Genomic DNA, 72,089 nt, shown 5'->3' with positions numbered 1-72,089 from the left:
AGAAGTTGGAACTTCTTTATTGTGTCAAGTTTCAAAGAGCTAGCACAAACCGTGTTTGATTTAGAGTTCCAACTACATGTACCCATATAGTAGAAAACAGAGTGAAACCTAAAAATTAAAACTGTTACTGCCAACGAAAGGTTTAACCTAGAAGAACGAAATTTGGTGTGCCAAGTGGGATTGGGGTGCTGATCATTACCTGAAAGTGTCATCCAGATTGGTTAAAAAAATGTGTGCTAAGATTTCAGGAAACTCGTAGTTTTTTGGAAGCTTGGCAACCCCTTTCCATGAAAGTGATTTGCACCAGTCTCTGCTTAGGGCTACATCAATAGGAAACAAACCATAGAGATAGAACTTGGAACTACTTTATTGTGTCAAGTTTCAAAGAGCTAGCACAAGCGGTCTTTGATTTAGAGTTCCAACTACATGTATCCATATAGGAGAAAACAGAGTGAGACCTAAAAATTAAAACCGTTACTGCCAACGATCGATTTAACCTAGAAGAACGAAATTTGGTGAGCCAAGTGGGATTGGGGTACTTATCATTACCTGAACGTGTCATCAATATTGGGTGAAAAAATGTGTGCTGAGATTTCAGGAAACTCGTAGTTTTTTGGAAGCTTGTCAACCCCTTTCCATGAAAGTGATTTGCACCAGTCTCTGCTTAGGGCTACATCAATAGGATACAAACCATAGAGACAGAACTTGGAACTACTTTATTGTGTCAAGTTTCAAAGAGCTAGCACAAGCGGACTTTGATTTAGAGTTCCTACTACATTTATCCATATAGGAGAAAACAGAGTGAAACCTAAAAATTAGAACTGTTACTGCCAACGATCGGTTTAACCTAGAAGAACGAAATTTGGGGAGCCAAGTGGGATTGGGGTACTGATCATTACCTGAAATTGTCATCGATATTGGTTGAAAAAATGTGTGCTGAGAATTCAGGAAACGCCTAGTTTTTTGGAAGCTTGGCAACCCCTTTCCATGGAAGTGATATGCGCCAGTCTCTACTTAGGGCTACATCAATAAGAAAAAAAACCATAGAGATAGAACTTGGAACTACTTTCTTGTGTCAAGTTTCAAAGAGCTAGCACAAACAGTGTTTGATTTAGAGTTCCAACTACATGTATCCATATAGGAGAAAACAGACTGAAACCTAAAAATTAAAACTGTTACTGTCAACGAACGGTTTAACCTAGAAGAACGAAATTTGGTGAGCCAAGTGGGATTGGGGTACTGATCATTACCTGAACGAGTCATCAAGATTGGGTGAAAAAATGTGTGCTGAGATTTCAGGAAACTCGTAGTTTTTTGGAAGCTTGGCAACCCCTTTCCATGAAAGTGATTTGCACCAGTCTATTCTTAGGGCTACATCAATAGGAAACAAACCATAGAGATAGAACTTGGAACTACTTTATTGTGTCAAGTTTCAAAGAGCTAGCACAAACCGTCTTTGATTTAGAGTTCCAACTACATGCATCCATACAGGAGAAAACAGAGTGAAACCTAAAAATTAAAACTGTTACTGCCAACAAACGGTTTAACCTAGAAGAACGAAATTTGGTGAGCCAACTGGGATTGGGGTACTGATCATTACCTGAAAGTGTCATCAAGGTTGGGTGAAAAAATGTGTGCTGAGATTTCCGGAAACTCGTAGTTTTTTGGAAGCTTGGCAACCCCTTTCCATGAAAGTGATTTGTGCCAGTCTCTACTTAGGGCTACATCAATAGGAAACAAACCATAGAGATAGAACTTGGAACTTATTTATTGTGTCAAGTTTCAAAGAGGTAGAACAAACCGTGTTTGATTTAGAGTTCCAACTACATGTACCCATATAGGATAAAACAGAGTGAAACCTAAAAATTAAAACGGTTACTGCCAACGAACGGTAACCTAGAAGAACGAAATTTGGTTTGCCAAGTGGGATAGGGATACTGATCATTACCTGAAAGTGTCATCCAGATTGGGTGAAAAAATGTGTGCTGAGATTTCAGGAAACTCGTAGTTTTTTGGAAGCTTGGCAACCCCTTTCCATGAAAGTTTTATGCGCCAGTCTCTGCTTAGAGCTACATCAATAAGAAACAAACCATAGAGATAGAACTTGGAACTATTTTATTGTGTCAAGTTTCAAAGAGCTAGCACAAACCGTGTTTGATTTAGAGTTCCAACTACATGTATCCATATAGGAGAAAACAGAGTGAAACCTAAAAATTAGAACTGTTACTGCCAACAAACGGTTTAACCTAGAAGAATCAAATTTGTTGAGCCAACTGGGATTAGGGTACTGATCATTACCTGAAAGTGTCATCCAGATTGGTTAAAAAAATGTGTGCTAAGATTTCAGGAAACTCGTAGTTTTTTGGAAGCTTGGCAACCCCTTTCCATGAAAGTGATTTGCACCAGTCTCTGCTTAGGGCTACATCAATAGGAAACAAACCATAGAGATAGAACTTGGAACTACTTTATTGTGTCAAGTTTCAAAGAGCTAGCACAAGCGGTCTTTGATTTAGAGTTCCAACTACATGTATCCATATAGGAGAAAACAGAGTGAGACCTAAAAATTAAAACCGTTACTGCCAACGATCGATTTAACCTAGAAGAACGAAATTTGGTGAGCCAAGTGGGATTGGGGTACTTATCATTACCTGAACGTGTCATCAATATTGGGTGAAAAAATGTGTGCTGAGATTTCAGGAAACTCGTAGTTTTTTGGAAGCTTGTCAACCCCTTTCCATGAAAGTGATTTGCACCAGTCTCTGCTTAGGGCTACATCAATAGGATACAAACCATAGAGACAGAACTTGGAACTACTTTATTGTGTCAAGTTTCAAAGAGCTAGCACAAGCGGACTTTGATTTAGAGTTCCTACTACATTTATCCATATAGGAGAAAACAGAGTGAAACCTAAAAATTAGAACTGTTACTGCCAACGATCGGTTTAACCTAGAAGAACGAAATTTGGGGAGCCAAGTGGGATTGGGGTACTGATCATTACCTGAAATTGTCATCGATATTGGTTGAAAAAATGTGTGCTGAGAATTCAGGAAACGCCTAGTTTTTTGGAAGCTTGGCAACCCCTTTCCATGGAAGTGATATGCGCCAGTCTCTACTTAGGGCTACATCAATAAGAAAAAAACCATAGAGATAGAACTTGGAACTACTTTCTTGTGTCAAGTTTCAAAGAGCTAGCACAAACAGTGTTTGATTTAGAGTTCCAACTACATGTATCCATATAGGAGAAAACAGACTGAAACCTAAAAATTAAAACTGTTACTGTCAACGAACGGTTTAACCTAGAAGAACGAAATTTGGTGAGCCAAGTGGGATTGGGGTACTGATCATTACCTGAACGAGTCATCAAGATTGGGTGAAAAAATGTGTGCTGAGATTTCAGGAAACTCGTAGTTTTTTGGAAGCTTGGCAACCCCTTTCCATGAAAGTGATTTGCACCAGTCTATTCTTAGGGCTACATCAATAGGAAACAAACCATAGAGATAGAACTTGGAACTACTTTATTGTGTCAAGTTTCAAAGAGCTAGCACAAACCGTCTTTGATTTAGAGTTCCAACTACATGCATCCATACAGGAGAAAACAGAGTGAAACCTAAAAATTAAAACTGTTACTGCCAACAAACGGTTTAACCTAGAAGAACGAAATTTGGTGAGCCAACTGGGATTGGGGTACTGATCATTACCTGAAAGTGTCATCAAGGTTGGGTGAAAAAATGTGTGCTGAGATTTCCGGAAACTCGTAGTTTTTTGGAAGCTTGGCAACCCCTTTCCATGAAAGTGATTTGTGCCAGTCTCTACTTAGGGCTACATCAATAGGAAACAAACCATAGAGATAGAACTTGGAACTTATTTATTGTGTCAAGTTTCAAAGAGGTAGAACAAACCGTGTTTGATTTAGAGTTCCAACTACATGTACCCATATAGGATAAAACAGAGTGAAACCTAAAAATTAAAACGGTTACTGCCAACGAACGGTAACCTAGAAGAACGAAATTTGGTTTGCCAAGTGGGATAGGGATACTGATCATTACCTGAAAGTGTCATCCAGATTGGGTGAAAAAATGTGTGCTGAGATTTCAGGAAACTCGTAGTTTTTTGGAAGCTTGGCAACCCCTTTCCATGAAAGTTTTATGCGCCAGTCTCTGCTTAGAGCTACATCAATAAGAAACAAACCATAGAGATAGAACTTGGAACTACTTTATTGTGTCAAGTTTCAAAGAGCTAGCACAAACCGTGTTTGATTTAGAGTTCCAACTACATGTATCCATATAGGAGAAAACAGAGTGAAACCTAAAAATTAGAACTGTTACTGCCAACAAACGGTTTAACCTAGAAGAATCAAATTTGTTGAGCCAACTGGGATTAGGGTACTGATCATTATCTGAAAGTGTCATCAAGGTTCGGTGAAAAAATTGTGCTGACATTTCAGGAAACTCGAAGTTTTTTGGAAGCTTGGCAATCCCTTTCCATGAAAGTGATTTGCGTCAGTCTCTGCTTAGGGCTACATCAATAGGAAACAAACAATAGAGATAGAACTTGGAACTTCTTTATTGTGTCAAGTTTCAAAGAGCTAGCACAAACCGTGTTTGATTTAGAGTTCCAACTACATGTACCCATATAGTAGAAAACAGAGTGAAACCTAAAAATTAAAACTGTTACTGCCAACGAACGGTTTAACATAGAAGAACGAAATTTGGTGTGCCAAGTGGGATTGGGGTGCTGATCATTACCTGAAAGTGTCATCCAGATTGGTTAAAAAAATGTGTGCTAAGATTTCAGGAAACTCGTAGTTTTTTGGAAGCTTGGCAAACCCTTTCCATGAAAGTGATTTGTGCCAGTCTCTGCTTAGGGCTACATCAATAGGAAACAAACCATAGAGACAGAACTTGGAACTACTTTATTGTGTCAAGTTTCAAAGAGCTAGCACAAGCGGACTTTGATTTAGAGTTCCTACTACATGTATCCATATAGGAGAAAACAGAGTGAAACCTAAAAATTAGAACTGTTACTGCCAACGATCGGTTTAACCTAGAAGAACGAAATTTGGGGAGCCAAGTGGGATTGGGGTACTGATCATTACCTGAAAGTGTCATCGAGATTGGTTGAAAAAAATGTGCTGAGAATTCAGGAAACGCCTAGTTTTTTGGAAGCTTGGCAACCCCTTTCCATGGAAGTGATATGCGCCAGTCTCTACTTAGGGCTACATCAATAAGAAAAAAACCATAGAAATAGAACTTGGAACTACTTTATTGTGTCAAGTTTCAAAGAGCTAGCACAAACAGTGTTTGATTTAGAGTTCCAACTACATGTATCCATATTGGAGAAAACAGACTGAAACCTAAAAATTTAAACTGTTACTGTCAACGAACGGTTTAACCTAGAAGAACGAAATTTGGTGAGCCAAGTGGGATTGGGGTACTGATCATTACTTGAACGAGTCATCAAGATTGGGTGAAATAATGTGTGCTGAGATTTCAGGAAACTCGTAGTTTTTTGGAAGCTTGGCAACCCCTTTCCATGAAAGTGATTTGCACCAGTCTATTCTTAGGGCTACATCAATAGGAAACAAACCATAGAGATAGAACTTGGAACTCCTTTATTGTGTCAAGTTTCAAAGAGCTAGCACAAACCGTCTTTGATTTAGAGTTCCAACTACATGTATCCATATAGGAGAAAACAGACTGAAACCTAAAAATTAAAACGGTTACTGCCAACGAACGGTTTAACCTAGAAGAACGAAATTTGGTGTGCCAAGTGGGATAGGGGTACTGATCATTACCTGAAAGTGTCATCCAGATTGGGTAAAAAAATGTGTGCTGAGATTTCAGGAAACTCATAGTTTTTTGGAAGCTTGGCAACCCCTTTCCATGAAAGTTTTATGCGCCAGTCTCTGCTTAGAGCTACATCAATAAGAAACAAACCATAGAGATAGAACTTGGAACTACTTTATTGTGTCAAGTTTCAAAGAGCTAGCACAAACCGTGTTTGATTTAGAGTTCCAAATACATGTATCCATATAGGAGAAAACAGAGTGAAACCTAAAAATTAGAACTGTTACTGCCAACAAACGGTTTAACCTAGAAGAATCAAATTTGGTGAGCCAACTGGGATTAGGGTACTGATCATTACCTGAAAGTGTCATCAAGGTTCGGTGAAAAAATTGTGCTGACATTTCAGGAAACTCGAAGTTTTTTGGAAGCTTGGCAATCCCTTTCCATGAAAGTGATTTGCGTCAGTCTCTGCTTAAGGCTACATGAATAGGAAACAAACCACAGAGATAGAAGTTGGAACTTCTTTATTGTGTCAAGTTTCAAAGAGCTAGCACAAACCGTGTTTGATTTAGAGTTCCAACTACATGTACCCATATAGTAGAAAACAGAGTGAAACCTAAAAATTAAAACTGTTACTGCCAACGAAAGGTTTAACATAGAAGAACGAAATTTGGTGTGCCAAGTGGGATTGGGGTGCTGATCATTACCTGAACGTGTCATCAATATTGGGTGAAAAAATGTGTGCTAAGATTTCAGGAAACTCGTAGTTTTTTGGAAGCTTGGCAACCCCTTTCCATGAAAGTGATTTGCACCAGTCTCTGCTTAGGGCTACATCAATAGGAAACAAACCATAGAGATAGAACTTGGAACTACTTTATTGTGTCAAGTTTCAAAGAGCTAGCACAAGCGGTCTTTGATTTAGAGTTCCAACTACATGTATCCATATAGGAGAAAACAGAGTGAGACCTAAAAATTAAAACCGTTACTGCCAACGATCGATTTAACCTAGAAGAACGAAATTTGGTGAGCCAAGTGGGATTGGGGTACTTATCATTACCTGAACGTGTCATCAATATTGGGTGAAAAAATGTGTGCTGAGATTTCAGGAAACTCGTAGTTTTTTGGAAGCTTGTCAACCCCTTTCCATGAAAGTGATTTGCACCAGTCTCTGCTTAGGGCTACATCAATAGGATACAAACCATAGAGACAGAACTTGGAACTACTTTATTGTGTCAAGTTTCAAAGAGCTAGCACAAGCGGACTTTGATTTAGAGTTCCTACTACATTTATCCATATAGGAGAAAACAGAGTGAAACCTAAAAATTAGAACTGTTACTGCCAACGATCGGTTTAACCTAGAAGAACGAAATTTGGGGAGCCAAGTGGGATTGGGGTACTGATCATTACCTGAAATTGTCATCGATATTGGTTGAAAAAATGTGTGCTGAGAATTCAGGAAACGCCTAGTTTTTTGGAAGCTTGGCAACCCCTTTCCATGGAAGTGATATGCGCCAGTCTCTACTTAGGGCTACATCAATAAGAAAAAAACCATAGAGATAGAACTTGGAACTACTTTCTTGTGTCAAGTTTCAAAGAGCTAGCACAAACAGTGTTTGATTTAGAGTTCCAACTACATGTATCCATACAGGAGAAAACAGACTGAAACCTAAAAATTAAAACTGTTACTGTCAACGAACGGTTTAACCTAGAAGAACGAAATTTGGTGAGCCAAGTGGGATTGGGGTACTGATCATTACCTGAACGAGTCATCAAGATTGGGTGAAAAAATGTGTGCTGAGATTTCAGGAAACTCGTAGTTTTTTGGAAGCTTGGCAACCCCTTTCCATGAAAGTGATTTGCACCAGTCTATTCTTAGGGCTACATCAATAGGAAACAAACCATAGAGATAGAACTTGGAACTACTTTATTGTGTCAAGTTTCAAAGAGCTAGCACAAACCGTCTTTGATTTAGAGTTCCAACTACATGCATCCATACAGGAGAAAACAGAGTGAAACCTAAAAATTAAAACTGTTACTGCCAAAAAACGGTTTAACCTAGAAGAACGAAATTTGGTGAGCCAACTGGGATTGGGGTACTGATCATTACCTGAAAGTGTCATCAAGGTTGGGTGAAAAAATGTGTGCTGAGATTTCCGGAAACTCGTAGTTTTTTGGAAGCTTGGCAACCCCTTTCCATGAAAGTGATTTGTGCCAGTCTCTACTTAGGGCTACATCAATAGGAAACAAACCATAGAGATAGAACTTGGAACTTATTTATTGTGTCAAGTTTCAAAGAGGTAGAACAAACCGTGTTTGATTTAGAGTTCCAACTACATGTACCTATATAGGATAAAACAGAGTGAAACCTAAAAATTAAAACGGTTACTGCCAACGAACGGTAACCTAGAAGAACGAAATTTGGTTTGCCAAGTGGGATAGGGATACTGATCATTACCTGAAAGTGTCATCCAGATTGGGTGAAAAAATGTGTGCTGAGATTTCAGGAAACTCGTAGTTTTTTGGAAGCTTGGCAACCCCTTTCCATGAAAGTTTTATGCGCCAGTCTCTGCTTAGAGCTACATCAATAAGAAACAAACCATAGAGATAGAACTTGGAACTACTTTATTGTGTCAAGTTTCAAAGAGCTAGCACAAACCGTGTTTGATTTAGAGTTCCAACTACATGTATCCATATAGGAGAAAACAGAGTGAAACCTAAAAATTAGAACTGTTACTGCCAACAAACGGTTTAACCTAGAAGAATCAAATTTGTTGAGCCAACTGGGATTAGGGTACTGATCATTACCTGAAAGTGTCATCAAGGTTCGGTGAAAAAATTGTGCTGACATTTCAGGAAACTCGAAGTTTTTTGGAAGCTTGGCAATCCCTTTCCATGAAAGTGATTTGCGTCAGTCTCTGCTTAGGGCTACATCAATAGGAAACAAACAATAGAGATAGAACTTGGAACTTCTTTATTGTGTCAAGTTTCAAAGAGCTAGCACAAACCGTGTTTGATTTAGAGTTCCAACTACATGTACCCATATAGTAGAAAACAGAGTGAAACCTAAAAATTAAAACTGTTACTGCCAACGAACGGTTTAACATAGAAGAACGAAATTTGGTGTGCCAAGTGGGATTGGGGTGCTGATCATTACCTGAAAGTGTCATCCAGATTGGTTAAAAAAATGTGTGCTAAGATTTCAGGAAACTCGTAGTTTTTTGGAAGCTTGGCAAACCCTTTCCATGAAAGTGATTTGTGCCAGTCTCTGCTTAGGGCTACATCAATAGGAAACAAACCATAGAGACAGAACTTGGAACTACTTTATTGTGTCAAGTTTCAAAGAGCTAGCACAAGCGGACTTTGATTTAGAGTTCCTACTACATGTATCCATATAGGAGAAAACAGAGTGAAACCTAAAAATTAGAACTGTTACTGCCAACGATCGGTTTAACCTAGAAGAACGAAATTTGGGGAGCCAAGTGGGATTGGGGTACTGATCATTACCTGAAAGTGTCATCGAGATTGGTTGAAAAAAATGTGCTGAGAATTCAGGAAACGCCTAGTTTTTTGGAAGCTTGGCAACCCCTTTCCATGGAAGTGATATGCGCCAGTCTCTACTTAGGGCTACATCAATAAGAAAAAAACCATAGAAATAGAACTTGGAACTACTTTATTGTGTCAAGTTTCAAAGAGCTAGCACAAACAGTGTTTGATTTAGAGTTCCAACTACATGTATCCATATTGGAGAAAACAGACTGAAACCTAAAAATTTAAACTGTTACTGTCAACGAACGGTTTAACCTAGAAGAACGAAATTTGGTGAGCCAAGTGGGATTGGGGTACTGATCATTACCTGAACGAGTCATCAAGATTGGGTGAAATAATGTGTGCTGAGATTTCAGGAAACTCGTAGTTTTTTGGAAGCTTGGCAACCCCTTTCCATGAAAGTGATTTGCACCAGTCTATTCTTAGGGCTACATCAATAGGAAACAAACCATAGAGATAGAACTTGGAACTACTTTATTGTGTCAAGTTTCAAAGAGCTAGCACAAACCGTCTTTGATTTAGAGTTCCAACTACATGTATCCATATAGGAGAAAACAGACTGAAACCTAAAAATCAAAACGGTTACTGCCAACGAACGGTTTAACCTAGAAGAACGAAATTTGGTGTGCCAAGTGGGATAGGGGTACTGATCATTACCTGAAAGTGTCATCCAGATTGGGTAAAAAAATGTGTGCTGAGATTTCAGGAAACTCATAGTTTTTTGGAAGCTTGGCAACCCCTTTCCATGAAAGTTTTATGCGCCAGTCTCTGCTTAGAGCTACATCAATAAGAAACAAACCATAGAGATAGAACTTGGAACTACTTTATTGTGTCAAGTTTCAAAGAGCTAGCACAAACCGTGTTTGATTTAGAGTTCCAAATACATGTATCCATATAGGAGAAAACAGAGTGAAACCTAAAAATTAGAACTGTTACTGCCAACAAACGGTTTAACCTAGAAGAATCAAATTTGGTGAGCCAACTGGGATTAGGGTACTGATCATTACCTGAAAGTGTCATCAAGGTTCGGTGAAAAAATTGTGCTGACATTTCAGGAAACTCGAAGTTTTTTGGAAGCTTGGCAATCCCTTTCCATGAAAGTGATTTGCGTCAGTCTCTGCTTAAGGCTACATGAATAGGAAACAAACCACAGAGATAGAAGTTGGAACTTCTTTATTGTGTCAAGTTTCAAAGAGCTAGCACAAACCGTGTTTGATTTAGAGTTCCAACTACATGTACCCATATAGTAGAAAAGAGAGTGAAACCTAAAAATTAAAACTGTTACTGCCAACAAAAGGTTTAACATAGAAGAACGAAATTTGGTGTGCCAAGTGGGATTGGGGTGCTGATCATTACCTGAAAGTGTATTCCAGATTGGTTAAAAAAATGTGTGCTAAGATTTCAGGAAACTCGTAGTTTTTTGGAAGCTTGGCAACCCCTTTCCATGAAAGTGATTTGCACCAGTCTCTGCTTAGGGCTACATCAATAGGAAACAAACCATAGAGATAGAACTTGGAACTACTTTATTGTGTCAAGTTTCAAAGAGCTAGCACAAGCGGTCTTTGATTTAGAGTTCCAACTACATGTATCCATATAGGAGAAAACAGAGTGAGACCTAAAAATTAAAACCGTTACTGCCAACGATCGATTTAACCTAAAAGAACGAAATTTGGTGAGCCAAGTGGGATTGGGGTACTTATCATTACCTGAACGTGTCATCAATATTGGGTGAAAAAATGTGTGCTGAGATTTCAGGAAACTCGTAGTTTTTTGGAAGCTTGGCAACCCCTTTCCATGAAAGTGATTTGCACCAGTCTCTGCTTAGGGCTACATCAATAGGAAACAAACCATAGAGATAGAACTTGGAACTACTTTATTGTGTCAAGTTTCAAAGAGCTAGCACAAGCGGTCTTTGATTTAGAGTTCCAACTACATGTATCCATATAGGAGAAAACAGAGTGAGACCTAAAAATTAAAACCGTTACTGCCAACGATCGATTTAACCTAGAAGAACGAAATTTGGTGAGCCAAGTGGGATTGGGGTACTTATCATTACCTGAACGTGTCATCAATATTGGGTGAAAAAATGTGTGCTGAGATTTCAGGAAACTTGTAGTTTTTTGGAAGCTTGTCAACCCCTTTCCATGAAAGTGATTTGCACCAGTCTCTGCTTAGGGCTACATCAATAGGATACAAACCATAGAGACAGAACTTGGAACTACTTTATTGTGTCAAGTTTCAAAGAGCTAGCACAAGCGGACTTTGATTTAGAGTTCCTACTACATTTATCCATATAGGAGAAAACAGAGTGAAACCTAAAAATTAGAACTGTTACTGCCAACGATCGGTTTAACCTAGAAGAACGAAATTTGGGGAGCCAAGTGGGATTGGGGTACTGATCATTACCTGAAATTGTCATCGATATTGGTTGAAAAAATGTGTGCTGAGAATTCAGGAAACGCCTAGTTTTTTGGAAGCTTGGCAACCCCTTTCCATGGAAGTGATATGCGCCAGTCTCTACTTAGGGCTACATTAATAAGAAAAAAACCATAGAGATAGAACTTGGAACTACTTTCTTGTGTCAAGTTTCAAAGAGCTAGCAGAAACAGTGTTTGATTTAGAGTTCCAACTACATGTATCCATATAGGAGAAAACAGACTGAAACCTAAAAATTAAAACTGTTACTGTCAACGAACGGTTTAACCTAGAAGAACGAAATTTGGTGAGCCAAGTGGGATTGGGGTACTGATCATTACCTGAACGAGTCATCAAGATTGGGTGAAAAAATGTGTGCTGAGATTTCAGGAAACTCGTAGTTTTTTGGAAGCTTGGCAACCCCTTTCCATGAAAGTGATTTGCACCAGTCTATTCTTAGGGCTACATCAATAGGAAACAAACCATAGAGATAGAACTTGGAACTACTTTATTGTGTCAAGTTTCAAAGAGCTAGCACAAACCGTCTTTGATTTAGAGTTCCAACTACATGCATCCATACAGGAGAAAACAGAGTGAAACCTAAAAATTAAAACTGTTACTGCCAACAAACGGTTTAACCTAGAAGAACGAAATTTGGTGAGCCAACTGGGATTGGGGTACTGATCATTACCTGAAAGTGTCATCAAGGTTGGGTGAAAAAATGTGTGCTGAGATTTCCGGAAACTCGTAGTTTTTTGGAAGCTTGGCAACCCCTTTCCATGAAAGTGATTTGTGCCAGTCTCTACTTAGGGCTACATCAATAGGAAACAAACCATACAGATAGAACTTGGAACTTATTTATTGTGTCAAGTTTCAAAGAGGTAGAACAAACCGTGTTTGATTTAGAGTTCCAACTACATGTACCCATATAGGATAAAACAGAGTGAAACCTAAAAATTAAAACGGTTACTGCCAACGAACGGTAACCTAGAAGAACGAAATTTGGTTTGCCAAGTGGGATAGGGATACTGATCATTACCTGAAAGTGTCATCCAGATTGGGTGAAAAAATGTGTGCTGAGATTTCAGGAAACTCGTAGTTTTTTGGAAGCTTGGCAACCCCTTTCCATGAAAGTTTTATGCGCCAGTCTCTGCTTAGAGCTACATCAATAAGAAACAAACCATAGAGATAGAACTTGGAACTACTTTATTGTGTCAAGTTTCAAAGAGCTAGCACAAACCGTGTTTGATTTAGAGTTCCAACTACATGTATCCATATAGGAGAAAACAGAGTGAAACCTAAAAATTAGAACTGTTACTGCCAACAAACGGTTTAACCTAGAAGAATCAAATTTGTTGAGCCAACTGGGATTACGGTACTGATCATTACCTGAAAGTGTCATCAAGGTTCGGTGAAAAAATTGTGCTGACATTTCAGGAAACTCGAAGTTTTTTGGAAGCTTGGCAATCCCTTTCCATGAAAGTGATTTGCGTCAGTCTCTGCTTAGGGCTACATCAATAGGAAACAAACAATAGAGATAGAACTTGGAACTTCTTTATTGTGTCAAGTTTCAAAGAGCTAGCACAAACCGTGTTTGATTTAGAGTTCCAACTACATGTACCCATATAGTAGAAAACAGAGTGAAACCTAAAAATTAAAACTGTTACTGCCAACGAACGGTTTAACATAGAAGAACGAAATTTGGTGTGCCAAGTGGGATTGGGGTGCTGATCATTACCTGAAAGTGTCATCCAGATTGGTTAAAAAAATGTGTGCTAAGATTTCAGGAAACTCGTAGTTTTTTGGAAGCTTGGCAAACCCTTTCCATGAAAGTGATTTGTGCCAGTCTCTGCTTAGGGCTACATCAATAGGAAACAAACCATAGAGACAGAACTTGGAACTACTTTATTGTGTCAAGTTTCAAAGAGCTAGCACAAGCGGACTTTGATTTAGAGTTCCTACTACATGTATCCATATAGGAGAAAACAGAGTGAAACCTAAAAATTAGAACTGTTACTGCCAACGATCAGTTTAACCTAGAAGAACGAAATTTGGGGAGCCAAGTGGGATTGGGGTACTGATCATTACCTGAAAGTGTCATCGAGATTGGTTGAAAAAAATGTGCTGAGAATTCAGGAAACGCCTAGTTTTTTGGAAGCTTGGCAACCCCTTTCCATGGAAGTGATATGCGCCAGTCTCTACTTAGGGCTACATCAATAAGAAAAAAACCATAGAAATAGAACTTGGAACTACTTTATTGTGTCAAGTTTCAAAGAGCTAGCACAAACAGTGTTTGATTTAGAGTTCCAACTACATGTATCCATATTGGAGAAAACAGACTGAAACCTAAAAATTTAAACTGTTACTGTCAACGAACGGTTTAACCTAGAAGAACGAAATTTGGTGAGCCAAGTGGGATTGGGGTACTGATCATTACCTGAACGAGTCATCAAGATTGGGTGAAATAATGTGTGCTGAGATTTCAGGAAACTCGTAGTTTTTTGGAAGCTTGGCAACCCCTTTCCATGAAAGTGATTTGCACCAGTCTATTCTTAGGGCTACATCAATAGGAAACAAACCATAGAGATAGAACTTGGAACTACTTTATTGTGTCAAGTTTCAAAGAGCTAGCACAAACCGTCTTTGATTTAGAGTTCCAACTACATGTATCCATATAGGAGAAAACAGACTGAAACCTAAAAATTAAAACGGTTACTGCCAACGAACGGTTTAACCTAGAAGAACGAAATTTGGTGTGCCAAGTGGGATAGGGGTACTGATCATTACCTGAAAGTGTCATCCAGATTGGGTAAAAAAATGTGTGCTGAGATTTCAGGAAACTCATAGTTTTTTGGAAGCTTGGCAACCCCTTTCCATGAAAGTTTTGTGCGCCAGTCTCTGCTTAGAGCTACATCAATAAGAAACAAACCATAGAGATAGAACTTGGAACTACTTTATTGTGTCAAGTTTCAAAGAGCTAGCACAAACCGTGTTTGATTTAGAGTTCCAAATACATGTATCCATATAGGAGAAAACAGAGTGAAACCTAAAAATTAGAACTGTTACTGCCAACAAACGGTTTAACCTAGAAGAATCAAATTTGGTGAGCCAACTGGGATTAGGGTACTGATCATTACCTGAAAGTGTCATCAAGGTTCGGTGAAAAAATTGTGCTGACATTTCAGGAAACTCGAAGTTTTTTGGAAGCTTGGCAATCCCTTTCCATGAAAGTGATTTGCGTCAGTCTCTGCTTAAGGCTACATGAATAGGAAACAAACCACAGAGATAGAAGTTGGAACTTCTTTATTGTGTCAAGTTTCAAAGAGCTAGCACAAACCGTGTTTGATTTAGAGTTCCAACTACATGTACCCATATAGTAGAAAACAGAGTGAAACCTAAAAATTAAAACTGTTACTGCCAACGAAAGGTTTAACATAGAAGAACGAAATTTGGTGTGCCAAGTGGGATTGGGGTGCTGATCATTACCTGAACGTGTCATCAATATTGGGTGAAAAAATGTGTGCTAAGATTTCAGGAAACTCGTAGTTTTTTGGAAGCTTGGCAACCCCTTTCCATGAAAGTGATTTGCACCAGTCTCTGCTTAGGGCTACATCAATAGGAAACAAACCATAGAGATAGAACTTGGAACTACTTTATTGTGTCAAGTTTCAAAGAGCTAGCACAAGCGGTCTTTGATTTAGAGTTCCAACTACATGTATCCATATAGGAGAAAACAGAGTGAGACCTAAAAATTAAAACCGTTACTGCCAACGATCGATTTAACCTAGAAGAACGAAATTTGGTGAGCCAAGTGGGATTGGGGTACTTATCATTACCTGAACGTGTCATCAATATTGGGTGAAAAAATGTGTGCTGAGATTTCAGGAAACTCGTAGTTTTTTGGAAGCTTGTCAACCCCTTTCCATGAAAGTGATTTGCACCAGTCTCTGCTTAGGGCTACATCAATAGGATACAAACCATAGAGACAGAACTTGGAACTACTTTATTGTGTCAAGTTTCAAAGAGCTAGCACAAGCGGACTTTGATTTAGAGTTCCTACTACATTTATCCCTATAGGAGAAAACAGAGTGAAACCTAAAAATTAGAACTGTTACTGCCAACGATCGGTTTAACCTAGAAGAACGAAATTTGGGGAGCCAAGTGGGATTGGGGTACTGATCATTACCTGAAATTGTCATCGATATTGGTTGAAAAAATGTGTGCTGAGAATTCAGGAAACGCCTAGTTTTTTGGAAGCTTGGCAACCCCTTTCCATGGAAGTGATATGCGCCAGTCTCTACTTAGGGCTACATCAATAAGAAAAAAACCATAGAGATAGAACTTGGAACTACTTTCTTGTGTCAAGTTTCAAAGAGCTAGCACAAACAGTGTTTGATTTAGAGTTCCAACTACATGTATCCATACAGGAGAAAACAGACTGAAACCTAAAAATTAAAACTGTTACTGTCAACGAACGGTTTAACCTAGAAGAACGAAATTTGGTGAGCCAAGTGGGATTGGGGTACTGATCATTACCTGAACGAGTCATCAAGATTGGGTGAAAAAATGTGTGCTGAGATTTCAGGAAACTCGTAGTTTTTTGGAAGCTTGGCAACCCCTTTCCATGAAAGTGATTTGCACCAGTCTATTCTTAGGGCTACATCAATAGGAAACAAACCATAGAGATAGAACTTGGAACTACTTTATTGTGTCAAGTTTCAAAGAGCTAGCACAAACCGTCTTTGATTTAGAGTTCCAACTACATGCATCCATACAGGAGAAAACAGAGTGAAACCTAAAAATTAAAACTGTTACTGCCAAAAAACGGTTTAACCTAGAAGAACGAAATTTGGTGAGCCAACTGGGATTGGGGTACTGATCATTACCTGAAAGTGTCATCAAGGTTGGGTGAAAAAATGTGTGCTGAGATTTCCGGAAACTCGTAGTTTTTTGGAAGCTTGGCAACCCCTTTCCATGAAAGTGATTTGTGCCAGTCTCTACTTAGGGCTACATCAATAGGAAACAAACCATAGAGATAGAACTTGGAACTTATTTATTGTGTCAAGTTTCAAAGAGGTAGAACAAACCGTGTTTGATTTAGAGTTCCAACTACATGTACCTATATAGGATAAAACAGAGTGAAACCTAAAAATTAAAACGGTTACTGCCAACGAACGGTAACCTAGAAGAACGAAATTTGGTTTGCCAAGTGGGATAGGGATACTGATCATTACCTGAAAGTGTCATCCAGATTGGGTGAAAAAATGTGTGCTGAGATTTCAGGAAACTCGTAGTTTTTTGGAAGCTTGGCAACCCCTTTCCATGAAAGTTTTATGCGCCAGTCTCTGCTTAGAGCTACATCAATAAGAAACAAACCATAGAGATAGAACTTGGAACTACTTTATTGTGTCAAGTTTCAAAGAGCTAGCACAAACCGTGTTTGATTTAGAGTTCCAACTACATGTATCCATATAGGAGAAAACAGAGTGAAACCTAAAAATTAGAACTGTTACTGCCAACAAACGGTTTAACCTAGAAGAATCAAATTTGTTGAGCCAACTGGGATTAGGGTACTGATCATTACCTGAAAGTGTCATCAAGGTTCGGTGAAAAAATTGTGCTGACATTTCAGGAAACTCGAAGTTTTTTGGAAGCTTGGCAATCCCTTTCCATGAAAGTGATTTGCGTCAGTCTCTGCTTAGGGCTACATCAATAGGAAACAAACAATAGAGATAGAACTTGGAACTTCTTTATTGTGTCAAGTTTCAAAGAGCTAGCACAAACCGTGTTTGATTTAGAGTTCCAACTACATGTACCCATATAGTAGAAAACAGAGTGAAACCTAAAAATTAAAACTGTTACTGCCAACGAACGGTTTAACATAGAAGAACGAAATTTGGTGTGCCAAGTGGGATTGGGGTGCTGATCATTACCTGAAAGTGTCATCCAGATTGGTTAAAAAAATGTGTGCTAAGATTTCAGGAAACTCGTAGTTTTTTGGAAGCTTGGCAAACCCTTTCCATGAAAGTGATTTGTGCCAGTCTCTGCTTAGGGCTACATCAATAGGAAACAAACCATAGAGACAGAACTTGGAACTACTTTATTGTGTCAAGTTTCAAAGAGCTAGCACAAGCGGACTTTGATTTAGAGTTCCTACTACATGTATCCATATAGGAGAAAACAGAGTGAAACCTAAAAATTAGAACTGTTACTGCCAACGATCGGTTTAACCTAGAAGAACGAAATTTGGGGAGCCAAGTGGGATTGGGGTACTGATCATTACCTGAAAGTGTCATCGAGATTGGTTGAAAAAAATGTGCTGAGAATTCAGGAAACGCCTAGTTTTTTGGAAGCTTGGCAACCCCTTTCCATGGAAGTGATATGCGCCAGTCTCTACTTAGGGCTACATCAATAAGAAAAAAACCATAGAAATAGAACTTGGAACTACTTTATTGTGTCAAGTTTCAAAGAGCTAGCACAAACAGTGTTTGATTTAGAGTTCCAACTACATGTATCCATATTGGAGAAAACAGACTGAAACCTAAAAATTTAAACTGTTACTGTCAACGAACGGTTTAACCTAGAAGAACGAAATTTGGTGAGCCAAGTGGGATTGGGGTACTGATCATTACCTGAACGAGTCATCAAGATTGGGTGAAATAATGTGTGCTGAGATTTCAGGAAACTCGTAGTTTTTTGGAAGCTTGGCAACCCCTTTCCATGAAAGTGATTTGCACCAGTCTATTCTTAGGGCTACATCAATAGGAAACAAACCATAGAGATAGAACTTGGAACTACTTTATTGTGTCAAGTTTCAAAGAGCTAGCACAAACCGTCTTTGATTTAGAGTTCCAACTACATGTATCCATATAGGAGAAAACAGACTGAAACCTAAAAATCAAAACGGTTACTGCCAACGAACGGTTTAACCTAGAAGAACGAAATTTGGTGTGCCAAGTGGGATAGGGGTACTGATCATTACCTGAAAGTGTCATCCAGATTGGGTAAAAAAATGTGTGCTGAGATTTCAGGAAACTCATAGTTTTTTGGAAGCTTGGCAACCCCTTTCCATGAAAGTTTTATGCGCCAGTCTCTGCTTAGAGCTACATCAATAAGAAACAAACCATAGAGATAGAACTTGGAACTACTTTATTGTGTCAAGTTTCAAAGAGCTAGCACAAACCGTGTTTGATTTAGAGTTCCAAATACATGTATCCATATAGGAGAAAACAGAGTGAAACCTAAAAATTAGAACTGTTACTGCCAACAAACGGTTTAACCTAGAAGAATCAAATTTGGTGAGCCAACTGGGATTAGGGTACTGATCATTACCTGAAAGTGTCATCAAGGTTCGGTGAAAAAATTGTGCTGACATTTCAGGAAACTCGAAGTTTTTTGGAAGCTTGGCAATCCCTTTCCATGAAAGTGATTTGCGTCAGTCTCTGCTTAAGGCTACATGAATAGGAAACAAACCACAGAGATAGAAGTTGGAACTTCTTTATTGTGTCAAGTTTCAAAGAGCTAGCACAAACCGTGTTTGATTTAGAGTTCCAACTACATGTACCCATATAGTAGAAAAGAGAGTGAAACCTAAAAATTAAAACTGTTACTGCCAACAAAAGGTTTAACATAGAAGAACGAAATTTGGTGTGCCAAGTGGGATTGGGGTGCTGATCATTACCTGAAAGTGTATTCCAGATTGGTTAAAAAAATGTGTGCTAAGATTTCAGGAAACTCGTAGTTTTTTGGAAGCTTGGCAACCCCTTTCCATGAAAGTGATTTGCACCAGTCTCTGCTTAGGGCTACATCAATAGGAAACAAACCATAGAGATAGAACTTGGAACTACTTTATTGTGTCAAGTTTCAAAGAGCTAGCACAAGCGGTCTTTGATTTAGAGTTCCAACTACATGTATCCATATAGGAGAAAACAGAGTGAGACCTAAAAATTAAAACCGTTACTGCCAACGATCGATTTAACCTAAAAGAACGAAATTTGGTGAGCCAAGTGGGATTGGGGTACTTATCATTACCTGAACGTGTCATCAATATTGGGTGAAAAAATGTGTGCTGAGATTTCAGGAAACTCGTAGTTTTTTGGAAGCTTGGCAACCCCTTTCCATGAAAGTGATTTGCACCAGTCTCTGCTTAGGGCTACATCAATAGGAAACAAACCATAGAGATAGAACTTGGAACTACTTTATTGTGTCAAGTTTCAAAGAGCTAGCACAAGCGGTCTTTGATTTAGAGTTCCAACTACATGTATCCATATAGGAGAAAACAGAGTGAGACCTAAAAATTAAAACCGTTACTGCCAACGATCGATTTAACCTAGAAGAACGAAATTTGGTGAGCCAAGTGGGATTGGGGTACTTATCATTACCTGAACGTGTCATCAATATTGGGTGAAAAAATGTGTGCTGAGATTTCAGGAAACTTGTAGTTTTTTGGAAGCTTGTCAACCCCTTTCCATGAAAGTGATTTGCACCAGTCTCTGCTTAGGGCTACATCAATAGGATACAAACCATAGAGACAGAACTTGGAACTACTTTATTGTGTCAAGTTTCAAAGAGCTAGCACAAGCGGACTTTGATTTAGAGTTCCTACTACATTTATCCATATAGGAGAAAACAGAGTGAAACCTAAAAATTAGAACTGTTACTGCCAACGATCGGTTTAACCTAGAAGAACGAAATTTGGGGAGCCAAGTGGGATTGGGGTACTGATCATTACCTGAAATTGTCATCGATATTGGTTGAAAAAATGTGTGCTGAGAATTCAGGAAACGCCTAGTTTTTTGGAAGCTTGGCAACCCCTTTCCATGGAAGTGATATGCGCCAGTCTCTACTTAGGGCTACATTAATAAGAAAAAAACCATAGAGATAGAACTTGGAACTACTTTCTTGTGTCAAGTTTCAAAGAGCTAGCAGAAACAGTGTTTGATTTAGAGTTCCAACTACATGTATCCATATAGGAGAAAACAGACTGAAACCTAAAAATTAAAACTGTTACTGTCAACGAACGGTTTAACCTAGAAGAACGAAATTTGGTGAGCCAAGTGGGATTGGGGTACTGATCATTACCTGAACGAGTCATCAAGATTGGGTGAAAAAATGTGTGCTGAGATTTCAGGAAACTCGTAGTTTTTTGGAAGCTTGGCAACCCCTTTCCATGAAAGTGATTTGCACCAGTCTATTCTTAGGGCTACATCAATAGGAAACAAACCATAGAGATAGAACTTGGAACTACTTTATTGTGTCAAGTTTCAAAGAGCTAGCACAAACCGTCTTTGATTTAGAGTTCCAACTACATGCATCCATACAGGAGAAAACAGAGTGAAACCTAAAAATTAAAACTGTTACTGCCAACAAACGGTTTAACCTAGAAGAACGAAATTTGGTGAGCCAACTGGGATTGGGGTACTGATCATTACCTGAAAGTGTCATCAAGGTTGGGTGAAAAAATGTGTGCTGAGATTTCCGGAAACTCGTAGTTTTTTGGAAGCTTGGCAACCCCTTTCCATGAAAGTGATTTGTGCCAGTCTCTACTTAGGGCTACATCAATAGGAAACAAACCATACAGATAGAACTTGGAACTTATTTATTGTGTCAAGTTTCAAAGAGGTAGAACAAACCGTGTTTGATTTAGAGTTCCAACTACATGTACCCATATAGGATAAAACAGAGTGAAACCTAAAAATTAAAACGGTTACTGCCAACGAACGGTAACCTAGAAGAACGAAATTTGGTTTGCCAAGTGGGATAGGGATACTGATCATTACCTGAAAGTGTCATCCAGATTGGGTGAAAAAATGTGTGCTGAGATTTCAGGAAACTCGTAGTTTTTTGGAAGCTTGGCAACCCCTTTCCATGAAAGTTTTATGCGCCAGTCTCTGCTTAGAGCTACATCAATAAGAAACAAACCATAGAGATAGAACTTGGAACTACTTTATTGTGTCAAGTTTCAAAGAGCTAGCACAAACCGTGTTTGATTTAGAGTTCCAACTACATGTATCCATATAGGAGAAAACAGAGTGAAACCTAAAAATTAGAACTGTTACTGCCAACAAACGGTTTAACCTAGAAGAATCAAATTTGTTGAGCCAACTGGGATTACGGTACTGATCATTACCTGAAAGTGTCATCAAGGTTCGGTGAAAAAATTGTGCTGACATTTCAGGAAACTCGAAGTTTTTTGGAAGCTTGGCAATCCCTTTCCATGAAAGTGATTTGCGTCAGTCTCTGCTTAGGGCTACATCAATAGGAAACAAACAATAGAGATAGAACTTGGAACTTCTTTATTGTGTCAAGTTTCAAAGAGCTAGCACAAACCGTGTTTGATTTAGAGTTCCAACTACATGTACCCATATAGTAGAAAACAGAGTGAAACCTAAAAATTAAAACTGTTACTGCCAACGAACGGTTTAACATAGAAGAACGAAATTTGGTGTGCCAAGTGGGATTGGGGTGCTGATCATTACCTGAAAGTGTCATCCAGATTGGTTAAAAAAATGTGTGCTAAGATTTCAGGAAACTCGTAGTTTTTTGGAAGCTTGGCAAACCCTTTCCATGAAAGTGATTTGTGCCAGTCTCTGCTTAGGGCTACATCAATAGGAAACAAACCATAGAGACAGAACTTGGAACTACTTTATTGTGTCAAGTTTCAAAGAGCTAGCACAAGCGGACTTTGATTTAGAGTTCCTACTACATGTATCCATATAGGAGAAAACAGAGTGAAACCTAAAAATTAGAACTGTTACTGCCAACGATCGGTTTAACCTAGAAGAACGAAATTTGGGGAGCCAAGTGGGATTGGGGTACTGATCATTACCTGAAAGTGTCATCGAGATTGGTTGAAAAAAATGTGCTGAGAATTCAGGAAACGCCTAGTTTTTTGGAAGCTTGGCAACCCCTTTCCATGGAAGTGATATGCGCCAGTCTCTACTTAGGGCTACATCAATAAGAAAAAAACCATAGAAATAGAACTTGGAACTACTTTATTGTGTCAAGTTTCAAAGAGCTAGCACAAACAGTGTTTGATTTAGAGTTCCAACTACATGTATCCATATTGGAGAAAACAGACTGAAACCTAAAAATTTAAACTGTTACTGTCAACGAACGGTTTAACCTAGAAGAACGAAATTTGGTGAGCCAAGTGGGATTGGGGTACTGATCATTACCTGAACGAGTCATCAAGATTGGGTGAAATAATGTGTGCTGAGATTTCAGGAAACTCGTAGTTTTTTGGAAGCTTGGCAACCCCTTTCCATGAAAGTGATTTGCACCAGTCTATTCTTAGGGCTACATCAATAGGAAACAAACCATAGAGATAGAACTTGGAACTACTTTATTGTGTCAAGTTTCAAAGAGCTAGCACAAACCGTCTTTGATTTAGAGTTCCAACTACATGTATCCATATAGGAGAAAACAGACTGAAACCTAAAAATTAAAACGGTTACTGCCAACGAACGGTTTAACCTAGAAGAACGAAATTTGGTGTGCCAAGTGGGATAGGGGTACTGATCATTACCTGAAAGTGTCATCCAGATTGGGTAAAAAAATGTGTGCTGAGATTTCAGGAAACTCATAGTTTTTTGGAAGCTTGGCAACCCCTTTCCATGAAAGTTTTGTGCGCCAGTCTCTGCTTAGAGCTACATCAATAAGAAACAAACCATAGAGATAGAACTTGGAACTACTTTATTGTGTCAAGTTTCAAAGAGCTAGCACAAACCGTGTTTGATTTAGAGTTCCAAATACATGTATCCATATAGGAGAAAACAGAGTGAAACCTAAAAATTAGAACTGTTACTGCCAACAAACGGTTTAACCTAGAAGAATCAAATTTGGTGAGCCAACTGGGATTAGGGTACTGATCATTACCTGAAAGTGTCATCAAGGTTCGGTGAAAAAATTGTGCTGACATTTCAGGAAACTCGAAGTTTTTTGGAAGCTTGGCAATCCCTTTCCATGAAAGTGATTTGCGTCAGTCTCTGCTTAAGGCTACATGAATAGGAAACAAACCACAGAGATAGAAGTTGGAACTTCTTTATTGTGTCAAGTTTCAAAGAGCTAGCACAAACCGTGTTTGATTTAGAGTTCCAACTACATGTACCCATATAGTAGAAAACAGAGTGAAACCTAAAAATTAAAACTGTTACTGCCAACGAAAGGTTTAACATAGAAGAACGAAATTTGGTGTGCCAAGTGGGATTGGGGTGCTGATCATTACCTGAACGTGTCATCAATATTGGGTGAAAAAATGTGTGCTAAGATTTCAGGAAACTCGTAGTTTTTTGGAAGCTTGGCAACCCCTTTCCATGAAAGTGATTTGCACCAGTCTCTGCTTAGGGCTACATCAATAGGAAACAAACCATAGAGATAGAACTTGGAACTACTTTATTGTGTCAAGTTTCAAAGAGCTAGCACAAACCGTCTTTGATTTAGAGTTCCAACTACATGCATCCATACAGGAGAAAACAGAGTGAAACCTAAAAATTAAAACTGTTACTGCCAACAAACGGTTTAACCTAGAAGAACGAAATTTGGTGAGCCAACTGGGATTGGGGTACTGATCATTACCTGAAAGTGTCATCAAGGTTGGGTGAAAAAATGTGTGCTGAGATTTCCGGAAACTCGTAGTTTTTTGGAAGCTTGGCAACCCCTTTCCATGAAAGTGATTTGTGCCAGTCTCTACTTAGGGCTACATCAATAGGAAACAAACCATACAGATAGAACTTGGAACTTATTTATTGTGTCAAGTTTCAAAGAGGTAGAACAAACCGTGTTTGATTTAGAGTTCCAACTACATGTACCCATATAGGATAAAACAGAGTGAAACCTAAAAATTAAAACGGTTACTGCCAACGAACGGTAACCTAGAAGAACGAAATTTGGTTTGCCAAGTGGGATAGGGATACTGATCATTACCTGAAAGTGTCATCCAGATTGGGTGAAAAAATGTGTGCTGAGATTTCAGGAAACTCGTAGTTTTTTGGAAGCTTGGCAACCCCTTTCCATGAAAGTTTTATGCGCCAGTCTCTGCTTAGAGCTACATCAATAAGAAACAAACCATAGAGATAGAACTTGGAACTACTTTATTGTGTCAAGTTTCAAAGAGCTAGCACAAACCGTGTTTGATTTAGAGTTCCAACTACATGTATCCATATAGGAGAAAACAGAGTGAAACCTAAAAATTAGAACTGTTACTGCCAACAAACGGTTTAACCTAGAAGAATCAAATTTGTTGAGCCAACTGGGATTACGGTACTGATCATTACCTGAAAGTGTCATCAAGGTTCGGTGAAAAAATTGTGCTGACATTTCAGGAAACTCGAAGTTTTTTGGAAGCTTGGCAATCCCTTTCCATGAAAGTGATTTGCGTCAGTCTCTGCTTAGGGCTACATCAATAGGAAACAAACAATAGAGATAGAACTTGGAACTTCTTTATTGTGTCAAGTTTCAAAGAGCTAGCACAAACCGTGTTTGATTTAGAGTTCCAACTACATGTACCCATATAGTAGAAAACAGAGTGAAACCTAAAAATTAAAACTGTTACTGCCAACGAACGGTTTAACATAGAAGAACGAAATTTGGTGTGCCAAGTGGGATTGGGGTGCTGATCATTACCTGAAAGTGTCATCCAGATTGGTTAAAAAAATGTGTGCTAAGATTTCAGGAAACTCGTAGTTTTTTGGAAGCTTGGCAAACCCTTTCCATGAAAGTGATTTGTGCCAGTCTCTGCTTAGGGCTACATCAATAGGAAACAAACCATAGAGACAGAACTTGGAACTACTTTATTGTGTCAAGTTTCAAAGAGCTAGCACAAGCGGACTTTGATTTAGAGTTCCTACTACATGTATCCATATAGGAGAAAACAGAGTGAAACCTAAAAATTAGAACTGTTACTGCCAACGATCGGTTTAACCTAGAAGAACGAAATTTGGGGAGCCAAGTGGGATTGGGGTACTGATCATTACCTGAAAGTGTCATCGAGATTGGTTGAAAAAAATGTGCTGAGAATTCAGGAAACGCCTAGTTTTTTGGAAGCTTGGCAACCCCTTTCCATGGAAGTGATATGCGCCAGTCTCTACTTAGGGCTACATCAATAAGAAAAAAACCATAGAAATAGAACTTGGAACTACTTTATTGTGTCAAGTTTCAAAGAGCTAGCACAAACAGTGTTTGATTTAGAGTTCCAACTACATGTATCCATATTGGAGAAAACAGACTGAAACCTAAAAATTTAAACTGTTACTGTCAACGAACGGTTTAACCTAGAAGAACGAAATTTGGTGAGCCAAGTGGGATTGGGGTACTGATCATTACCTGAACGAGTCATCAAGATTGGGTGAAATAATGTGTGCTGAGATTTCAGGAAACTCGTAGTTTTTTGGAAGCTTGGCAACCCCTTTCCATGAAAGTGATTTGCACCAGTCTATTCTTAGGGCTACATCAATAGGAAACAAACCATAGAGATAGAACTTGGAACTACTTTATTGTGTCAAGTTTCAAAGAGCTAGCACAAACCGTCTTTGATTTAGAGTTCCAACTACATGTATCCATATAGGAGAAAACAGACTGAAACCTAAAAATTAAAACGGTTACTGCCAACGAACGGTTTAACCTAGAAGAACGAAATTTGGTGTGCCAAGTGGGATAGGGGTACTGATCATTACCTGAAAGTGTCATCCAGATTGGGTAAAAAAATGTGTGCTGAGATTTCAGGAAACTCATAGTTTTTTGGAAGCTTGGCAACCCCTTTCCATGAAAGTTTTGTGCGCCAGTCTCTGCTTAGAGCTACATCAATAAGAAACAAACCATAGAGATAGAACTTGGAACTACTTTATTGTGTCAAGTTTCAAAGAGCTAGCACAAACCGTGTTTGATTTAGAGTTCCAAATACATGTATCCATATAGGAGAAAACAGAGTGAAACCTAAAAATTAGAACTGTTACTGCCAACAAACGGTTTAACCTAGAAGAATCAAATTTGGTGAGCCAACTGGGATTAGGGTACTGATCATTACCTGAAAGTGTCATCAAGGTTCGGTGAAAAAATTGTGCTGACATTTCAGGAAACTCGAAGTTTTTTGGAAGCTTGGCAATCCCTTTCCATGAAAGTGATTTGCGTCAGTCTCTGCTTAAGGCTACATGAATAGGAAACAAACCACAGAGATAGAAGTTGGAACTTCTTTATTGTGTCAAGTTTCAAAGAGCTAGCACAAACCGTGTTTGATTTAGAGTTCCAACTACATGTACCCATATAGTAGAAAACAGAGTGAAACCTAAAAATTAAAACTGTTACTGCCAACGAAAGGTTTAACATAGAAGAACGAAATTTGGTGTGCCAAGTGGGATTGGGGTGCTGATCATTACCTGAACGTGTCATCAATATTGGGTGAAAAAATGTGTGCTAAGATTTCAGGAAACTCGTAGTTTTTTGGAAGCTTGGCAACCCCTTTCCATGAAAGTGATTTGCACCAGTCTCTGCTTAGGGCTACATCAATAGGAAACAAACCATAGAGATAGAACTTGGAACTACTTTATTGTGTCAAGTTTCAAAGAGCTAGCACAAGCGGTCTTTGATTTAGAGTTCCAACTACATGTATCCATATAGGAGAAAACAGAGTGAGACCTAAAAATTAAAACCGTTACTGCCAACGATCGATTTAACCTAGAAGAACGAAATTTGGTGAGCCAAGTGGGATTGGGGTACTTATCATTACCTGAACGTGTCATCAATATTGGGTGAAAAAATGTGTGCTGAGATTTCAGGAAACTCGTAGTTTTTTGGAAGCTTGTCAACCCCTTTCCATGAAAGTGATTTGCACCAGTCTCTGCTTAGGGCTACATCAATAGGATACAAACCATAGAGACAGAACTTGGAACTACTTTATTGTGTCAAGTTTCAAAGAGCTAGCACAAGCGGACTTTGATTTAGAGTTCCTACTACATTTATCCATATAGGAGAAAACAGAGTGAAACCTAAAAATTAGAACTGTTACTGCCAACGATCGGTTTAACCTAGAAGAACGAAATTTGGGGAGCCAAGTGGGATTGGGGTACTGATCATTACCTGAAATTGTCATCGATATTGGTTGAAAAAATGTGTGCTGAGAATTCAGGAAACGCCTAGTTTTTTGGAAGCTTGGCAACCCCTTTCCATGGAAGTGATATGCGCCAGTCTCTACTTAGGGCTACATCAATAAGAAAAAAACCATAGAGATAGAACTTGGAACTACTTTCTTGTGTCAAGTTTCAAAGAGCTAGCACAAACAGTGTTTGATTTAGAGTTCCAACTACATGTATCCATACAGGAGAAAACAGACTGAAACCTAAAAATTAAAACTGTTACTGTCAACGAACGGTTTAACCTAGAAGAACGAAATTTGGTGAGCCAAGTGGGATTGGGGTACTGATCATTACCTGAACGAGTCATCAAGATTGGGTGAAAAAATGTGTGCTGAGATTTCAGGAAACTCGTAGTTTTTTGGAAGCTTGGCAACCCCTTTCCATGAAAGTGATTTGCACCAGTCTATTCTTAGGGCTACATCAATAGGAAACAAACCATAGAGATAGAACTTGGAACTACTTTATTGTGTCAAGTTTCAAAGAGCTAGCACAAACCGTCTTTGATTTAGAGTTCCAACTACATGCATCCATACAGGAGAAAACAGAGTGAAACCTAAAAATTAAAACTGTTACTGCCAAAAAACGGTTTAACCTAGAAGAACGAAATTTGGTGAGCCAACTGGGATTGGGGTACTGATCATTACCTGAAAGTGTCATCAAGGTTGGGTGAAAAAATGTGTGCTGAGATTTCCGGAAACTCGTAGTTTTTTGGAAGCTTGGCAACCCCTTTCCATGAAAGTGATTTGTGCCAGTCTCTACTTAGGGCTACATCAATAGGAAACAAACCATAGAGATAGAACTTGGAACTTATTTATTGTGTCAAGTTTCAAAGAGGTAGAACAAACCGTGTTTGATTTAGAGTTCCAACTACATGTACCTATATAGGATAAAACAGAGTGAAACCTAAAAATTAAAACGGTTACTGCCAACGAACGGTAACCTAGAAGAACGAAATTTGGTTTGCCAAGTGGGATAGGGATACTGATCATTACCTGAAAGTGTCATCCAGATTGGGTGAAAAAATGTGTGCTGAGATTTCAGGAAACTCGTAGTTTTTTGGAAGCTTGGCAACCCCTTTCCATGAAAGTTTTATGCGCCAGTCTCTGCTTAGAGCTACATCAATAAGAAACAAACCATAGAGATAGAACTTGGAACTACTTTATTGTGTCAAGTTTCAAAGAGCTAGCACAAACCGTGTTTGATTTAGAGTTCCAACTACATGTATCCATATAGGAGAAAACAGAGTGAAACCTAAAAATTAGAACTGTTACTGCCAACAAACGGTTTAACCTAGAAGAATCAAATTTGTTGAGCCAACTGGGATTAGGGTACTGATCATTACCTGAAAGTGTCATCAAGGTTCGGTGAAAAAATTGTGCTGACATTTCAGGAAACTCGAAGTTTTTTGGAAGCTTGGCAATCCCTTTCCATGAAAGTGATTTGCGTCAGTCTCTGCTTAGGGCTACATCAATAGGAAACAAACAATAGAGATAGAACTTGGAACTTCTTTATTGTGTCAAGTTTCAAAGAGCTAGCACAAACCGTGTTTGATTTAGAGTTCCAACTACATGTACCCATATAGTAGAAAACAGAGTGAAACCTAAAAATTAAAACTGTTACTGCCAACGAACGGTTTAACATAGAAGAACGAAATTTGGTGTGCCAAGTGGGATTGGGGTGCTGATCATTACCTGAAAGTGTCATCCAGATTGGTTAAAAAAATGTGTGCTAAGATTTCAGGAAACTCGTAGTTTTTTGGAAGCTTGGCAAACCCTTTCCATGAAAGTGATTTGTGCCAGTCTCTGCTTAGGGCTACATCAATAGGAAACAAACCATAGAGACAGAACTTGGAACTACTTTATTGTGTCAAGTTTCAAAGAGCTAGCACAAGCGGACTTTGATTTAGAGTTCCTACTACATGTATCCATATAGGAGAAAACAGAGTGAAACCTAAAAATTAGAACTGTTACTGCCAACGATCGGTTTAACCTAGAAGAACGAAATTTGGGGAGCCAAGTGGGATTGGGGTACTGATCATTACCTGAAAGTGTCATCGAGATTGGTTGAAAAAAATGTGCTGAGAATTCAGGAAACGCCTAGTTTTTTGGAAGCTTGGCAACCCCTTTCCATGGAAGTGATATGCGCCAGTCTCTACTTAGGGCTACATCAATAAGAAAAAAACCATAGAAATAGAACTTGGAACTACTTTATTGTGTCAAGTTTCAAAGAGCTAGCACAAACAGTGTTTGATTTAGAGTTCCAACTACATGTATCCATATTGGAGAAAACAGACTGAAACCTAAAAATTTAAACTGTTACTGTCAACGAACGGTTTAACCTAGAAGAACGAAATTTGGTGAGCCAAGTGGGATTGGGGTACTGATCATTACCTGAACGAGTCATCAAGATTGGGTGAAATAATGTGTGCTGAGATTTCAGGAAACTCGTAGTTTTTTGGAAGCTTGGCAACCCCTTTCCATGAAAGTGATTTGCACCAGTCTATTCTTAGGGCTACATCAATAGGAAACAAACCATAGAGATAGAACTTGGAACTACTTTATTGTGTCAAGTTTCAAAGAGCTAGCACAAACCGTCTTTGATTTAGAGTTCCAACTACATGTATCCATATAGGAGAAAACAGACTGAAACCTAAAAATCAAAACGGTTACTGCCAACGAACGGTTTAACCTAGAAGAACGAAATTTGGTGTGCCAAGTGGGATAGGGGTACTGATCATTACCTGAAAGTGTCATCCAGATTGGGTAAAAAAATGTGTGCTGAGATTTCAGGAAACTCATAGTTTTTTGGAAGCTTGGCAACCCCTTTCCATGAAAGTTTTATGCGCCAGTCTCTGCTTAGAGCTACATCAATAAGAAACAAACCATAGAGATAGAACTTGGAACTACTTTATTGTGTCAAGTTTCAAAGAGCTAGCACAAACCGTGTTTGATTTAGAGTTCCAAATACATGTATCCATATAGGAGAAAACAGAGTGAAACCTAAAAATTAGAACTGTTACTGCCAACAAACGGTTTAACCTAGAAGAATCAAATTTGGTGAGCCAACTGGGATTAGGGTACTGATCATTACCTGAAAGTGTCATCAAGGTTCGGTGAAAAAATTGTGCTGACATTTCAGGAAACTCGAAGTTTTTTGGAAGCTTGGCAATCCCTTTCCATGAAAGTGATTTGCGTCAGTCTCTGCTTAAGGCTACATGAATAGGAAACAAACCACAGAGATAGAAGTTGGAACTTCTTTATTGTGTCAAGTTTCAAAGAGCTAGCACAAACCGTGTTTGATTTAGAGTTCCAACTACATGTACCCATATAGTAGAAAAGAGAGTGAAACCTAAAAATTAAAACTGTTACTGCCAACAAAAGGTTTAACATAGAAGAACGAAATTTGGTGTGCCAAGTGGGATTGGGGTGCTGATCATTACCTGAAAGTGTATTCCAGATTGGTTAAAAAAATGTGTGCTAAGATTTCAGGAAACTCGTAGTTTTTTGGAAGCTTGGCAACCCCTTTCCATGAAAGTGATTTGCACCAGTCTCTGCTTAGGGCTACATCAATAGGAAACAAACCATAGAGATAGAACTTGGAACTACTTTATTGTGTCAAGTTTCAAAGAGCTAGCACAAGCGGTCTTTGATTTAGAGTTCCAACTACATGTATCCATATAGGAGAAAACAGAGTGAGACCTAAAAATTAAAACCGTTACTGCCAACGATCGATTTAACCTAAAAGAACGAAATTTGGTGAGCCAAGTGGGATTGGGGTACTTATCATTACCTGAACGTGTCATCAATATTGGGTGAAAAAATGTGTGCTGAGATTTCAGGAAACTCGTAGTTTTTTGGAAGCTTGGCAACCCCTTTCCATGAAAGTGATTTGCACCAGTCTCTGCTTAGGGCTACATCAATAGGAAACAAACCATAGAGATAGAACTTGGAACTACTTTATTGTGTCAAGTTTCAAAGAGCTAGCACAAGCGGTCTTTGATTTAGAGTTCCAACTACATGTATCCATATAGGAGAAAACAGAGTGAGACCTAAAAATTAAAACCGTTACTGCCAACGATCGATTTAACCTAGAAGAACGAAATTTGGTGAGCCAAGTGGGATTGGGGTACTTATCATTACCTGAACGTGTCATCAATATTGGGTGAAAAAATGTGTGCTGAGATTTCAGGAAACTTGTAGTTTTTTGGAAGCTTGTCAACCCCTTTCCATGAAAGTGATTTGCACCAGTCTCTGCTTAGGGCTACATCAATAGGATACAAACCATAGAGACAGAACTTGGAACTACTTTATTGTGTCAAGTTTCAAAGAGCTAGCACAAGCGGACTTTGATTTAGAGTTCCTACTACATTTATCCATATAGGAGAAAACAGAGTGAAACCTAAAAATTAGAACTGTTACTGCCAACGATCGGTTTAACCTAGAAGAACGAAATTTGGGGAGCCAAGTGGGATTGGGGTACTGATCATTACCTGAAATTGTCATCGATATTGGTTGAAAAAATGTGTGCTGAGAATTCAGGAAACGCCTAGTTTTTTGGAAGCTTGGCAACCCCTTTCCATGGAAGTGATATGCGCCAGTCTCTACTTAGGGCTACATTAATAAGAAAAAAACCATAGAGATAGAACTTGGAACTACTTTCTTGTGTCAAGTTTCAAAGAGCTAGCAGAAACAGTGTTTGATTTAGAGTTCCAACTACATGTATCCATATAGGAGAAAACAGACTGAAACCTAAAAATTAAAACTGTTACTGTCAACGAACGGTTTAACCTAGAAGAACGAAATTTGGTGAGCCAAGTGGGATTGGGGTACTGATCATTACCTGAACGAGTCATCAAGATTGGGTGAAAAAATGTGTGCTGAGATTTCAGGAAACTCGTAGTTTTTTGGAAGCTTGGCAACCCCTTTCCATGAAAGTGATTTGCACCAGTCTATTCTTAGGGCTACATCAATAGGAAACAAACCATAGAGATAGAACTTGGAACTACTTTATTGTGTCAAGTTTCAAAGAGCTAGCACAAACCGTCTTTGATTTAGAGTTCCAACTACATGCATCCATACAGGAGAAAACAGAGTGAAACCTAAAAATTAAAACTGTTACTGCCAACAAACGGTTTAACCTAGAAGAACGAAATTTGGTGAGCCAACTGGGATTGGGGTACTGATCATTACCTGAAAGTGTCATCAAGGTTGGGTGAAAAAATGTGTGCTGAGATTTCCGGAAACTCGTAGTTTTTTGGAAGCTTGGCAACCCCTTTCCATGAAAGTGATTTGTGCCAGTCTCTACTTAGGGCTACATCAATAGGAAACAAACCATACAGATAGAACTTGGAACTTATTTATTGTGTCAAGTTTCAAAGAGGTAGAACAAACCGTGTTTGATTTAGAGTTCCAACTACATGTACCCATATAGGATAAAACAGAGTGAAACCTAAAAATTAAAACGGTTACTGCCAACGAACGGTAACCTAGAAGAACGAAATTTGGTTTGCCAAGTGGGATAGGGATACTGATCATTACCTGAAAGTGTCATCCAGATTGGGTGAAAAAATGTGTGCTGAGATTTCAGGAAACTCGTAGTTTTTTGGAAGCTTGGCAACCCCTTTCCATGAAAGTTTTATGCGCCAGTCTCTGCTTAGAGCTACATCAATAAGAAACAAACCATAGAGATAGAACTTGGAACTACTTTATTGTGTCAAGTTTCAAAGAGCTAGCACAAACCGTGTTTGATTTAGAGTTCCAACTACATGTATCCATATAGGAGAAAACAGAGTGAAACCTAAAAATTAGAACTGTTACTGCCAACAAACGGTTTAACCTAGAAGAATCAAATTTGTTGAGCCAACTGGGATTACGGTACTGATCATTACCTGAAAGTGTCATCAAGGTTCGGTGAAAAAATTGTGCTGACATTTCAGGAAACTCGAAGTTTTTTGGAAGCTTGGCAATCCCTTTCCATGAAAGTGATTTGCGTCAGTCTCTGCTTAGGGCTACATCAATAGGAAACAAACAATAGAGATAGAACTTGGAACTTCTTTATTGTGTCAAGTTTCAAAGAGCTAGCACAAACCGTGTTTGATTTAGAGTTCCAACTACATGTACCCATATAGTAGAAAACAGAGTGAAACCTAAAAATTAAAACTGTTACTGCCAACGAACGGTTTAACATAGAAGAACGAAATTTGGTGTGCCAAGTGGGATTGGGGTGCTGATCATTACCTGAAAGTGTCATCCAGATTGGTTAAAAAAATGTGTGCTAAGATTTCAGGAAACTCGTAGTTTTTTGGAAGCTTGGCAAACCCTTTCCATGAAAGTGATTTGTGCCAGTCTCTGCTTAGGGCTACATCAATAGGAAACAAACCATAGAGACAGAACTTGGAACTACTTTATTGTGTCAAGTTTCAAAGAGCTAGCACAAGCGGACTTTGATTTAGAGTTCCTACTACATGTATCCATATAGGAGAAAACAGAGTGAAACCTAAAAATTAGAACTGTTACTGCCAACGATCGGTTTAACCTAGAAGAACGAAATTTGGGGAGCCAAGTGGGATTGGGGTACTGATCATTACCTGAAAGTGTCATCGAGATTGGTTGAAAAAAATGTGCTGAGAATTCAGGAAACGCCTAGTTTTTTGGAAGCTTGGCAACCCCTTTCCATGGAAGTGATATGCGCCAGTCTCTACTTAGGGCTACATCAATAAGAAAAAAACCATAGAAATAGAACTTGGAACTACTTTATTGTGTCAAGTTTCAAAGAGCTAGCACAAACAGTGTTTGATTTAGAGTTCCAACTACATGTATCCATATTGGAGAAAACAGACTGAAACCTAAAAATTTAAACTGTTACTGTCAACGAACGGTTTAACCTAGAAGAACGAAATTTGGTGAGCCAAGTGGGATTGGGGTACTGATCATTACCTGAACGAGTCATCAAGATTGGGTGAAATAATGTGTGCTGAGATTTCAGGAAACTCGTAGTTTTTTGGAAGCTTGGCAACCCCTTTCCATGAAAGTGATTTGCACCAGTCTATTCTTAGGGCTACATCAATAGGAAACAAACCATAGAGATAGAACTTGGAACTACTTTATTGTGTCAAGTTTCAAAGAGCTAGCACAAACCGTCTTTGATTTAGAGTTCCAACTACATGTATCCATATAGGAGAAAACAGACTGAAACCTAAAAATTAAAACGGTTACTGCCAACGAACGGTTTAACCTAGAAGAACGAAATTTGGTGTGCCAAGTGGGATAGGGGTACTGATCATTACCTGAAAGTGTCATCCAGATTGGGTAAAAAAATGTGTGCTGAGATTTCAGGAAACTCATAGTTTTTTGGAAGCTTGGCAACCCCTTTCCATGAAAGTTTTGTGCGCCAGTCTCTGCTTAGAGCTACATCAATAAGAAACAAACCATAGAGATAGAACTTGGAACTACTTTATTGTGTCAAGTTTCAAAGAGCTAGCACAAACCGTGTTTGATTTAGAGTTCCAAATACATGTATCCATATAGGAGAAAACAGAGTGAAACCTAAAAATTAGAACTGTTACTGCCAACAAACGGTTTAACCTAGAAGAATCAAATTTGGTGAGCCAACTGGGATTAGGGTACTGATCATTACCTGAAAGTGTCATCAAGGTTCGGTGAAAAAATTGTGCTGACATTTCAGGAAACTCGAAGTTTTTTGGAAGCTTGGCAATCCCTTTCCATGAAAGTGATTTGCGTCAATCTCTGCTTAAGGCTACATGAATAGGAAACAAACCACAGAGATAGAAGTTGGAACTTCTTTATTGTGTCAAGTTTCAAAGAGCTAGCACAAACCGTGTTTGATTTAGAGTTCCAACTACATGTACCCATATAGTAGAAAACAGAGTGAAACCTAAAAATTAAAACTGTTACTGCCAACGAAAGGTTTAACATAGAAGAACGAAATTTGGTGTGCCAAGTGGGATTGGGGTGCTGATCATTACCTGAACGTGTCATCAATATTGGGTGAAAAAATGTGTGCTAAGATTTCAGGAAACTCGTAGTTTTTTGGAAGCTTGGCAACCCCTTTCCATGAAAGTGATTTGCACCAGTCTCTGCTTAGGGCTACATCAATAGGAAACAAACCATAGAGATAGAACTTGGAACTACTTTATTGTGTCAAGTTTCAAAGAGCTAGCACAAGCGGTCTTTGATTTAGAGTTCCAACTACATGTATCCATATAGGAGAAAACAGAGTGAGACCTAAAAATTAAAACCGTTACTGCCAACGATCGATTTAACCTAGAAGAACGAAATTTGGTGAGCCAAGTGGGATTGGGGTACTTATCATTACCTGAACGTGTCATCAATATTGGGTGAAAAAATGTGTGCTGAGATTTCAGGAAACTCGTAGTTTTTTGGAAGCTTGTCAACCCCTTTCCATGAAAGTGATTTGCACCAGTCTCTGCTTAGGGCTACATCAATAGGATACAAACCATAGAGACAGAACTTGGAACTACTTTATTGTGTCAAGTTTCAAAGAGCTAGCACAAGCGGACTTTGATTTAGAGTTCCTACTACATTTATCCATATAGGAGAAAACAGAGTGAAACCTAAAAATTAGAACTGTTACTGCCAACGATCGGTTTAACCTAGAAGAACGAAATTTGGGGAGCCAAGTGGGATTGGGGTACTGATCATTACCTGAAATTGTCATCGATATTGGTTGAAAAAATGTGTGCTGAGAATTCAGGAAACGCCTAGTTTTTTGGAAGCTTGGCAACCCCTTTCCATGGAAGTGATATGCGCCAGTCTCTACTTAGGGCTACATCAATAAGAAAAAAACCATAGAGATAGAACTTGGAACTACTTTCTTGTGTCAAGTTTCAAAGAGCTAGCACAAACAGTGTTTGATTTAGAGTTCCAACTACATGTATCCATATAGGAGAAAACAGACTGAAACCTAAAAATTAAAACTGTTACTGTCAACGAACGGTTTAACCTAGAAGAACGAAATTTGGTGAGCCAAGTGGGATTGGGGTACTGATCATTACCTGAACGAGTCATCAAGATTGGGTGAAAAAATGTGTGCTGAGATTTCAGGAAACTCGTAGTTTTTTGGAAGCTTGGCAACCCCTTTCCATGAAAGTGATTTGCACCAGTCTATTCTTAGGGCTACATCAATAGGAAACAAACCATAGAGATAGAACTTGGAACTACTTTATTGTGTCAAGTTTCAAAGAGCTAGCACAAACCGTCTTTGATTTAGAGTTCCAACTACATGCATCCATACAGGAGAAAACAGAGTGAAACCTAAAAATTAAAACTGTTACTGCCAACAAACGGTTTAACCTAGAAGAAGGAAATTTGGTGAGCCAACTGGGATTGGGGTACTGATCATTACCTGAAAGTGTCATCAAGGTTGGGTGAAAAAATGTGTGCTGAGATTTCCGGAAACTCGTAGTTTTTTGGAAGCTTGGCAACCCCTTTCCATGAAAGTGATTTGTGCCAGTCTCTACGTAGGGCTACATCAATAGGAAACAAACCATAGAGATAGAACTTGGAACTTATTTATTGTGTCAAGTTTCAAAGAGGTAGAACAAACCGTGTTTGATTTAGAGTTCCAACTACATGTACCCATATAGGATAAAACAGAGTGAAACCTAAAAATTAAAACGGTTACTGCCAACGAACGGTAACCTAGAAGAACGAAATTTGGTTTGTCAAGTGGGATAGGGATACTGATCATTACCTGAAAGTGTCATCCAGATTGGGTGAAAAAATGTGTGCTGAGATTTCAGGAAACTCGTAGTTTTTTGGAAGCTTGGCAACCCCTTTCCATGAAAGTTTTATGCGCCAGTCTCTGCTTAGAGCTACATCAATAAGAAACAAACCATAGAGATAGAACTTGGAACTACTTTATTGTGTCAAGTTTCAAAGAGCTAGCACAAACCGTGTTTGATTTAGAGTTCCAACTACATGTATCCATATAGGAGAAAACAGAGTGAAACCTAAAAATTAGAACTGTTACTGCCAACAAACGGTTTAACCTAGAAGAATCAAATTTGTTGAGCCAACTGGGATTAGGGTACTGATCATTACCTGAAAGTGTCATCAAGGTTCGGTGAAAAAATTGTGCTGACATTTCAGGAAACTCGAAGTTTTTTGGAAGCTTGGCAATCCCTTTCCATGAAAGTGATTTGCGTCAGTCTCTGCTTAGGGCTACATCAATAGGAAACAAACAATAGAGATAGAACTTGGAACTTCTTTATTGTGTCAAGTTTCAAAGAGCTAGCACAAACCGTGTTTGATTTAGAGTTCCAACTACATGTACCCATATAGTAGAAAACAGAGTGAAACCTAAAAATTAAAACTGTTACTGCCAACGAACGGTTTAACATAGAAGAACGAAATTTGGTGTGCCAAGTGGGATTGGGGTGCTGATCATTACCTGAAAGTGTCATCCAGATTGGTTAAAAAAATGTGTGCTAAGATTTCAGGAAACTCGTAGTTTTTTGGAAGCTTGGCAACCCCTTTCCATGAAAGTGATTTGCACCAGTCTCTGCTTAGGGCTACATCAATAGGAAACAAACCATAGAGACAGAACTTGGAACTACTTTATTGTGTCAAGTTTCAAAGAGCTAGCACAAGCGGACTTTGATTTAGAGTTCCTACTACATGTATCCATATAGGAGAAAACAGACTGAAACCTAAAAATTAGAACTGTTACTGCCAACAAACGGTTTAACCTAGAAGAACGAAATTTGGTGAGCCAAGTGGGATTGGGGTACTGATCATTACCTGAACGAGTCATCAAGATTGGGTGAAAAAATGTGTGCTGAGATTTCAGGCAACTCGTAGTTTTTTGGAAGTTGGCAACCACTTTCCATGAAAGTGATTTGCACCAGTCTCTGCTTAGGGCTACATCAATAGGAAACAAACCATAGAGATAGAACTTGGAACTACTTTATTGTGTCAAGTTTCAAAGAGCTAGCACAAGCGGTCTTTGATTTAGAGTTCCAACTACATGTATCCATATAGTAGAAAACAGAGTGAAACCTAAAAATTAAAACGGTTAATGCCAACGAACGGTTTAACCTAGAAGAACGAAATTTGGTGTGCCAAGTGGGATTGGGGTACTGATCATTACCTGAAAGTGTCATCAAGATTGGGGGAAAACATATGTGCTGAGATTTCAGGAAACTCGTAGTTTTTTGGAAGCTTGGCAACCCCTTTCCATGAAAGTAATTTGTGCCAGTCTCTACTTAGGGCTACATCAATAGGAAACAAACCATTGAGATAGAACTTGGAACTTCTTTACTGTGTCAAGTTTCAAAGAGCTAGCACAAACCGTGTTTGATTTAGAGTTCCAACTACATGTATCCATATAGGAGAAAACGGAGTGAGACCTAAAAATTAAAACCGTTACTGCCAACGATCGATTTAACCTAGAAGAACGAAATTTGGTGAGCCAAGTGGGATTGGGGTACTGATCATTACCTGAACGTGTCATCAATATTGGGTGAAAAAATGTGTGCTGAGATTTCAGGAAACTCATAGTTTTTTGGAAGCTTGGCAACCCCTTTCCATGAAAGTGATTTGCGCCAGTCTCTGCTTAGGGCTACATGAATCGGAAACAAACCACAGAGATAGAACTTGGAACTTCTTTATTGTGTCAAGTTTCAAAGAGCTAGCACGAACCGTGTTTGATTTAGAGTTCCAACTACATGTACCCATATAGTAGAAAACAGAGTGAAACCTAAAAATTAAAACTGTTGCTGCCAACGAACGGTTTAACATAGAAGAACGAAATTTGGTGTGCCAAGTGGGATTGTGGTGCTGATCATTACCTGAAAGTGTCATCCAGATTGGTTGAAAAAATGTGTGCTGAGATTTCAGGAAATTCGTAGTTTTTTAGAAGTTGGCAACCCCTTTCCATGAAAGTTATTTGCACAAGTCTCTGCTTAAGGCTACATCAATAGGAAACAATCCATAGAGATAGAACTTGGAACTACTTTATTGTGTCAAGTTTCAAAGAGCTAGCACAAGCGGTCTTTGATTTAGAGTTCCAACTACATGTACCCATATAGGAGAAAACAGAGTGAAACCTAAAAATTAAAACGGTTACTGCCAACGAACGGTTTAACCTAGAAGAACGAAATTTGGTGTGCCAAGTGGGATAGGGGTACTGATCATTACCTGAAAGTGTCATCCAGATTGGGTGAAAAAATGTGTGCTGAGATTTCAGGAAACTCGTAGTTTTTTGGAAGCTTGGCAACCCCTTTCCATGAAAGTTTTATGTGCCAGTCTCTGCTTAGAGCTACATCAATAAGAAACAAACCATAGAGATAGAACTTGGAACTACTTTATTGTGTCAAGTTTCAAAGAGCTAGCACAAACCGTGTTTGATTTAGAGTTCCAACTACATGTATCCATATAGGAGAAAACAGAGTGAAACCTAAAAATTAGAACTGTTACTGCCAACAAACGGTTTAACCTAGAAGAATCAAATTTGGTGAGCCAACTGGGATTAGGGTACTGATCATTACCTGAAAGTGTCATCAAGATTCGTTGAAAAAATTGTGCTGACATTTCAGGAAACTCGAAGTTTTTTGGAAGCTTGGCAATCCCTTTCCATGAAAGTGATTTGCGTCAGTCTCTGCTTAGGGCTACATCAATAGGAAACAAACAATAGAGATAGAACTTGGAACTTCTTTATTGTGTCAAGTTTCAAAGAGCTAGCACAAACCGTGTTTGATTTAGAGTTCCAACTACATGTACCCATATAGTAGAAAACAGAGTGAAACCTAAAAATTAAAACTGTTACTGCCAACGAACGGTTTAACATAGAAGAACGAAATTTGGTGTGCCAAGTGGGATTGGGGTGCTGATCATTACCTGAAAGTGTCATCCAGATTGGTTAAAAAAATGTGTGCTAAGATTTCAGGAAACTCGTAGTTTTTTGGAAGCTTGGCAACCCCTTTCCATGAAAGTGATTTGCACCAGTCTCTGCTTAGGGCTACATCAATAGGAAACAAACCATAGAGACAGAACTTGGAACTACTTTATTGTGTCAAGTTTCAAAGAGCTAGCACAAGCGGACTTTGATTTAGAGTTCCTACTACATGTATCCATATAGGAGAAAACAGACTGAAACCTAAAAATTAGAACTGTTACTGCCAACACACGGTTTAAACTAGAAGAACGAAATTTGGTGAGCCAAGTGGTATTGGGGTACTGATCATTACCTGAACGAGTCATCAAGATTGGGTGAAAAAATGTGTGCTGAGATTTCAGGCAACTCGTAGTTTTTTGGAAGTTGGCAACCACTTTCCATGAAAGTGATTTGCACCAGTCTCTGCTGAGGGTTACATCAATAGGAAACAAACCATAGAGATAGAACTTGGAACTACTTTATTGTGTCAAATTTCAAAGAGCTAGCACAAGCGGTCTTTGATTTAGAGTTCCAACTACATGTATCCATATAGTAGAAAACAGAGTGAAACCTAAAAATTAAAACGGTTAATGCCAACGAACGGTTTAACCTAGAAGAACGAAATTTGGTGTGCCAAGTGGGATTGGGGTACTGATCATTACCTGAAAGTGTCATCAAGATTGGGGGAAAACATATGTGCTGAGATTTCAGGAAACTCATACTTTTTTGGAAGCTTGGCAACCCCTTTCAATGAAAGTAATTTGTGCCAGTCTCTACTTAGGGCTACATCAATAGGAAACAAACCATCGAGATAGAACTTGGAACTTCTTTACTGTGTCAAGTTTCAAAGAGCTAGCACAAACCGTGTTTGATTTAGAGTTCCAACTACATGTATCCATATAGGAGAAAACGGAGTGAGACCTAAAAATTAAAACCGTTACTGCCAACGATCGATTTAACCTAGAAAACGAAATTTGGTGAGCCAAGTGGGATTGGGGTACTGATCATTACCTGAACGTGTCATCAATATTGGGTGAAAAAATGTGTGCTGAGATTTCAGGAAACTCATAGTTTTTTGGAAGCTTGTCAACCCCTTTCCATGAAAGTGATTTGCGCCAGTCTCTGCTTAGGGCTACATGAATCGGAAACAAACCACAGAGATAGAACTTGGAACTTCTTTATTGTGTCAAGTTTCAAAGAGCTAGCACGAACCGTGTTTGATTTAGAGTTCCAACTACATGTACCCATATAGTAGAAAACAGAGTGAAACCTAAAAATTAAAACTGTTGCTGCCAACGAACGGTTTAACATAGAAGAACGAAATTTGGTGTGCCAAGTGGGATTGTGGTGCTGATCATTACCTGAAAGTGTCATCCAGATTGGTTGAAAAAATGTGTGCTGAGATTTCAGGAAACTCGTAGTTTTTTAGAAGTTGGCAACCCCTTTCCATGAAAGTTATTTGCACCAGTCTCTGCTTAAGGCTACATCAATAGGAAACAATCCATAGAGATAGAACTTGGAACTACTTTATTGTGTCAAGTTTCAAAGAGCTAGCACAAGCGGTCTTTGATTTAGAGTTCCAACTACATGTACCCATATAGGAGAAAACAGAGTGAAACCTAAAAATTAAAACGGTTACTGCCAACGAACGGTTTAACCTAGAAGAACGAAATTTGGTGTGCCAAGTGGGATTGGGGTACTGATCATTACCTGAAAGTGTCATCCAGATTGGGTGAAAAAATGTGTGCTGAGATTTCAGGAAACTCATAGTTTTTTGGAAGCTTGGCAACCCCTTTCCATGAAAGTGATTTGCGCCCGTCTCTGCTTAGGGCTACATCAATAGGAAACAAACAATAGAGATAGAACTTGGAACTTCTTTATTGTGTCAAGTTTGAAAGAGCTAGCACAAACCGTGTTTGATTTAGAGTTCCAACTACATGTACCCATATAGTAGAAAACAGAGTGAAACCTAAAAATTAAAACTGTTACTGCCAACGAACGGTTTAACATAGAAGAACGAAATTTGGTGTGCCAAGTGGGATTGGGGTGCTGATCATTACCTGAAAGTGTCATCCAGATTGGTTAAAAAAATGTGTGCTAAGATTTCATGAAACTCGTAGTTTTTTGGAAGCTTGGCAACCCCTTTCCATGAAAGTGATTTGCACCAGTCTCTGCTTAGGGCTACATAAATAGGAAACAAACCATAGAGACAGAACTTGGAACTACTTTATTGTGTCAAGTTTCAAAGAGCTAGCACAAGCGGACTTTGATTTAGAGTTCCTACTACATGTATCCATATAGGAGAAAACAGAGTGAAACCTAAAAATTAGAACTGTTACTGCCAACGATCGGTTTAACCTAGAAGAACGAAATTTGGGGAGCCAAGTGGGATTGGGGTACTGATCATTACCTGAAAGTGTCATCGAGATTGGTTGAAAAAATGTGTGCTGAGAATTCAGGATACGCCTAGTTTTTTGGAAGCTTGGCAACCCCTTTCCACGAAAGTGATTTGTGCCAGTCTCTGCTTAGGGCTACATCAATAGGAAACAAACCATAGAGATAGAACTTGGAACTTATTTATTGTGTCAAGTTTCAAAGAGGTAGCACAAACCGTGTTTGATTTAGAGTTCCAACTACATGTACCCATAGAGGAGAAAACAGATTGAAACCTAAAAATTAAAACGGTTACTGCCAACGAACGGTTTAACCTAGAAGAATGAAATTTGGTGACCCAAGTGGGAATGGGGTACTGATCATTACCTGAAAGTGTCATCCAGATTGGGTGAAAAAATGTGTGCTGAGATTTCAGGAAACTCGTAGTTTTTTGGAAGCTTGGCAACCCCTTTCCATGAAAGTTTTATGCGCCAGTCTCTGCTTAGGGCTACATCAATAAGAAACAAACCATAGAGATAGAACTTGGAACTACTTTATTGTGTCAAGTTTCAAAGAGCTAGCACAAACCGTGTTTGATTTAGAGTTCCAACTACATGTATCCATATAGGAGAAAACAGAGTGAAACCTAAAAATTAGAACTGTTACTGCCAACAAACGGTTTAACCTAGAAGAATCAAATTTGGTGACCCAACTGGGATTAGGGTACTGATCATTACCTGAAAGTGTCATCAAGGTTCGGTGAAAAAATTGTGCTGACATTTCAGGAAACTCGAAGTTTTTTGGAAGCTTGGCAATCCGTTTCCATGAAAGTGATTTGCGTCAGTCTCTGCTTAGGGCTACATCAATAGGAAACAAACAATAGAGATAGAACTTGGAACTTCTTTATTGTGTCAAGTTTCAAAGAGCTAGCACAAACCGTGTTTGATTTAGAGTTCCAACTACATGTACCCATATAGTAGAAAAGAGAGTGAAACCTAAAAATTAAAACTGTTACTGCCAACGAACGGTTTAACATAGAAGAACGAAATTTGGTGTGCCAAGTGGGATTGGGGTGCTGATCATTACCTGAAAGTGTCATCCAGATTGGTTAAAAAAATGTGTGCTAAGATTTCAGGAAACTCGTAGTTTTTTGGAAGCTTGGCAACCCCTTTCCATGAAAGTGATTTGCACCAGTCTCTGCTTAGGGCTACATCAATAGGAAACAAACCATAGAGACAGAACTTGGAACTTCTTTACTGTGTCAAGTTTCAAAGAGCTAGCACAAGCGGACTTTGATTTAGAGTTCCTACTACATGTATCCATATAGGAGAAAACAGACTGAAACCTAAAAATTAGAACTGTTACTGCCAACAAACGGTTTAACCTAGAAGAACGAAATTTGGTGAGCCAAGTGGGATTAGGGTACTGATCATTACCTGAACGAGTCATCAAGATTGGGTGAAAAAATGTGTGCTGAGATTTCAGGCAACTCGTAGTTTTTTGGAAGTTGGCAACCACTTTCCATGAAAGTGATTTGCACCAGTCTCTGCTTAGGGCTACATCAATAGGAAACAAACCATAGAGATAGAACTTGGAACTACTTTATTGTGTCAAGTTTCAAAGAGCTAGCACAAGCGGTCTTTGATTTAGAGTTCCAACTACATGTATCCATATAGGAGAAAACAGAGTGAAACCTAAAAATTAAAACGGTTAATGCCAACGAACGGTTTAACCTAGAAGAACGAAATTTGGTGTGCCAAGTGGGATTGGGGTACTGATCATTACCTGAAAGTGTCATCAAGATTGGGGGAAAACATATGTGCTGAGATTTCAGGAAACTCGTAGTTTTTTGGAAGCTTGGCAACCCCTTTCCATGAAAGTAATTTGTGCCAGTCTCTACTTAGGGCTACATCAATAGGAAACAAACCATTGAGATAGAACTTGGAACTTCTTTACTGTGTCAAGTTTCAAAGAGCTAGCACAAACCGTGTTTGATTTAGAGTTCCAACTACATGTATCCATATAGGAGAAAACGGAGTGAGACCTAAAAAATAAAACCGTTACTGCCAACGATCGATTTAACCTAGAAGAACGAAATTTGGTGAGCCAAGTGGGATTGGGGTACTGATCATTACCTGAAAGTGTCATCCAGATTGGGTGAAAAAATGTGTGCTGAGATTTCAGGAAACTCGTAGTTTTTTGGAACCTTGCAATCCCTTTCCATGAAAGTGATTTGCGCCCGTCTCTGCTTAGGGCTACATCAATAGGAAACAAACAATAGAGATAGAACTTGGAACTACTATATTGTGTCAAGTTTCAAAGAGCTAGCACAAACCGTGTTTGATTTCGAGGTCCAACTACATGTATCCATATAGGAGAAAACAGAGTGAAACCTAAAAATTAAAACTGTTACTGCCAACGAACGGTTTAACATAGAAGAATGAAATTTGGTGAGCCAAGTGGGATTGGGATAGTGATCATTTCCTGAAAGTGTCATCGAGATTGGTTGAAAAAATGTGTGCTGAGAATTCAGGAAACGCCTAGTTTTTTGGAAGCTTGGCAACCCCTTTCCATGAAAGTGATATGCGCCAGTCTCTACTTAAGGCTACATCAATAAGAAAAATACCATAGAGATAGAACTTGGAACTACTTTATTGTGTCAAGTTTCAAAGAGCTAGCACAAACAGTGTTTGATTTAGAGTTCCAACTACATGTATCCATATAGGAGAAAACAGACTGAAACCTAAAAATTAAAACTGTTACTGTCAACGAACGGTTTAACCTAGAAGAACGAAATTTGGTGAGCCAACTTGGATTGGGGTACTGATCATTACCTGAACGAGTCATCAAGATTGGGTGAAAAAATGTGTGCTGAGATTTCAGGAAACTCGTAGTTTTTTGGAAGTTGGCAAACCCTTTCCATGAAAGTGATTTGCACCAGTCTCGGCTTAGGGCTACATCAATAGGAAACAAACCATAGAGATAGAACTTGGAACTACTTTATTGTGTCAAGTTTCAAAGAGCTAGCACAAGCGGTCTTTGATTTAGAGTTCCAACTACTTGTATCCATATAGGAGAAAACAGAGTGAAACCTAAAAATTAAAACGGTTACTGCCAACGAACAGTTTAACCTAGAAGAACGAAATTTAATGTGCCAAGTGGGATTGGGGTACTGATCATTACCTGAAAGTGTCATCAAGATTGGGTGAAAAAATGTGTGCTGAGATTTCAGGAAACTCGTAGTTTTTTGGAAGCTTGGCAACCCCTTTCCATGAAAGTAATTTGTGCCAGTCTCTACTTAGGGCTACATCAATAGGAAACAAACCATCGAGATAGAACTTGGAACTTCTTTACTGTGTCAAGTTTCAAAGAGCTAGCACAAACCGTGTTTGATTTAGAGTTCCAACTACATGTATCCATATAGGAGAAAACGGAGTGAGACCTAAAAATTAAAACCGTTACTGCCAACGATCGATTTAACCTACAAGAACGAAATTTGGTGATCCAAGTGGGATTGGGGTACTGATCATTACCTGAACGTGTCATCAATATTGGGTGAAAAAATGTGTGCTGAGATTTCAGGAAACTCGTAGTTTTTTGGAAGCTTGGCAACCCCTTTCCATGAAAGTGACTTGCACCAGTCTCTGCTTAGGGCTACATGAATCGGAAACAAACCACAGAGATAGAACTTGGAACTTCTTTATTGTGTCAAGTTTCAAAGAGCTAGCACGAACCGTGTTTGATTTAGAGTTCCAACTACATGTACCCATATAGTAGAAAACAGAGTGAAAACTAAAAATTAAAACTGTTGCTGCCAACGAACGGTTTAACATAGAAGAACGAAATTTGGTGTGCCAAGTGGGATTGGGGTGCTGATCATTATCTGAAAGTGTCATCCAGATTGGTTGAAAAAATGTGTGCTGAGATTTCAGGAAATTCGTAGTTTTTTAGAAGTTGGCAACCCCTTTCCATGAAAGTTATTTGCACCAGTCTCTGCTTAAGGCTACATCAATAGGAAACAATCCATAGAGATAGAACTTGGAACTACTTTATTGTGTCAAGTTTCAAAGAGCTAGCACAAGCGGTCTTTGATTTAGAGTTCCAACTACATGTACCCATATAGGAGAAAACAGAGTGAAACCTAAAAATTAAAACGGTTACTGCCAACGAACGGTTTAACCTAGAAGAACGAAATTTGGTGTGCCAAGTGGGATTGGGGTACTGATCATTACCTGAAAGTGTCATCCAGATTGGGTGAAAAAATGTGTGCTGAGATTTCAGGAAACTCGTAGTTTTTTGGAAGCTTGGCAACCCCTATCCATGAAAGTGATTTGCGCCCGTCTCTGCTTAGGGCTACATCAATAGGAAACAAACCATTGAGATAGAACTTGGAACTACTATATTGTGTCAAGTTTCAAAGAGCTAGCACAAACCGTGTTTGATTTCGAGGTCCAACTACATGTATCCATATAGGAGAAAACAGAGTGAAACCTAAAAATTAAAACTGTTACTGCCAACGAACGGTTTAACATAGAAGAACGAAATTTGGTGAGCCAAGTGGGATTGGGATAGTGATCATTTCCTGAAAGTGTCATCGAGATTGGTTGAAAAAATGTGTGCTGAGAATTCAGGAAACGCCTAGTTTTTTGGAAGCTTGGCAAACCCTTTCCATGAAAGTGATATGCGCCAGTCTCTACTTAGGGCTACATCAATAAGAAAAAAACCATAGAGATAGAACTTGGAACTACTTTATTGTGTCAAGTTTCAAAGAGCTAGCACAAACAGTGTTTGATTTAGGGTTCCAACTACATGTATCCATATAGGAGAAAACAGACTGAAACCTAAAAATTAAAACTGTTACTGTCAACGAACGGTTTAACCTAGAAGAACGAATTTTGGTGAGCCAAGTGGGATTGGGGTACTGATCATTACCTGAACGAGTCATCAAGATTGGGTGAAAAAATGTGTGCTGAGATTTCAGGAAACTCGTAGTTTTTTGGAAGTTGGCAAACCCTTTCCATGAAAGTGATTTGCACGAGTCTCGGCTTAGGGCTACATCAATAGGAAACAAACCATAGAGATAGAACTTGGAACTACTTTATTGTGTCAAGTTTCAAAGAGCTAGCACAAGCGGTCTTTGATTTAGAGTTCCAACTACTTGTATCCATATAGGAGAAAACAGAGTGAAACCTAAAAATTAAAACAGTTACTGCCAATGAACGGTTTAACCTAGAAGAACGAAATTTAATGTGCCAAGTGGGATTGGGGTACTGATCATTACCTGAAAGTGTCATCAAGATTGGGTGAAAAAATGTGTGCTGAGATTTCAGGAAACTCGTAGTTTTTTGGAAGCTTGGCAACCCCTTTCCATGAAAGTGATTTGCACCAGTCTATTCTTAGGGCTACATCAAAAGGAAACAAACCATAGAGATAGAACTTGGAACTACTTTATTGTGTCAAGTTTCAAAGAGCTAGCACAAACCGTCTTTGATTTACAGTTCCAACTACATGTATCCATATAGGAGAAAACAGAGTGAAACCTAAAAATTAAAACTGTTACTGCCAACAAACTGTTTAACCTAGAAGAACGAAATTTGGTGAGCCAACTGGGATTGGGGTACTGATCATTACCTGAAAGGGTCTTCAAGGTTGGGTGAAAAAATGTGTGTTGAGATTTCCGGAAACTCGTAGTTTTTTGGAAGCTTGGCAACCCCTTTCCATGAAAGTGATTTGTGCCAGTCTCTGCTTATGGCTACATCAATAGGAAACGAACCATAGAGATAGAACTTGGAACTTATTTATTGTGTCAAGTTTCAAAGAGGTAGCACAAACCGTGTTTGATTTAGAGTTCCAACTACATTTACCCATATAGGAGAAAACAGAGTGAAACCTAAAAATTAAAACGGTTACTGCCAACGAACGGTTTAACCTAGAAGAACGAAATTTGGTGTGCCAAGTGAGATAGGGGTACTGATCATTACCTGAAAGTGTCATCCAGATTGGGTGAAAAAATGTGTGCTGAGATTTCAGGAAACTCGTAGTTGTTTGGAAGCTTGGCAACCCCTTTCCATGAAAGTTTTATGCGCCAGTCTCTGCTTAGAGCTACATCAATAAGAAACAAACCATAGAGATAGAACTTGGAACTACTTTATTGTGTCAAGTTTCAAAGAGCTAGCACAAACCGTGTTTGATTTAGAGTTCCAACTACATGTATCCATATAGGAGAAAACAGAGTGAAAACTAAAAATTAGAACTGTTACTGCCAACAAACGGTTTAACCTAGAAGAACGAAATTTGGTGAGCCAAGTGGGATTGGGGTACTGATCATTACCTGAACGAGTCATCAAGATTGGGTGAAGAAATGTGTGCTGAGATTTCAGGAAACTCATAGTTTTTTGGAAGTTGGCAACCCCTTTCCATGAAAGTGATTTGCACCAGTCTCTGCTTAGGGCTACATCAATAGGAAACAAACCATAGAGATAGAACTTGGAACTACTTTATTGTGTCAAGTTTCAAAGAGCTAGCACAAACCGTCTTTGATTTACAGTTCCAACTACATGTATCCATATAGGAGAAAACAGAGTGAAACCTAAAAATTAAAACGGTTACTGCCAACGAACGGTTTAACCTAGAAGAACGAAATTTGGTGTGCCAAGTGGGATTGGGGTACTGATCATTACCTGAAAGTGTCATCAAGATTGGGGGAAAACATATGTGCTGAGATTTCAGGAAACTCGTAGTTTTTTGGAAGCTTGGCAACCCCTTTCCATGAAAGTAATTTGTGCCAATCTCTACTTAGGGCTACATCAATAGGAAAAAAACCATAGAGATAGAACTTGGAACTACTTTATTGTGTCAAGTTTCAAAGAGCTAGCACAAACCGTCTTTGATTTAGAGTTCCAAATACATGTATCCATATAGGAGAAAACAGAGTGAAACCTAAAAATTAAAACTGTTACTGCCAACAAACGGTTTAACCTAGAAAAACCAAATTTGGTGAGCCAACTGGGATTGGGGTACTGATCATTACCTGAAAGTGTCATCAAGGTTGGGTGAAAAAATGTGTGCTGAGATTTCCGGAAACTCGTAATTTTTTGGAAGCTTGGCAATCCCTTTCCATGAAAGTGATTTGCGCCAGTCTCTGCTTAGGGCTACATCAATAGGAAACAAACCATACAGATAGAACTTGGAACTTATTTATTGTGTCAAGTTTCAAAGAGGTAGCACAAACCATGTTTGATTTAGAGTTCCAACTACATGTACCCATATAGGAGAAAAGAGAGTGAAACCTAAAAATTAAAACTGTTACTGCCAACGAACGGTTTAACATAGAAGAATGAAATTCGGTGAGATAAGTGGGAATGGGGTAATGATCATTACCTGAACGTGTCATCAAGATTGGGTGAAAAAATGTGTGCTGAGATTTTAGGAAACTCGTAGTTCTTTGGAAGCTTGGCAACCCCTTTCCATGAAAGTGATTTTCGCCAGTCTCTGCTTAGGGCTACATCAATAGGAAACAAACCATCGAGATAGAACTTGGAACTTCTTTACTGTGTCAAGTTTCAAAGAGCTAGCAAAAACCGTGTTTGATTTAGAGTTCCAACTACATGTATCCATATAGGAGAAAACGGAGTGAGACCTAAAAATTAAAACCGTTACTGCCAACGATCGATTTAACCTGGAAGAACGAAATTTGGTGTGCCAAGTGGGACTGGGGTACTGATCATTACCTGAAAGTGTCATCAAATTTGGGTGAAAAATTGTTTGCTGAGATTTCAGGAAACTCATAGTTTTTTGGAAGCTTGGCAACCCCTTTCAATGTAAGTGATTTGCACCAGTCTATTCTTAGGGCTACATCAATAGGAAACAAACCATAGAGATAGAACTTGGAACTACTTTATTGTGTCAAGTTTCAAAGAGCTAGCACAAACCGTCTTTGATTTAGAGTTCCAACTACATGTATCCATGTAGGAGAAAACAGAGTGAAACCTAAAAATTAAAACTGTTAAAGCCAACAAACGGTTTAACCTAGAAAAACCAAATTTGGTGAGCCAACTGGGATTGGGGTACTGATCATTACATGAAAGTGTCATCAAGGTTGGGTGAAAAAATGTGTGCTGAGATTTCCGGAAACTCGTAGTTTTTTGGAAGCTTGGCAACCCCTTTCCATGAAAGTGATTTGCGCCAGTCACTGCTTAGGGCTACATCAATAGGAAACAAACCATACAGATAGAACTTGGAACTTATTTATTGTGTCAAGTTTCAAAGAGGTAGCACAAACCATGTTTGATTTAGAGTTCCAACTACATGTACCCATATAGGAGAAAAGAGAGTGAAACCTAAAAATTAAAACGGTTACTGCCAACGAACGGTTTAACCTAGAAGAACGAAATTTGGTGTGCCAAGTGGGATTGGGGTAATGATCATTACCTGAAAGTGTCATCCAGATTGGGTGAAAAAATGTGTGCTGAGATTTCAGGAAACTCGTAGTTTTTTGGAAGCTTGGCAACCCCTATCCATGAAAGTGATTTGCGCCCGTCTCTGCTTAGGGCTACATCAATAGGAAACAAACCATTGAGATAGAACTTGGAACTACTATATTGTGTCAAGTTTCAAAGAGCTAGCACAAACCGTGTTTGATTTCGAGGTCCAACTACATGTATCCATATAGGAGAAAACAGAGTGAAACCTAAAAATTAAAACTGTTACTGCCAACGAACGGTTTAACATAGAAGAACGAAATTTGGTGAGCCAAGTGGGATTGGGATAGTGATCATTTCGTGAAAGTGTCATCGAGATTGGTTGAAAAAATGTGTGCTGAGAATTCAGGAAACGCCTAGTTTTTTGGAAGCTTGGCAACCCCTTTCCATGAAAGTGATATGCGCCAGTCTCTACTTAGGGCTACATCAATAAGAAACAAACCATAGAGATAGAACTTGGAATTCCTTTATTGTGTCAAGTTTCAAAGAGCTAGCTCAAACCGCGTTTGATTTAGAGTTCCAACTACATGTACCCATATAGTAGAAAACAGAGTGAAACCTAAAAATTTAAACTGTTACTGCCAAGAAACGGTTTAACCTAGAAGAACGAAATTTGGTGTGCCAAGTGGGATTGGGGTGCTGATCATTACCTGAAAGTGTCATCGAGATTGGTTGAAAAAATGTGTGCTGATATTTCAGGAAACTCGTAGTATTTTGGAAGTTGGCAACCCCTTTCCATGAAAGTGATTTGTACCAGTCTCTGCTTAGGGCTACATCAATAGGAAACAAACCATAGAGATAGAAATTGGAACTACATTATTGTGTCAAGTTTCAACTAGCTAGCACAAGCGGTCTTTGATTTAGAGTTCCAACTACATGTATCCATATAGGAGAAAACACAGTGAAACCTAAAAATTAGAACTGTTACTGCCAACGAACGGTTTAACCTAGAAGAACCAAATTTGGTGAGCCAACTGGCATTGGGGTACTGATCATTACCTGAAAGTGTATCAAGGTTGGGCGAAAAAATTGTGCTGACATTTCAGGAAACTCGTAGTTTTTTGGAAGCTTGGCAACCCCTTTCCATGAAAGTGATTTGCGCCAGTCTCTGCTTAGGGCTACATCAATAGGAAACAAACAATAGAGATAGAACTTGGAACTTCTTTATTGTGTCAAGTTTCAAAGAGCTAGCACAAACCGTGTTTGATTTAGAGTTCCAACTACATGTACCCATATAGTAGAAAACAGAGTGAAACCTAAAAATTAAAACTGTTACTGCCAACGAACGGTTTGACATAGAAGAACGAAATTTGGTGTGCCAAGTGGGATTGGGGTGCTGATCATTACCTGAAAGTGTCATCCAGATTGGTTAAAAAAATGTGTGCTAAGATTTCAGGAAACTCGTAGTTTTTTGGAAGCTTGGCAACCCCTTTCCATGAAAGTGATTTGCACCAGTCTCTGCTTAGGGCTACATCAATAGGAAACAAACCATAGAGACAGAACATGGAACTACTTTATTGTGTCAAGTTTCAAAGAGCTAGCACAAGCGGACTTTGATTTAGAGTTCCTACTACATGTATCCATATAGGAGAAAACAGAGTGAAACCTCAAAATTAGAACTGTTACTGCCAACAAACGGTTTAACCTAGAAGAACGAAATTTGGTGAGCCAAGTGGGATTGGGGTACTGATCATTACCTGAACGAGTCATCAAGATTGGGTGAAAAAATGTGTGCTGAGTTTTCAGGAAACTCGTAGTTTTTTGGAAGATGGCAACCACTTTCCATGAAAGTGATTTGCACCAGTCTCTGCTTAGGGCTACATCAATAGGAAACAAACCATAGAGATAGAACTTGGAACTACTTTATTGTATCAAGTTTCAAAGAGCTAGCACAAGCGGTCTTTGATTTAGAGTTCCAACTACATGTATCCATATAGGAGAAAACAGAGTGAAACCTAAAAATTAAAACGGTTACTGCCAACGAACGGTTTAACCTAGAAGAACGAAATTTGGTGTGCCAAGTGGGATTGGGGTACTGATCATTACCTGAAAGTGTCATCAAGATTGGGGGAAAACATATGTGCTGAGATTTCAGGAAACTCGTAGTTTTTTGGAAGCTTGGCAACCCCTTTCCATGAAAGTAATTTGTGCCAGTCTCTACTTAGGGCTACATCAATAGGAAACAAACCATCGAGATAGAACTTGGAACTTCTTTACTGTGTCAAGTTTCAAAGAGCTAGCACAAACCGTGTTTGATTTAAAGTTCCAACTACATGTATCCATATAGGATAAAACGGAGTGAGACCTAAAAATTAAAACCGTTACTGCCAACGATCGATTTAACCTAGAAGAACGAAATTTGTTGTGCCAAGTGGGATTGGGGTACTGATCATTACCTGAAAGTGTCATCAAGATTGGGTGAAAAATTGTGTGCTGAGATTTCAGGAAACTCATAGTTTTTTGGAAGCTTGGCAACCCCTTTCCATGAAAGTGATTTGCACAAGTCTATTCTTAGGGCTACATCAATAGGAAACAAACCATAGAGATAGAACTTGGAACTACTTTATTGTGTCAAGTTTCAAAGAGCTAGCACAAACCGTCTTTTATTTAGAGTTCCAACTACATGTATCCATATAGGAGAAAACAGAGTGAAACCTAAAAATTAAAACTGTTACTGCCAACAAACGGTTTAACCTAGAAAAACCAAATTTGGTGAACCAACTGTGATTGGGGTACTGATCATTACCTGAAAGTGTCATCAAGGTTGGGTGAAAAAATGTGTGCTGAGATTTCCGGAAACTCGTAGTTTTTTGGAAGCTTGGCAACCCCTTTCCATGAAAGTGATTTGCGCCAGTCTCTGCTTAGGGCTACATCAATAGGAAACAAACCATACAGATAGAACTTGGAACTTATTTATTGTGTCAAGTTTCAAAGAGGTAGCACAAACCATGTTTGATTTAGAGTTCCAACTACATGTACCCATATAGGAGAAAACAGAGTGAAACCTAAAAATTAAAACGGTTACTGCCAACGAACGGTTTAACCTAGAAGAACGAAATTTGGTGTGCCAAGTGGGATTGGGGTAATGATCATTACCTGAAAGTGTCATCCAGATTGGGTGAAAAAATGTGTGCTGAGATTTCAGGAAACTCGTAGTTTTTTGGAAGCTTGGCAACCCCTTTCCATGAAAGTGATTTGCGCCCGTCTCTGCTTAGGGCTACATCAATAGGAAACAAACCATAGAGATAGAACTTGGAACTACTTTATTGTGTCAAGTTTCAAAGAGCTAGCACAAACCGTATTTGATTTAGAGTTCCAACTACATGTATCCATATAGGAGAAAACAGAGTGAAACCTAAAAATTAAAACGGTTACTGCCAACGAACGGTTTAACCTAGAAGAACGAAATTTGGTGTGCCAAGTGGGATTGGGGTACTGATCATTACCTGAAAGTGTCATCAAGATTGGGGGAAAACATATGTGCTGAGATTTCAGGAAACTCGTAGTTTTTTGGAAGCTTGGCAACCCCTTTCCATGAAAGTAATTTGTGCCAGTCTCTACTTAGGGCTACATCAATAGGAAACAAACCATCGAGATAGAACTTGGAACTTCTTTACTGTGTCACGTTTCAAAGAGCTAGCACAAACCGTGTTTGATTTAAAGTTCCAACTACATGTATCCATATAGGAGAAAACGGAGTGAGACCTAAAAATTAAAACCGTTACTGCCAACGATCGATTTAACCTAGAAGAACGAAATTTGTTGTGCCAAGTGGGATTGGGGTACTGATCATTACCTGAAAGTGTCATCAAGATTGGGTGAAAAATTGTGTGCTGAGATTTCAGGAAACTCATAGTTTTTTGGAAGCTTGGCAACCCCTTTCCATGAAAGTGATTTGCACAAGTCTATTCTTAGGGCTACATCAATAGGAAACAAACCATAGAGATAGAACTTGGAACTACTTTATTGTGTCAAGTTTCAAAGAGCTAGCACAAACCGTCTTTTATTTAGAGTTCAAACTACATGTATCCATATAGGAGAAAACAGAGTGAAACCTAAAAATTAAAACTGTTACTGCCAACAAACGGTTTAACCTAGAAAAACCAAATTTGGTGAGCCAACTGGGATTGGGGTACTGATCATTACCTGAAAGTGTCATCAAGGTTGGGTGAAAAAATGTGTGCTGAGATTTCCGGAAACTCGTAGTTTTTTGGAAGCTTGGCAACCCCTTTCCATGAAAGTGATTTGCGCCAGTCTCTGCTTAGGGCTACATCAATAGGAAACAAACCATACAGATAGAACTTGGAACTTATTTATTGTGTCAAGTTTCAAAGAGGTAGCACAAACCATGTTTGATTTAGAGTTCCAACTACATGTACCCATATAGGAGAAAACAGAGTGAAACCTAAAAATTAAAACGGTTACTGCCAACGAACGGTTTTACCTAGAAGAACGAAATTTGGTGTGCCAAGTGGGATTGGGGTAATGATCATTACCTGAAAGTGTCATCCAGATTGGGTGAAAAAATGTGTGCTGAGATTTCAGGAAACTCGTAGTTTTTTGGAAGCTTGGCAACCCCTTTCCATGAAAGTGATTTGCGCCCGTCTCTGCTTAGGGCTACATCAATAGGAAACAAACCATAGAGATAGAACTTGGAACTACTTTATTGTGTCAAGTTTCAAAGAGCTAGCACAAACCGTGTTTGATTTCGAGGTCCAACTACATGTATCCATATAGGAGAAAACAGAGTGAAACCTAAAAATTAAAACTGTTACTGCCAACGAACGGTTTAACCTAGAAGAACGAAATTTGGTGAGCCAAGTGGGATTGGGATAGTGATCATTTCCTGAAAGTGTCATCGAGATTGGTTGAAGAAATGTGTGCTGAGAATTCAGGAAACGCCTTGTTTTTTGGAAGCTTGGCAACCCCTTTCCATGAAAGTGATATGCGCCAGTCTCTACTTAGGGCTACATCAATAAGAAACAAACCATAGAGATAGAACTAGGAACTACTTTATTGTGTCAAGTTTCAAAGAGCTAGCACAAACAGTGTTTGATTTAGATTTCCAACTACATGTATCCATATAGGAGAAAACAGAGTGAAACCTAAAAATTAAAACTGTTCCTGCCCTCGAACGGTTTAACCTAGAAGAACGAAATTTGGTGAGCCAAGTGGGATTGGGGTACTGATCATTACCTGAATGTGTCATCAAGATTGGGTGAAAAAATGTGTGCTGAAATTTCCGGAAACTCGTAGTTTTTTGGAAGGTTGGCAACCCCTTTCCATGAAAGTGATTAGCGCCAGTCTCTGCTTAGGGATACATCAATAAGAAACAAACCATAGAGACAGAACTTGGAACTACTTTATTGTGTCAAGTTTCAAAGAGCTAGCACAAACCGTGTTTGATTTAGAGTTCCAACTACATGTACCCATATAGTAGAAAACAGAGTGAAACCTAAAAATTAAAACTGTTACTGCCAACGAACGTTTTAACCTAGAAGAACGAAATTTGGTGTGCCAAGTGGGATTGGGGTGCTGATCATTACCTGAAAGTGTCATCGAGATTGGTTGAAAAAATGTGTGCTGAGATTTCAGGAAACTCGTAGTTTTTTGGATGTTGGCAACCCTTTCCATGAAAGTGATTTGCACCAGTCTCGGCTTAGGGCTACATCAATAGGAAACAAACCATAGAGATAGAACTTGGAACTACTTAATTGTGTCAAGTTTCAAAGAGCTAGCACAAGCGGTCTTTGATTTAGAGTTCCAACTACTTGTATCCATATAGGAGAAAACAGAGTGAAACCTAAAAATTAAAACGGTTACTGCCAACGAACAGTTTAACCTAGAAGAACGAAATTTAATGTGCCAAGTGGGATTGGGGTACTGATCATTACCTGAAAGTGTCATCAAGATTGGGTGAAAAAATGTGTGCTGAGATTTCAGGAAACTCGTAGTTTTTTGGAAGCTTGGCAACCCCTTTCCATGAAAGTAATTTGTGCCAGTCTCTACTTAGGGCTACATCAATAGGAAACAAACCATCGAGATAGAACTTGGAACTTCTTTACTGTGTCAAGTTTCAAAGAGCTAGCACAAACCGTGTTTGATTTAGAGTTCCAACTACATGTATCCATATAGGAGAAAACGGAGTGAGACCTAAAAATTAAAACCGTTACTGCCAACGATCGATTTAACCTACAAGAACGAAATTTGGTGATCCAAGTGGGATTGGGGTACTGATCATTACCTGAACGTGTCATCAATATTGGGTGAAAAAATGTGTGCTGAGATTTCAGGAAACTCGTAGTTTTTTGGAAGCTTGGCAACCCCTTTCCATGAAAGTGACTTGCACCAGTCTCTGCTTAGGGCTACATGAATCGGAAACAAACCACAGAGATAGAACTTGGAACTTCTTTATTGTGTCAAGTTTCAAAGAGCTAGCACGAACCGTGTTTGATTTAGAGTTCCAACTACATGTACCCATATAGTAGAAAACAGAGTGAAAACTAAAAATTAAAACTGTTGCTGCCAACGAACGGTTTAACATAGAAGAACGAAATTTGGTGTGCCAAGTGGGATTGGGGTGCTGATCATTATCTGAAAGTGTCATCCAGATTGGTTGAAAAAATGTGTGCTGAGATTTCAGGAAATTCGTAGTTTTTTAGAAGTTGGCAACCCCTTTCCATGAAAGTTATTTGCACCAGTCTCTGCTTAAGGCTACATCAATAGGAAACAATCCATAGAGATAGAACTTGGAACTACTTTATTGTGTCAAGTTTCAAAGAGCTAGCACAAGCGGTCTTTGATTTAGAGTTCCAACTACATGTACCCATATAGGAGAAAACAGAGTGAAACCTAAAAATTAAAACGGTTACTGCCAACGAACGGTTTAACCTAGAAGAACGAAATTTGGTGTGCCAAGTGGGATTGGGGTACTGATCATTACCTGAAAGTGTCATCCAGATTGGGTGAAAAAATGTGTGCTGAGATTTCAGGAAACTCGTAGTTTTTTGGAAGCTTGGCAACCCCTATCCATGAAAGTGATTTGCGCCCGTCTCTGCTTAGGGCTACATCAATAGGAAACAAACCATTGAGATAGAACTTGGAACTACTATATTGTGTCAAGTTTCAAAGAGCTAGCACAAACCGTGTTTGATTTCGAGGTCCAACTACATGTATCCATATAGGAGAAAACAGAGTGAAACCTAAAAATTAAAACTGTTACTGCCAACGAACGGTTTAACATAGAAGAACGAAATTTGGTGAGCCAAGTGGGATTGGGATAGTGATCATTTCCTGAAAGTGTCATCGAGATTGGTTGAAAAAATGTGTGCTGAGAATTCAGGAAACGCCTAGTTTTTTGGAAGCTTGGCAAACCCTTTCCATGAAAGTGATATGCGCCAGTCTCTACTTAGGGCTACATCAATAAGAAAAAAACCATAGAGATAGAACTTGGAACTACTTTATTGTGTCAAGTTTCAAAGAGCTAGCACAAACAGTGTTTGATTTAGGGTTCCAACTACATGTATCCATATAGGAGAAAACAGACTGAAACCTAAAAATTAAAACTGTTACTGTCAACGAACGGTTTAACCTAGAAGAACGAATTTTGGTGAGCCAAGTGGGATTGGGGTACTGATCATTACCTGAACGAGTCATCAAGATTGGGTGAAAAAATGTGTGCTGAGATTTCAGGAAACTCGTAGTTTTTTGGAAGTTGGCAAACCCTTTCCATGAAAGTGATTTGCACGAGTCTCGGCTTAGGGCTACATCAATAGGAAACAAACCATAGAGATAGAACTTGGAACTACTTTATTGTGTCAAGTTTCAAAGAGCTAGCACAAGCGGTCTTTGATTTAGAGTTCCAACTACTTGTATCCATATAGGAGAAAACAGAGTGAAACCTAAAAATTAAAACAGTTACTGCCAATGAACGGTTTAACCTAGAAGAACGAAATTTAATGTGCCAAGTGGGATTGGGGTACTGATCATTACCTGAAAGTGTCATCAAGATTGGGTGAAAAAATGTGTGCTGAGATTTCAGGAAACTCGTAGTTTTTTGGAAGCTTGGCAACCCCTTTCCATGAAAGTGATTTGCACCAGTCTATTCTTAGGGCTACATCAAAAGGAAACAAACCATAGAGATAGAACTTGGAACTACTTTATTGTGTCAAGTTTCAAAGAGCTAGCACAAACCGTCTTTGATTTACAGTTCCAACTACATGTATCCATATAGGAGAAAACAGAGTGAAACCTAAAAATTAAAACTGTTACTGCCAACAAACTGTTTAACCTAGAAGAACGAAATTTGGTGAGCCAACTGGGATTGGGGTACTGATCATTACCTGAAAGGGTCTTCAAGGTTGGGTGAAAAAATGTGTGTTGAGATTTCCGGAAACTCGTAGTTTTTTGGAAGCTTGGCAACCCCTTTCCATGAAAGTGATTTGTGCCAGTCTCTGCTTATGGCTACATCAATAGGAAACGAACCATAGAGATAGAACTTGGAACTTATTTATTGTGTCAAGTTTCAAAGAGGTAGCACAAACCGTGTTTGATTTAGAGTTCCAACTACATTTACCCATATAGGAGAAAACAGAGTGAAACCTAAAAATTAAAACGGTTACTGCCAACGAACGGTTTAACCTAGAAGAACGAAATTTGGTGTGCCAAGTGAGATAGGGGTACTGATCATTACCTGAAAGTGTCATCCAGATTGGGTGAAAAAATGTGTGCTGAGATTTCAGGAAACTCGTAGTTGTTTGGAAGCTTGGCAACCCCTTTCCATGAAAGTTTTATGCGCCAGTCTCTGCTTAGAGCTACATCAATAAGAAACAAACCATAGAGATAGAACTTGGAACTACTTTATTGTGTCAAGTTTCAAAGAGCTAGCACAAACCGTGTTTGATTTAGAGTTCCAACTACATGTATCCATATAGGAGAAAACAGAGTGAAAACTAAAAATTAGAACTGTTACTGCCAACAAACGGTTTAACCTAGAAGAACGAAATTTGGTGAGCCAAGTGGGATTGGGGTACTGATCATTACCTGAACGAGTCATCAAGATTGGGTGAAGAAATGTGTGCTGAGATTTCAGGAAACTCATAGTTTTTTGGAAGTTGGCAACCCCTTTCCATGAAAGTGATTTGCACCAGTCTCTGCTTAGGGCTACATCAATAGGAAACAAACCATAGAGATAGAACTTGGAACTACTTTATTGTGTCAAGTTTCAAAGAGCTAGCACAAACCGTCTTTGATTTACAGTTCCAACTACATGTATCCATATAGGAGAAAACAGAGTGAAACCTAAAAATTAAAACGGTTACTGCCAACAAACGGTTTAACCTAGAAGAACGAAATTTGGTGTGCCAAGTGGGATTGGGGTACTGATCATTACCTGAAAGTGTCATCAAGATTGGGGGAAAACATATGTGCTGAGATTTCAGGAAACTCGTAGTTTTTTGGAAGCTTGGCAACCCCTTTCCATGAAAGTAATTTGTGCCAATCTCTACTTAGGGCTACATCAATAGGAAAAAAACCATAGAGATAGAACTTGGAACTACTTTATTGTGTCAAGTTTCAAAGAGCTAGCACAAACCGTCTTTGATTTAGAGTTCCAAATACATGTATCCATATAGGAGAAAACAGAGTGAAACCTAAAAATTAAAACTGTTACTGCCAACAAACGGTTTAACCTAGAAAAACCAAATTTGGTGAGCCAACTGGGATTGGGGTACTGATCATTACCTGAAAGTGTCATCAAGGTTGGGTGAAAAAATGTGTGCTGAGATTTCCGGAAACTCGTAATTTTTTGGAAGCTTGGCAATCCCTTTCCATGAAAGTGATTTGCGCCAGTCTCTGCTTAGGGCTACATCAATAGGAAACAAACCATACAGATAGAACTTGGAACTTATTTATTGTGTCAAGTTTCAAAGAGGTAGCACAAACCATGTTTGATTTAGAGTTCCAACTACATGTACCCATATAGGAGAAAAGAGAGTGAAACCTAAAAATTAAAACTGTTACTGCCAACGAACGGTTTAACATAGAAGAATGAAATTCGGTGAGATAAGTGGGAATGGGGTAATGATCATTACCTGAACGTGTCATCAAGATTGGGTGAAAAAATGTGTGCTGAGATTTTAGGAAACTCGTAGTTCTTTGGAAGCTTGGCAACCCCTTTCCATGAAAGTGATTTTCGCCAGTCTCTGCTTAGGGCTACATCAATAGGAAACAAACCATCGAGATAGAACTTGGAACTTCTTTACTGTGTCAAGTTTCAAAGAGCTAGCAAAAACCGTGTTTGATTTAGAGTTCCAACTACATGTATCCATATAGGAGAAAACGGAGTGAGACCTAAAAATTAAAACCGTTACTGCCAACGATCGATTTAACCTGGAAGAACGAAATTTGGTGTGCCAAGTGGGACTGGGGTACTGATCATTACCTGAAAGTGTCATCAAATTTGGGTGAAAAATTGTTTGCTGAGATTTCAGGAAACTCATAGTTTTTTGGAAGCTTGGCAACCCCTTTCAATGTAAGTGATTTGCACCAGTCTATTCTTAGGGCTACATCAATAGGAAACAAACCATAGAGATAGAACTTGGAACTACTTTATTGTGTCAAGTTTCAAAGAGCTAGCACAAACCGTCTTTGATTTAGAGTTCCAACTACATGTATCCATGTAGGAGAAAACAGAGTGAAACCTAAAAATTAAAACTGTTAAAGCCAACAAACGGTTTAACCTAGAAAAACCAAATTTGGTGAGCCAACTGGGATTGGGGTACTGATCATTACATGAAAGTGTCATCAAGGTTGGGTGAAAAAATGTGTGCTGAGATTTCCGGAAACTCGTAGTTTTTTGGAAGCTTGGCAACCCCTTTCCATGAAAGTGATTTGCGCCAGTCACTGCTTAGGGCTACATCAATAGGAAACAAACCATACAGATAGAACTTGGAACTTATTTATTGTGTCAAGTTTCAAAGAGGTAGCACAAACCATGTTTGATTTAGAGTTCCAACTACATGTACCCATATAGGAGAAAAGAGAGTGAAACCTAAAAATTAAAACGGTTACTGCCAACGAACGGTTTAACCTAGAAGAACGAAATTTGGTGTGCCAAGTGGGATTGGGGTAATGATCATTACCTGAAAGTGTCATCCAGATTGGGTGAAAAAATGTGTGCTGAGATTTCAGGAAACTCGTAGTTTTTTGGAAGCTTGGCAACCCCTATCCATGAAAGTGATTTGCGCCCGTCTCTGCTTAGGGCTACATCAATAGGAAACAAACCATTGAGATAGAACTTGGAACTACTATATTGTGTCAAGTTTCAAAGAGCTAGCACAAACCGTGTTTGATTTCGAGGTCCAACTACATGTATCCATATAGGAGAAAACAGAGTGAAACCTAAAAATTAAAACTGTTACTGCCAACGAACGGTTTAACATAGAAGAACGAAATTTGGTGAGCCAAGTGGGATTGGGATAGTGATCATTTCGTGAAAGTGTCATCGAGATTGGTTGAAAAAATGTGTGCTGAGAATTCAGGAAACGCCTAGTTTTTTGGAAGCTTGGCAACCCCTTTCCATGAAAGTGATATGCGCCAGTCTCTACTTAGGGCTACATCAATAAGAAACAAACCATAGAGATAGAACTTGGAATTCCTTTATTGTGTCAAGTTTCAAAGAGCTAGCTCAAACCGCGTTTGATTTAGAGTTCCAACTACATGTACCCATATAGTAGAAAACAGAGTGAAACCTAAAAATTTAAACTGTTACTGCCAAGAAACGGTTTAACCTAGAAGAACGAAATTTGGTGTGCCAAGTGGGATTGGGGTGCTGATCATTACCTGAAAGTGTCATCGAGATTGGTTGAAAAAATGTGTGCTGATATTTCAGGAAACTCGTAGTATTTTGGAAGTTGGCAACCCCTTTCCATGAAAGTGATTTGTACCAGTCTCTGCTTAGGGCTACATCAATAGGAAACAAACCATAGAGATAGAAATTGGAACTACATTATTGTGTCAAGTTTCAACTAGCTAGCACAAGCGGTCTTTGATTTAGAGTTCCAACTACATGTATCCATATAGGAGAAAACACAGTGAAACCTAAAAATTAGAACTGTTACTGCCAACGAACGGTTTAACCTAGAAGAACCAAATTTGGTGAGCCAACTGGCATTGGGGTACTGATCATTACCTGAAAGTGTATCAAGGTTGGGCGAAAAAATTGTGCTGACATTTCAGGAAACTCGTAGTTTTTTGGAAGCTTGGCAACCCCTTTCCATGAAAGTGATTTGCGCCAGTCTCTGCTTAGGGCTACATCAATAGGAAACAAACAATAGAGATAGAACTTGGAACTTCTTTATTTTGTCAAGTTTCAAAGAGCTAGCACAAACCGTGTTTGATTTAGAGTTCCAACTACATGTACCCATATAGTAGAAAACAGAGTGAAACCTAAAAATTAAAACTGTTACTGCCAACGAACGGTTTGACATAGAAGAACGAAATTTGGTGTGCCAAGTGGGATTGGGGTGCTGATCATTACCTGAAAGTGTCATCCAGATTGGTTAAAAAAATGTGTGCTAAGATTTCAGGAAACTCGTAGTTTTTTGGAAGCTTGGCAACCCCTTTCCATGAAAGTGATTTGCACCAGTCTCTGCTTAGGGCTACATCAATAGGAAACAAACCATAGAGACAGAACATGGAACTACTTTATTGTGTCAAGTTTCAAAGAGCTAGCACAAGCGGACTTTGATTTAGAGTTCCTACTACATGTATCCATATAGGAGAAAACAGAGTGAAACCTCAAAATTAGAACTGTTACTGCCAACAAACGGTTTAACCTAGAAGAACGAAATTTGGTGAGCCAAGTGGGATTGGGGTACTGATCATTACCTGAACGAGTCATCAAGATTGGGTGAAAAAATGTGTGCTGAGTTTTCAGGAAACTCGTAGTTTTTTGGAAGATGGCAACCACTTTCCATGAAAGTGATTTGCACCAGTCTCTGCTTAGGGCTACATCAATAGGAAACAAACCATAGAGATAGAACTTGGAACTACTTTATTGTATCAAGTTTCAAAGAGCTAGCACAAGCGGTCTTTGATTTAGAGTTCCAACTACATGTATCCATATAGGAGAAAACAGAGTGAAACCTAAAAATTAAAACGGTTACTGCCAACGAACGGTTTAACCTAGAAGAACGAAATTTGGTGTGCCAAGTGGGATTGGGGTACTGATCATTACCTGAAAGTGTCATCAAGATTGGGGGAAAACATATGTGCTGAGATTTCAGGAAACTCGTAGTTTTTTGGAAGCTTGGCAACCCCTTTCCATGAAAGTAATTTGTGCCAGTCTCTACTTAGGGCTACATCAATAGGAAACAAACCATCGAGATAGAACTTGGAACTTCTTTACTGTGTCAAGTTTCAAAGAGCTAGCACAAACCGTGTTTGATTTAAAGTTCCAACTACATGTATCCATATAGGATAAAACGGAGTGAGACCTAAAAATTAAAACCGTTACTGCCAACGATCGATTTAACCTAGAAGAACGAAATTTGTTGTGCCAAGTGGGATTGGGGTACTGATCATTACCTGAAAGTGTCATCAAGATTGGGTAAAAAATTGTGTGCTGAGATTTCAGGAAACTCATAGTTTTTTGGAAGCTTGGCAACCCCTTTCCATGAAAGTGATTTGCACAAGTCTATTCTTAGGGCTACATCAATAGGAAACAAACCATAGAGATAGAACTTGGAACTACTTTATTGTGTCAAGTTTCAAAGAGCTAGCACAAACCGTCTTTTATTTAGAGTTCCAACTACATGTATCCATATAGGAGAAAACAGAGTGAAACCTAAAAATTAAAACTGTTACTGCCAACAAACGGTTTAACCTAGAAAAACCAAATTTGGTGAACCAACTGTGATTGGGGTACTGATCATTACCTGAAAGTGTCATCAAGGTTGGGTGAAAAAATGTGTGCTGAGATTTCCGGAAACTCGTAGTTTTTTGGAAGCTTGGCAACCCCTTTCCATGAAAGTGATTTGCGCCAGTCTCTGCTTAGGGCTACATCAATAGGAAACAAACCATACAGATAGAACTTGGAACTTATTTATTGTGTCAAGTTTCAAAGAGGTAGCACAAACCATGTTTGATTTAGAGTTCCAACTACATGTACCCATATAGGAGAAAACAGAGTGAAACCTAAAAATTAAAACGGTTACTGCCAACGAACGGTTTAACCTAGAAGAACGAAATTTGGTGTGCCAAGTGGGATTGGGGTAATGATCATTACCTGAAAGTGTCATCCAGATTGGGTGAAAAAATGTGTGCTGAGATTTCAGGAAACTCGTAGTTTTTTGGAAGCTTGGCAACCCCTTTCCATGAAAGTGATTTGCGCCCGTCTCTGCTTAGGGCTACATCAATAGGAAACAAACCATAGAGATAGAACTTGGAACTACTTTATTGTGTCAAGTTTCAAAGAGCTAGCACAAACCGTATTTGATTTAGAGTTCCAACTACATGTATCCATATAGGAGAAAACAGAGTGAAACCTAAAAATTAAAACGGTTACTGCCAACGAACGGTTTAACCTAGAAGAACGAAATTTGGTGTGCCAAGTGGGATTGGGGTACTGATCATTACCTGAAAGTGTCATCAAGATTGGGGGAAAACATATGTGCTGAGATTTCAGGAAACTCGTAGTTTTTTGGAAGCTTGGCAACCCCTTTCCATGAAAGTAATTTGTGCCAGTCTCTACTTAGGGCTACATCAATAGGAAACAAACCATCGAGATAGAACTTGGAACTTCTTTACTGTGTCACGTTTCAAAGAGCTAGCACAAACCGTGTTTGATTTAAAGTTCCAACTACATGTATCCATATAGGAGAAAACGGAGTGAGACCTAAAAATTAAAACCGTTACTGCCAACGATCGATTTAACCTAGAAGAACGAAATTTGTTGTGCCAAGTGGGATTGGGGTACTGATCATTACCTGAAAGTGTCATCAAGATTGGGTGAAAAATTGTGTGCTGAGATTTCAGGAAACTCATAGTTTTTTGGAAGCTTGGCAACCCCTTTCCATGAAAGTGATTTGCACAAGTCTATTCTTAGGGCTACATCAATAGGAAACAAACCATAGAGATAGAACTTGGAACTACTTTATTGTGTCAAGTTTCAAAGAGCTAGCACAAACCGTCTTTTATTTAGAGTTCCAACTACATGTATCCATATAGGAGAAAACAGAGTGAAACCTAAAAATTAAAACTGTTACTGCCAACAAACGGTTTAACCTAGAAAAACCAAATTTGGTGAGCCAACTGGGATTGGGGTACTGATCATTACCTGAAAGTGTCATCAAGGTTGGGTGAAAAAATGTGTGCTGAGATTTCCGGAAACTCGTAGTTTTTTGGAAGCTTGGCAACCCCTTTCCATGAAAGTGATTTGCGCCAGTCTCTGCTTAGGGCTACATCAATAGGAAACAAACCATACAGATAGAACTTGGAACTTATTTATTGTGTCAAGTTTCAAAGAGGTAGCACAAACCATGTTTGATTTAGAGTTCCAACTACATGTACCCATATAGGAGAAAACAGAGTGAATCCTAAAAATTAAAACGGTTACTGCCAACGAACGGTTTTACCTAGAAGAACGAAATTTGGTGTGCCAAGTGGGATTGGGGTAATGATCATTACCTGAAAGTGTCATCCAGATTGGGTGAAAAAATGTGTGCTGAGATTTCAGGAAACTCGTAGTTTTTTGGAAGCTTGGCAACCCCTTTCCATGAAAGTGATTTGCGCCCGTCTCTGCTTAGGGCTACATCAATAGGAAACAAACCATAGAGATAGAACTTGGAACTACTTTATTGTGTCAAGTTTCAAAGAGCTAGCACAAACCGTGTTTGATTTCGAGGTCCAACTACATGTATCCATATAGGAGAAAACAGAGTGAAACCTAAAAATTAAAACTGTTACTGCCAACGAACGGTTTAACCTAGAAGAACGAAATTTGGTGAGCCAAGTGGGATTGGGATAGTGATCATTTCCTGAAAGTGTCATCGAGATTGGTTGAAGAAATGTGTGCTGAGAATTCAGGAAACGCCTTGTTTTTTGGAAGCTTGGCAACCCCTTTCCATGAAAGTGATATGCGCCAGTCTCTACTTAGGGCTACATCAATAAGAAACAAACCATAGAGATAGAACTAGGAACTACTTTATTGTGTCAAGTTTCAAAGAGCTAGCACAAACAGTGTTTGATTTAGAGTTCCAACTACATGTATCCATATAGGAGAAAACAGAGTGAAACCTAAAAATTAAAACTGTTCCTGCCCTCGAACGGTTTAACCTAGAAGAACGAAATTTGGTGAGCCAAGTGGGATTGGGGTACTGATCATTACCTGAATGTGTCATCAAGATTGGGTGAAAAAATGTGTGCTGAAATTTCCGGAAATTCGTAGTTTTTTGGAAGGTTGGCAACCCCTTTCCATGAAAGTGATTAGCGCCAGTCTCTGCTTAGGGATACATCAATAAGAAACAAACCATAGAGACAGAACTTGGAACTACTTTATTGTGTCAAGTTTCAAAGAGCTAGCACAAACCGTGTTTGATTTAGAGTTCCAACTACATGTACCCATATAGTAGAAAACAGAGTGAAACCTAAAAATTAAAACTGTTACTGCCAACGAACGTTTTAACCTAGAAGAACGAAATTTGGTGTGCCAAGTGGGATTGGGGTGCTGATCATTACCTGAAAGTGTCATCGAGATTGGTTGAAAAAATGTGTGCTGAGATTTCAGGAAACTCGTAGTTTTTTGGATGTTGGCAACCCTTTCCATGAAAGTGATTTGCACCAGTCTCTGCTTAGGGCTACATCAATAGGAAACAAACCATAGAGATAGACCTTGAAACTACTTAATTGTGTCAAGTTTCAAAGAGCTAGCAAAAGCGGTCTTTGATTTAGAGTTCCTACTACAGGTATCCATATAGGAGAAAACAGAGTGAAACCTAAAAATTAGAACTGTTACTGCCAATGAACGGTTTAACCTAGAAGAACGAAATTTGGTGAGCCAACTGGGAATGGGGTACTGATCATTACCTGAAAGTGTCATCAAGATTGGGTGAAAAAATGTGTGCTGAGATTTCAGGAAACTCATAGTTTTTTGGAATCTTGGCAACGCCTTTCCATGAAAGTGATTTGTGCCAGTCTCTGCTTAGGGTTACATCAATAGGAAACAAACCATAGAGATAGAACTTGGATCTTCTCTATTGTGTCAAGATTTAAATAGCTATCACAAACCGTATTTGATTTAGAGTTCAAACTACATGTATCCATATAGGCGAAAACAGATGAAACCTAAAAATTAAAACTGTTACTCCCAACGAACGGTTTAACCTAGAAGAATGAAATTTGGTGACCCAAGTGGGATTGGGGTACTGATCACTACCTGAAAGTGTCATCAAGATTGGGTGAAAAAATGTGTGCTGAGATTTCAGGAAACTCGTAGTTTTTTGGAAGCTTGGCAACCCCTTTCCATGAAAGTGATTTGCACCAGTCTCTGCTTAGGGCTACATCAATAGGAAACAAACCATAGATGTAGAACTTGGAACTATTTTATTGTGTCAAGTTTCAAAGAGCTAGCACAAACCGTGTTTGATTTAGTGTTCCAACTACATGTATCCTTATAGGAGAAAACAGAGTGAAACCTAAAAATTAAAACTGTTACTGCCAACGAACAGTTTAACCTAGAAGAACAAAATTTGGTGAGCCAAGTGGGATTGGGGTACTGATCATTACCTGAAATAGTCATCCAGATTGGGTAAAAAAATGTGTGCTGAGATTTCAGGAAACTCATAGTTGTTTGGAAGCTTGGCAACCCCTTTCCATTAAAGTGATTTGCGCCAGTCTCTGCTTTGGGCTACATCAATAGGAAACAAACCATAGAGATAGAACTTGGAACTACTTTATTGTGTCAAGTTTCTAAGAGCGAGCACAAACCATGTTTCATTTAGAGTTCCAAATACATTTATCTCTATAGGAGAAAACAGAGTGAAACCTAAAATTTAAAACTGTTACTGCCAACGAAAGGTTTAACCTAGTAGAACGAAATTTGGTGTGCCAAGAGGGAATGGTGTACTCATCATTACCTGAAAGTGTCATCAAGATTGGGTGAAAAATGTGTGCTGAGATTTCAGGAAACTCGTAGTCTTTTGGAATCTAGGCAACGCCTTTCCATGAAAGTGATTTGTGCCAGTCTCTGCTTAGGGCTACATCAATAGGAAACAAACCATAGAGATAGAACTTGGAACTACTTTATTGTGTCAAGTTTCAAAGAGCTAGCACAAACCTTGTTTGATTTAGAGTTCCAACTACATGTATCCATATAGGAGAAAACAGAGTGAAACCAAAAAATTAAAACTGTTACTGCCAACGAACGGTTTAACTTAGAAGAACGAAATTTGGAGAGCCAGGTGGCATTCGGGTACTGATCATTACCTGAAAGTGTCATCAAGATTGGGTGAAAAAATGTGTGCTGAGATTTCAGGGACTCATAGTTTTTTGTAAGTTTGGCAATCCCTTTCCACGAAAGTGATTTGTGCCAGTCTCTGCTTAGGGCTACATCAATAGGAAGCAAACCATAGAGATAGAACTTGGAACTTCTTTATTGTGTCAAGTTTCAAAGAGCTAGCACAAACCGTGTTTGATTTAGAGTTCCAACTACATGTATCCATATATGAGAAAACAGAGTGAAAACTAAAAATTTAAACTGTTACTGCCAACGAACGGTTTAACCTAGAAGAAGGAAATTTGGTGAGCCAAGTGGGATTGGTGTACTGATCAGTACCTGAAAGTGTCATCAAGATTGGGTGAAAGAATGTGTGATGAGATTTCAGGAAACTCGTAGTTTTTTGGAAGCTTGGCAACCCCTTTCCACGAAAGTGATTTGTGCCAGTCTCTGCTTAGGGCTACATCAATAGGAAGCAAACCATAGAGATAGAACTTGGAACTACTTTATTGTGTCAAGTTTCAAAGAGCTAGCACAAACCGTGTTTGATTTAGAGTTCCAACTACATGTATCCATATAGGAAAAAACAGAGTGAAACCTAAAATTTCAAAATGTTACTACCAATGAACGGTTTAACCTAGAAGAACGAAATTTGGTTAGCCAAGTGGGAATGGGGTACTGATCATTACCTGAAAGTGTCATCAAGATTGGGTGAAAAAATGTGTGCTGAGATTTCAGGAAACTCGTAGTTTTTTGGAATCTTGGCAACGCCTTTCCATGAAAGTGATTTGTGCCATTCTCTGCTTAGGGCTACATCAATAGGAAACAAACAATAGAGATAGAACTTGGATCTTCTCTATTGTGTCAAGATTCAAAGAGCTATCACAAACCGTATTTGATTTAGAGTTCAAACTACATGTATCCATATATGCGAAAACAGATGAAACCTAAAAATTAAAACTGTTACTCCCAACGAACGGTTTAACCTAGAAGAATGAAATTTGGTGACCCAAGTGGGATTGGGGTACTGATCATTACCTGAAAGTGTCATCAAGATTGGGTTAAAAAATGTGTGCTGAGATTTCAGGAAACTCGTAGTTTTTTGGAAGCTTGGCAACCCCTTTCCATGAAAGTGATTTGCACCAGTCTCTGCTTAGGGCTACATCAATAGGAAACAAACCATAGAGATAGAACTTGGAACTATTTTATTGTGTCAAGTTTCAAAGAGCTAGCACAAACCGTGTTTGATTTAGTGTTCCAACTACATGTATCCTTATAGGAGAAAACAGAGTGAAACCTAAAAATTAAAACTGTTACTGCCAACGAACAGTTTAACCTAGAAGAACGAAATTTGGTGAGCCAAGTGGGATTGGGGTACTGATCATTACCTGAAAGTGTCATCCAGATTGGGTGAAAAAATGTGTGCTGAGATTTCAGGAAACTCGTAGTTGTTTGGAAGCTTGGCAACCCCTTTCCATGAAAGTGATTTGCGCCAGTCTCTGCTTTGGGCTACATCAATAGGAAACAAACCATAGAGATAGAACTTGGAACTACTTTATTTTGTCAAGTTTCTAAGAGTGAGCAAAAACCATGTTTGATTTAGAGTTCCAAATACATGTATCTATATAGGAGAAAACAGAGTGAAACCTAAAAATTAAAACTGTTACTGCCAACGAACAGTTTAACCTAGTAGAACGAAATTTGGTGTGCCAAGAGGGATTGGGGTACTCATCATTACCTGAAAGTGTCATCAAGATTGGGTGAAAAATGTGTGCTGAGATTTCAGGAAACTCGTAGTTTTTTGGAATCTAGGCAACGCCTTTTTATGAAAGTGATTTGTGCCAGTCTCTGCTTAGGGCTACATCAATAGGAAACAAACCATAGATGTAGAACTTGGAACTATTTTATTGTGTCAAGTTTCAAAGAGCTAGCACAAACCGTGTTTGATTTAGTG

Source organism: Spermophilus citellus, assembly GCF_964194105.1.
Source record: "Spermophilus citellus genome assembly, chromosome: 14".
NCBI lineage: Eukaryota > Metazoa > Chordata > Mammalia > Rodentia > Sciuridae > Spermophilus > Spermophilus citellus.
This window is presented reverse-complemented; position numbering follows the sequence as displayed.